This window comes from Bidens hawaiensis, unplaced genomic scaffold (genome assembly GCF_021521415.1).
Source record: "Bidens hawaiensis isolate Kalapana, Puna unplaced genomic scaffold, B.hawaiensis_p1.1 tig00033114_1, whole genome shotgun sequence".
Lineage (NCBI taxonomy): Eukaryota > Viridiplantae > Streptophyta > Magnoliopsida > Asterales > Asteraceae > Bidens > Bidens hawaiensis.
The window spans coordinates 134,942-207,030 of NW_027495654.1; the positions used below are offsets into that span (position 1 = coordinate 134,942).

At 37.1% G+C, this 72,089-nt stretch overlaps 2 protein-coding genes, 1 non-coding gene and 1 pseudogene across 5 annotated transcripts; 2 read left to right on the forward strand and 2 right to left on the reverse strand.

The window, feature by feature from the left end:
• Positions 1–7,492: 7,492 nt before the first annotated feature.
• Positions 7,493–9,429, reverse strand: LOC143584408 (large ribosomal subunit protein eL6 pseudogene; annotated as a pseudogene). The gene is made up of 4 exons (XR_013144354.1): positions 9,390–9,429; positions 8,566–8,827; positions 8,366–8,472; positions 7,493–7,743 (listed from the first exon to the last, which is right to left on the reverse strand). The product of XR_013144354.1 is annotated as a large ribosomal subunit protein eL6 pseudogene (transcript).
• Positions 9,430–12,514: 3,085 nt separating this feature from the next.
• LOC143584401 (calcium-dependent mitochondrial ATP-magnesium/phosphate carrier protein 2-like) lies at positions 12,515–16,753 on the forward strand. Its single transcript, XM_077066471.1, has 4 exons — positions 12,515–13,064; positions 15,026–15,802; positions 15,872–15,962; positions 16,258–16,753. The coding sequence occupies exons 1-4, from the start codon at positions 12,671–12,673 to the stop codon at positions 16,448–16,450; spliced, it is 1,455 nt and encodes a 484-aa protein (XP_076922586.1). The 5' UTR covers positions 12,515–12,670; the 3' UTR covers positions 16,451–16,753.
• A 1,570-nt stretch (positions 16,754–18,323) lies between these two features.
• TRNAS-AGA (transfer RNA serine (anticodon AGA)) lies at positions 18,324–18,405 on the forward strand. The gene has a single exon. It is a non-coding gene; the product is annotated as a tRNA-Ser (tRNA).
• A 683-nt stretch (positions 18,406–19,088) lies between these two features.
• On the reverse strand, positions 19,089–27,298 carry LOC143584406 (sucrose nonfermenting 4-like protein). 2 transcript variants are annotated; one of them, XM_077066476.1, is made up of 13 exons: positions 27,022–27,298; positions 26,837–26,924; positions 25,616–25,804; positions 25,415–25,546; positions 24,964–25,023; positions 24,682–24,771; positions 24,417–24,521; positions 23,642–23,783; positions 20,978–21,145; positions 20,368–20,431; positions 19,792–19,861; positions 19,500–19,596; positions 19,091–19,300 (listed from the first exon to the last, which is right to left on the reverse strand). In XM_077066476.1, exons 1-13 carry the CDS (start codon positions 27,087–27,089, stop codon positions 19,200–19,202), a joined length of 1,374 nt encoding a protein of 457 aa, XP_076922591.1. In that variant the 5' UTR covers positions 27,090–27,298; the 3' UTR covers positions 19,091–19,199. The 2 variants fall into 2 exon arrangements, with proteins under 2 accessions (XP_076922592.1, XP_076922591.1); XM_077066477.1 differs by lacking the exon at positions 20,978–21,145 and having other exon boundaries at positions 19,089–19,300.
• Between the last annotated feature and the right edge of the window lie 44,791 nt (positions 27,299–72,089).

Consider the following 72,089-nt stretch of genomic DNA (forward strand, 5'->3'; position numbering starts at 1 on the left):
ATAATCGCTCACTGGGAATCACCGATACCCAGTTAAAGAAACGAACAAGACTCCCCCGCCAAACACTCGATGAAGTTAAGGCATGGGCGGAGGCACGTCAAAAGAAATTCCAAGCTGAGTTGGACGAACGCTTGCGTTCCGTCCAACAGGCTGACGAATTCGAAGAATACTGGGACGATGACTCGGAGTCCGACTCCGACGCGAACCCTCGCCATAGGGCAAAAGGGAAGCGTAAGGAAACGGACTCCCAACCGAGAAGGCATTTTGGAGAAGCCTTCAAACCAAAAAACACATGTGGAAGTCCACGCGACTTCTCCAAAACATTCAGACCAAATGTTGCAAATGCAGGAACGTCCAAATTTGCAAGGGACATTGCAGAAGCAATTGCCCCAAAAAGTGCCAAACAAATGTCCAGCATAGGCACATATGATGGTATATCCGACCCAGATGATCATTTGAACAGATTCATAGCGGGGGCAACCGTCAGTAGTTGGACGGAACCCACGTGGTGTTACATGTTCCAAATGACGCTTGTCGGGGCTGCTAGAGCGTGGTTCGATCGTCTACCGGTCAACCACATCTACGACTGGGCTGACTTCCAACAGAATTTTAGCCAACACTTCAGCCAACAACGAAAGTATACCGAGGAGCAATGGACAATCCTCAAGTGCATTCGAGAAAAAGATGAATCTTTGCTAGACTTCATCACTCGCTTCAACTCGAAGAAGCTAAGTCTGGGTAACATTAGCGAAGATCTTGTTCGCGCTGCCTTTATTCAGGGCGCGAACGACCCAGAGCTCATCCGCACCTTAACGGGTAAAGATGGCATGCCATCCACATGGGATGCCATCATGACAGCAGCTAAACGCTTTGCGGAAACGGAGAAGCAACTGGGTAGAGATCTCCCACAGAGCACAAACCTCTACACCCAGAAAACAAGAGAAGACAACGTCCTTACCGCCCGATTAAACAAAAAGCGAAAGCTAGGCATTTGGCAGTCAAGGGTAAACTTTGACACCTCATCCGGCTTGCAGCATCGGGGTTAGGCGGAAGGGATAACGTACAGTCAAACAAGAACTCCAGATGGACGCCGCTCACCAAAAGCGTCACCGAGATATTCGCTACTGAGGAGCTCCCATGGCCAAAGCCTCAAATAATCCGACATCGTCACAATGCTGATCGAAGTAAATACTGTGACTTTCACAGGACAAAAGGCCACAACACCGAAGAATGCATAGACGTAAAGGACATGGTCGAAGCATTCGTCAGAGATGGGACGCTCGCGCACCTCGTGGCGCAATGAACGCTGAGCAGGCTGATGCGTGTAGAGCCCCAGCTGGGGAAAACACGAATAAAAATTCCAGCTTCAATGTGGAGACTACATGCTGCGTAAAGAACGAGATCCCGAACCAGGTGCGTATCGGCTCGATGGCACTCCCATCCCAACATGGAAGGGAGCTCAATTACACAGTTTGCATGTAAATCAATTCCAAATATGTAAAGAAAAGGCCAAGAGCCACTTCTAATGGAAATGATTCTCCTTAAAACATCGACGCTGATGATTTTACATTTATACTTTTATGAACTATCAACACTAATGCCGGTTTTCACCGCATACATAAGTGTGAAAGTCGTTGCGTGGGGAAGGCGGCAAAACCCGCATAAACCCAAAAAACGACAAACCTTCACGCAGGTCAGTTGAAGGGGAAAAGTTCAGTCCTCCCATTAAATGAAAGTGCCGGTCTATCCGCATGAATCATGAAAAAGGGAACTGAACACTAACCTATTGACAACCGCGCGTCGAACGGTTAATTTATTCAACACGGATATGCCGGTTTTCACCGCATAAATACGTGGAAAGTCGTTGCGTGGGGAAGGCGGCAAAACCCGCATAAACCCAAAAAACGACAAACCTTCACGCAGGTCAGTTGAAGGGGAAAAGTTCAGTCCCATTAAATGAAAGTGCCGGTCTATCCGCATGAATCATGAAAAAGGGAACTGAACACTAACCTATTGACAACCGCGCGTCGAACGGTTCAAAACAGAATTTCTAACAAAAGGATGAGGAAAACCTACACGCAGGTCAGATATGGGTAAAGTTTAGCCATCCTACTAAGTGCAAGTGACGGTCCTACCCGCACAATCACGACAGAGGAAACAAAACTTCACACCTATTATCTACCACGTTCAAAGGTTAACTTATCCTCAGAAAGGATGAGGAAAACCTACACGCAGGTCAGATATGGGTAAAGTTTAGCCATCCTACTAAGTGCAAGTGACGGTCCTACCCGCACAATCACGAAAGAGGAAGCAAAACTTCACACCTATTATCTACCACGTTCAAAGGTTAACTTATCCTCAGAAAAGATGAGGAAAACCTACACGCAGGTTAGACGCAGGCAAAGTTTAGCCATCCTACTAAGTGCAAGTGACGGTCCTACCCGCACAATCACGAAAGAGGAAGCAAAACTTCAACCTATTATCTACCACGTTCAAAGGTTAACTTATTCTACACTTGGAAAATTGCTAATTTAAACTAAAGTATGCAAGTCATATAACGTTTATAAAGCAATGAATCCAGAGAAAGTAGCGGTCTTACCCGCACAAAGATTTATATTTCACAATGATTCATTACAAGAATGGCCGGGTAACTACCCGCCTACAAGAAAATAAATATATACAAGCTAAATCTATCCTAGCAGTGGGAAGGGATCTTCAGGATCAGGCTTCAGGGCCACTTCCACTTGGACCAGCACCGTCAGTAGAGCGTGGCAGTTCAAGGAAAGCCTTAAGGATAGCTAGCCCATCATCAGCAGCAGCAACTTCATTCACCTTCTCCACCACCGGATGCGGGAAGGCGGCGTACTGATTCACTGCTTGGTCGTAAACAGCTTCAGTATCAACATTGTACAAAGGGAAGTTGGAAGGCGGGATGCCTTTCTCAACGAAAACTTGACCAAGCAGGAAGCCGACCTTTTCCCCATCCTCGTGAGAAGCGTTGAGGGCTGCGCTCATAGCATCGTCATACGACGTCTCAGCAAAGACTCGATGCACAACCTACAAAAGAAAATATACAAGTGTCAAAAACCTTTTCTATTTACAAAGAAAAGCGTAAAGACAAGAAAAGCTTACCTGAGACAACGCTTCTCGAAGAAGCCATTCCTTGGCAACCAGGGCTTCTTGGAGGGCAGCTTGAGCTTCGTTACGGGCGCGATCGGCTTCACTCTTGTTGAGGTTGGCAAGCAACACTTCTTTAGCCGCAGCCTCTTCGACGCCCTTTAGCTTACGCTCAGCATGGTCAAGCACCCCCCTCTGGTCCAGGATTTCTTGGAGCTTTTTGGCGTCTTCCATCGCCAAGGCATCATGAGCCTGCTGGAGAGCCTCTAATTTGGCTTTAAGCTCCTCATTCTCCACACGTAGAGGCATCCGGTTAGTGTTTCTTCATCTGGCCTTTTGATATCCTCCATTCTCCATAATACTAGATATTTTATTAACAAACTCAATAAACATTTACCAATTTTGTACGCAAAGATAAATGATACCCTTCAATAATTATGTTCAACTTGCAACTCCTGTTGAAGATATTTAACTCTTTTACTCCTTCAAGTCGGTTATAATTACCCATTTCAACTCTCAAGATAATCACTAAAACAAACAAGCATGGTAACACTTTCGTTTACAACATTCCTTTAACACCCTTTGTTATAATCATAAGAAGACTCATCAAAGCTTGATTTGAACTTATAATCATAAACTAAACCGTTGAGATTTGTGAACATTCATATTAATAGCTACAACTCTTGATAATTTAATATATTACAATAACTAATAACTTGTTCTAGTTAAATTATATGACAAAAAAATGAACAATATTTATGAACTTACAACACTTGAGTAATATATAAGTGGAAACAAAACGTCGAAATCTAGTAGTATAAATCTTATCGAATACTGATTACTTGTAGGTTATCACACCCCATTTAAAAGAACAGGTCTGACATCATTGTGAATCATCTATTAAGGTACGGATCATTACCCCCTCCTTTCTTATCTAGTTCGATTGTGATAAACCCAATGACTAACACCTGGAACTCTTAACGTCTTTGGCTTTCGGTTCGTCTCATGTTTCTTACGATTATTTTGTTTCATTGCAACAAGAAATTTGAAACTTGTATGTTCCAGGAAAGTCATGAATTTCGAACATCATGGGAAACAGAACTATGGTAACATATCTGGGTGTGGTGGATATGCTGCGGTACATCCTATACATAAAACACCCGGCTATGTTATCAAGGTACCGTTAACCAAAATGTGCGGGCTTCATGTTACGCTAAGTTTTCTGAAATGTTATACTTTGATCTATAATACGTTAATTGTCTGTTACGTTTTAACAAAAACAAGCATGCGGTATATTTAAATTTTTTTTGCTCATTACCGCATGTTCCGATACTGAATTTATAAATGCTTCAAAAATATATATTTTTATGCTCTGTTACCCTAAGTGTTACGCTTCTCGTGGAGTGTCCCACGAGCATGTTGTTGTGGCACCGACAACATGTGCTCCTTCCGTGACGGAGAAATTAGTTCACGGCGTCCCTAGGTACAGGTGTGGTACAAAGCTACTAGGAGGTGTATGGATCGATCCTAGCTCTGTTTCAGTTTCTGATATGTTTATGGGAATGGATGTAAGTGTGCCAACCTGCCCCATTCTATGTGATTGGTATACATGAATGCCCCCTGTATATCATCACCTCTGTTTTTGTTACTGTTTGGCTCATGGGTACATCCGTATGATATGAACTATCTATAAATATTTAAATTACATGTTATGGTTATGAATTATTTGTTAACATTATGAATCGTCTGTTACTGTTTTGAATTACATGTAACTTGTCTGACTCAGAAGCTATTGTGTTGACTTATTCGTAAGTGTTTCGGCTTACTGTTTATGCGAACTGTTTTAATAGTTGTGTACTATTTATCGAAACTATTTTATTGTTTCTGAAAACTGTTTTTTCTATCGTCATCGTAAACTATTTTTAAACTTCCTATTTTTAGTGAAAATGTTTTAATACTCGAGCCTATTATTCCGTACTGGGCATTCGGCTCATTCCGTAAATTTCTCCCTCACACAGGTTCACAGGTTACTTTGAGCGGGATGGAGAGAGTGAAATAAATGTAGGATGCTTATGAAGATTTCCAAGTAATAGAATTATGTTTTTTGTCTCTGCATACCTCCGTACAAAGTGACACGTCAGCCCTTTTCGGGTTGGGGTGTTACATGTAAAGTGCATGGCTTCATTCCATGACAAATATTTGCTACATAAAATTGATTCATTTTTTACGTTTATTGTATTTTGAGAACTAAAAAACAAACAAAAAGTTTCAATTGACTTGTGGGTAGGTGTTGCAAGTAATTTTATGATTTGTAAGTACTTGATGATAGAAATGAGGTGATAGTGAACTGTGCATAACCGGTTAGATTGGTTAATCGGGTAGGAAACTAGCCAGTTTTGAGACAAGAAACCCCTACCCGGTCTAACCAGTTTACCGATGAATAACTGAAAAAAACTTTTTTTAATAAAATTATAATAAAAAATCGGTTAACCGGTTTCTAACCAGCGGTTTTTTTTTTCCGATTAGAGACCGGTTAGACTGTGCACCTCTACTCACAACGTCTTGGACCGGAAGAATTTAATACATAACTAGGTGACAAAGCATGTCGTGTTGCAGGGGGCAACGATGCGACTTAGACTAGTATCAGTTAATTTTGCAACGATATAGAGAATAAACCCAAAGTTGTAAATGCCCATAAAAGTACTGACACTCGTACAATTTATGCTAGAAAACATGTATAAACGATCTATAGCCGGTTGGTAAACCCACGCGGTGCGGTTGTGATTTGACATGAATTCGGCTTGTATTAAGTTACGGTATGGGAACTAAACCAAAGGAAAAATTTGTCAATGGCGCATGTTGTAGCGGTATTTAAAACAAACCCGCTTATTGTGTCAGTAGAACAAATCGAATTCGGTCGGTCACGGTACATAATTGGAGTCAGGATGGGCCATGCCCCCCTACTTTGGGCTTAAAAGTTTTATGTTTCCTACCCAAGTCATGTTAGTGTAAGACCAAGTCATCTATCTTTTTTTGCTTTCTTTTTTTTTTCCCTTTGCTACTATCAATCAATCGATCCACATAATAAAGCTTATTAGTGATTTTTTTTTTTAAGATTTATTGTCTTTATTTGATGAAGAAATTCTGAGTGTTAACTTTGTAAAAACTTAACCTTTTTTTATGTTTTATAGATTTTCAACCACACCATCAGTCCATTATCACTACCACCAATGTAAGTAAATGTTCAAATTTCGTCACAACATGTTACAACACCGAGTTAAACCTAAAAAGAAATTCTTCAATGCCTATAGCAAGTTATCATATTAAAAAAATGTGTGTCACATGATAAACCGAAGCAAATTCGTTTAAAAAGTCATTCAACAACCATGGCAAGGCCCATGGGAAGGAGGTTGGCAGTCGGAAGAAGATTGATTTTTAGTGACGGCTCTTGGGTTGGGCAATCCCGGCGACCGGCTGGGGCACTTATTTTTTGGGGGCACAATTTTTTTTTAATATTTTTACTAGACGAGTGCTCGCGCGATGCGGCGATAAACAAAAATCCTAGTGATTATGTAACAACCACGAATGTTCAAAGTTTGTTTGAAACATTGAAAACGTTTAAACTAATCATTTGATTAGCTGGTTTCTGAATGTTCAAACCATAGCAAACAGTTCGGTTTACGGTTTATACCAAAAATAGACCACATAAAACCGGACCGGGCTGTAAACTTATTATTGAAACTCAATGCGTGAAACCAAACCATTAGCAACGATTCAGTTTAAATTTTCGACGGTTCAGTTTTGGTTTTTAATGACAAAAAATCAAACCAACGGTTTGGCTCACGTTTAACTTAGCAACCGTTAAAACCCAATTGTGAACGCCCAAACGTAACATGTTAATTTGTTTAATTGAAAAAAAACTATAGCAATACTATACTTAAATTTGTTAATTTGTTAATTTAAGTGAACTTTTTTTTAATCATTGTTGTTTATGAGACTTGAACCCAAGACCTCTCATTTTCAAACCTAGGGGGGTGTTTGGTACAGAGAATGGAATTGTAGAGAAATGGAATAGAGAAATGGAATTGCAGAGAAAGGGAATTGGTCTGGAGAATGAGAATTGACTGTTCTGTTTGGTAGTACAGAGATTTCAGTAGAGAAATATAGCTGAGAATCATTTCTCTTGTTTGGTACATAGAAAATAAACAGAGAATTATATCAACTTTATCATTAGCACAAGTATTTTTTTCATAACAAATATTTATTAAAAAATAAAAAACATATAAAAAGATGCATAAATTCCAACCAAAATATGCATTGATCAAACCAATTCACATACAAAACATAGTTTTTAAGCAAAAAACATCAACCATAGTTAAAACCAATTCACATCTTTTGTCAACATAATTTTCTCTTCTGTTGTCAACGCAAGAAAAGAACGTCCTAGATCCACATCTTTACCAAACTCACCCTCTCCTTTCTTCTTTTTCTTCTCGACCTTCTTTCCAAAGTACTTGTCATCAAACTTTTCCACATTTACCCCTGAAATATCAACCTTTGTTGATGTGGCGATAACGTATAATTGGTTCACTCGCCTCAAAGGAACACCATTGATCTTAAAAGGGCCTGAAATGAAGAATGTATATCAATGATTGCAAAATAATGAAGGAAAACAAATAAAAACAAACACATAGAAAATAAAGTGTCACAATTATTGAAATAATCAACAAAATGCAATGAAACTGTAAAAAGATACTAATTCTCATATTTGACATGTACTTTTGTTATAATGAATAAGCATTTGAGTGCATCTTGAAGCCTACTAACAATAAATAAACCCAAACAAGACTTGAACACTGTCCTTTAAAACCTTTAAACCACTTATCAAAACAAGCCAAACAGGTTGGTGAGCTGCAATCATGTAAAAAAATGGAATAGCAGGTCACAAAAAATGGGTTAAACATGTAAAAAAATTGGCAGATTAATCTTGTCAAGTATATATTTAATCCTACTTTAAAAATGTTAATCTAAACATACTTATTATCATGTTGTGCTTGTTTCATGTTTAGGGTGGTGTTAGATTTTGCTACCACTAATCAAAAAAGCATGAATCAGAATTGCAAACATTTAAACAAAACAAGTAAAAGCATTTGCAGACATCATAAAGAATAATAAAAGCATTCAAACATGCAAATACAGAAATGATAAGCAAATGTTTTTCATCAAAATACACAGAAAAACATATTACCTGTAACCAGCAACAATCTAGAAGTAAGCTGTTTCAAGAAAACAACCCTCTTTCCCTTGAATCTCCCAGCCAAAATAATCAAAACAGTTCCAGGAGTAATGCTAGCTCTAAAACCAACCAACAAAACAATCAAAAACTAAAATAATACGTGAATCAAATCATAATCATCATTAGCATATAAACAATAATAAACCATATACCTGAGCTTAGTTGGTCTGGCTTTGCGCTTGTTAACAAGCGGTTTCTTCACATCATCGGCTGGATAGAACTTTGGTGGCTTCTCAACCGGAGCAGCAGCAACAGCTTGCTTCTCGTGTTTAGGGAAAGCACCTCCGTTCTTCGCCTTAATAGCCCAAAGCCCCCTTTTGTGGTACATTTTGGACCGTGAGTATTTCCCCACACCTCTGATCAAATCAGGGTTCCTGCTCACATGTGGCTTCCTGCCCTTCGGTGCCATCGTTTCTACATTCAAAATGCATATAAATGGTGATTCAAAGTAGCGTTGAGATTTGTATCATACGAAAAATACCCATACCAAAAGTGAGTCTAACTGTGTAATCTAATACCAAATACCATATTAATTTTTTATTCGGTATCGATACCATAAAAAAATGGATACCGAAAACAAGTAAAACCTCATAACGAATACCATACGGATTATTTCAGTTCGGTACAAATCAATACCATAGAAAAGACCGAAACCAGAAACAAGTGAAACCTCATACCTAAAGCCATACAAATATTTTCATACCGGTACCGATTTAGTTCGGACTATACATACAAAAATGCTCTTCCCTAATTTAAAGTTTAAACCTAACGCTAGTGATTCTCAGCTCAAACTTCATCAAATCACAAATTCGTAACAAACGTATAAGGATTTGAACCACAACATCATATCGGCAAAATATTCACCTATTAAAAGTCAAAACCCTAGAAATCAAAATCAAATGGTTGCAAACTTGAATTGAAAATATATTACAGATTATGGATAGTTTGAATCCGTTGAAGATAAAGCAATCGTTACCAGTGGTTTTGTTGGTCCGGTGAAACGCGGCAAGCTCAGATGGCAGGGAGAGGCGTGAGGCTGAGAAATGAAACCTAGAAATCCAATTCTCCGCTTTTTTTAGAGAAACAAAATCAGAGAAATGGAAATGGTTTATTTCCATTTCTCACCTCTTTCTTTCATAAACAAACAAGAGAATTCTTTCCAATTCCATTTCTCACCCCTCAATTCCCTCTACCAAACACCCCCTAGGTGTTTAAAGGCTTTGTCTTTACCAATGAACCACCACTCCATTGGTATGTATCATGTATTATATATATTATAGATATATAATTTATTTTTTTTATATAAAACATGTACAAATCTTAATCATTTTATTAGATATTAGGCCAAATCTTTTTTTACCCACAAGGCCATAACCCATTTAAGATAATGGGTTTGCGGGTCATTTTATTTCGTTACTCATTAGAGTCTATGGGCTTTTTCATTTCAGCTCGACCGAAGCATTTAAATTCTCGGATACAGCCTTGTTGATTTTATATATATTTTTCCATATGCTTTAAAATATGTTACTTTTATATGACACAGGTAAAATACATTTATTTACATGATCATATTATAAATGTTTTATCTTTACCAATAAACTACCAACATATTTTAACCAGTATAATAAAGAACTTGATGAATCATGTTAATAGAAAAATCAATTATTTTATATATATTATAGAAATGTGTGAATAGCGAAGCTAATATGAGTACGAGAAGTAGTCAAGAGTCTCAACACCAAATGAATAATTTCTAAATTGAATAATTTCTAGAAGGTTAACACGAAAACACATTTTAGCTCTCATACCATCATTATTACTTATTAGTATAATTTACTTAAAAAACCCACAACCATCAAAATAAATAAATCCTAAAATTCCAGGTGTGAAAAACATGCATCACATATTTGGGTCAAAATCAATATTCTTAAAAAGTCGGTCGAGTTCAGTTGACAAATTTTAGTGCTTTAACCTTTTAAAACGTTCTAAAATATTAAAAAAAAACGCAACGTATTTTTAAACAAACAAATCGCAGTATCACAATTTGCTCAAACATATTATGTAATGATATGCACAAACCATTTGTCCCACTTCACTTCATTGTAACTAATATTTAAATTTTGTTTATATAGATCTAAATTATTTATTGAATTTGTGAAAGGAATTTAATAATTCACTTTAGTCCCGGTCCTTTGAGGGACGGGACGGGTGATTGAGGTCGATCTCTCACAAATCCCTATAACTGTTATTTTTTTTCTAGAATGATATGCTTTTAAAAAACAATTGTTTATTATAAAAAACACCCAACAATCACAACTTGGTTTTAAGCCCATTTTAGAAAATCAAAAAATTTATACGTATTTAAGTCTATGTTATAAGTCATTTACCCAATTTAAACCTATTTTAAAGTTAAAAAAACAAACAAACTTAGAGGTTCGTATTTTTACTCCTCTTGCCCATAAAATTTTTAACTTATTGGGGACGTTCCTGTACCTAAATTTAATTAATGTTTGTGAGAACATAATAAAATCAAAGCTTTTAACAATTTTTTAAAGTAACCATGATCTCTTTTGATTTTTGAATTCAGAATCTAGATTCAATCTATGTAAAGTATTCGAACAATGATCAATCTATGTAAAGTATTCGAACAATGAATAATCTATGTAAAGTATTCAAACAATGATCAACAATGTGACAGGCTTGATGACCTATCCCGTTTTCACAACATGCTTTTGATACATCAAAATATCAAAATCATCACGATATTGTGTGCATAATTAAAGCAGAACAAACAAACCTTTACAAATCTTTAAACAAATTTACAAATAATTACAAAACAACATTTAATGATTCAACTATTTTTTAAATGGCCAACATAATATTTTATAGATATAAAAAATCATGCTACAACAGGGTATATGTACTGATGCAGCAAGATGATATAGCACAACACATAGTGAAGTTTCACCAATAGCTATACAACCACAAGTCCACAACTCATTACATAATAAACCTAATCCAATCTGCTGACGAGGTCACCGCCCTATTTTAATCCAAAGAACGCTATGGGTTTTAACACCTTGGCAACGCTACCAGCCGACACCGTCGACCAGTTGAACACCATGTCCGTTTCTAGCCTTCCATAAACACCATAACATAATGAGGTAGACCACGTGAAAAGCTTTTGCCTTTCGCTTAGGAAACTTCGTATATTTGTGGAGCTCGATAATACCACCACTCAACACGAACAAATGGGAGACTCTACACCACATGGAAACAACTTGCTATACCGATTGAGCCAAACCACACGAAACAGAGATGTGCTTTGTTGTTTCCTCCAACACACACCAAAACAACATTTAATGATTTATCTCATCCTAAACGACGGGATAGTAAATGAAACCAACACGGACAAGAGCATGTTCGTGTTCGTTCGCTTAACTTACGCACACTAACACTTAATCGACCACATATTATGTGTTCGTGTTCGTTTAATTAAAAAATGAACTTGTTCGTGTTCGTTTGTTTAAATTGTAAGAATATAAACGAACAAAATGACATAACTAAACAAAATAAACAAACATAAACGAACACAAATAAGCATAAACGAACATAAATGAACACACTTAAATGACGCATAAATAAACAGTTATAAAACCATGAAGCAGATGACTCAGATAATATATAATAATTTTCTATTAATATGTAACAGACATAAGCGAACACATAGAATGATAGAAACGAACATAAATAAACAAACGAAACATGTGTTCATAATCATTCGTATATTAAATAAACAAATATAAACTAACTTTCAATCAAACAATTACAAACAATTCACCAAACATTCAATTCATTTACATACCTACTAAAAGCTACAAAAGAATACAACAAAAGGAACCTCTTTTCACATAAAGGTTACCACTTACCAAAAGCATATTATTAATTTAAGTTAATAATAATTTGACCATTTCTAAACATGGTCAAACACTCAAACAACCAATATCATCTGTTACAATAATAATAATAATAATAATAATAATAATAATAATAATAATAATCAACAAACCAACCTTCCTCCATTAAAACAACATAATAATATAAGCTCACCAAAACCCGATCCGAAACCCATTACTCACAAAATATCTTCCTTGAAACTAACCTAATCTCAATCAATCTCCATTCCAAACCCTAGATCCATTCACAATCCATTGTCAATCAATCCGTCATGTATTATTATTATTATTATTAACGACGATGCCGTCACCGGCGATCGATCACTCGCACAACCAGCCGGCCGGACCGGTGACAATGGAGCACGTGTTAGCGGCGTTAGGCGAGACTAAGGAGGAGCGAGAGACTCGTATCCGGAGCCTGTTCAGTTTCTTCGACACGGCGAATGCAGGATACCTGGAGTCCGTACAGATCGAGGTAGGGTTATCGGCTTTGCAGATACCGTCAGAGTATAAGTACGCCAAGGAGTTGCTTAGGGTTTGTGATAAGGATAAGGATGGGAGGGTGGATTATGAGGAGTTTAGGAGGTATATGGATGATAAGGAGCTCGAGCTGTATCGGATATTTCAGGCGATCGATGTCGAACATAACGGATGCATTTTGCCTGAGGAGCTTTATGATGCTCTTGTTAAGGCAGGTATTATTGTACTTATACTTTGATCATGCATAATGTTTATAGTTTGTTAAAATGTGTGAGTTAAAACAGTGGTGAATTGTTGATGAGATTTTGTGCTGAAGATTATGTGATTTGACTCGCATAGTTTTAGAGTATGTATGTATGTATGTATGTATTATCATTATACTTTGATGATGCAGTTTATTAAAATGTGCGAATTAGGGTTGTGAATTGGACCATGTGTTTTTTTTTAATATCGAATGTAATGAATGAATTAGCGGTTGAAAATTGGATACATATTTCAAAACAGTGTTGAATTGTTGACAAGATTTTATGCTCAACTTTGATGAAGATTATGTGATTTTGACAATGATAGTATTGTAGCCTTATACAGTGTTACAGTGACTAATAATTAAAGAATTTCTGCATTTAAGTTTGTTTTTGGACCATGTGTTTTGGTTATTAGATTTCTGGTGTGCTACATGAGTACATGATGTTGACAGGTTCATTAGCAGGATACGAGTATAGCATCTTTTATGAAAAGATGAATTTAGAACCTTTTGGTTAGATCACTAAAGTTTATGTGACTTGTCTGGCATATTGTATAGAATGATAGTATTGTAGCTTTACACAGTGTTAGCTTTACACAGTGTCACAGTGATTTATATACTAACGAATTTGTGCATGAAGGTTTGTTCGTGGACCATTTTTATAATTTGATACACACTTTCTTTTTGTATGACTATAGTTTGAGATATTTTTATTAAATGTGTAAATTGGTGGCTGGAAGTTGAATATGTAGTTCATAACAATGGTGAATAGTTGATGAGATTTTATGCTCACTCTGATTCATAAAGTGAAGATTTTGTGATTGAACTGGCATATTGTTTACAATGATTTTACACTGTGATTCATATAGATCTGTGCACTAAAGTTTCTTGTTGGACGGTTGGACCATTGGACCATAGCCTGTGTTTTGGTTATTAGATTTTTGGTGTGCAACATGATGTTGACAGGTTCATTATCAGGATTTGAGTATGGCATCTTTTATGAAAAGATGAATTCTAGAACCTTTTGGTTAGATAACTAAAGTTATGTTGCCTTTTGCAAGATTTAACACAGGGAAATACATAGTTTTTGTTATCGAGCACTGTGAGCTACAACTTATCGGCATAGCCTGTAGGCTGTAGCTTGCTTATCAGATTTATGGTGTGCTTCATGATGTTGACACTTATTGGTAATTGTCATATAGCTTTTCCACGTTCACTATCAGGATTTGAATATGGTATCTTATATGAAAAGTTGAATTCTAGAGCATTTTGGTTAGATAACTAAAGTTATGCTGCCTTTTGCAAGATATCACACCATGAGATACATCTGTTTTTGTTTTTTTTTGGTGAACATTCTGAGGTGCTACTAACATTACGGGCAGGATCAAATTAACGCGGGCTGATTTATAGAATCACACTTTAAACCTTGTAACCATGTACGCTGTTAGATCATATAGGTCTGCCCACATTCTTTTATTATTCAAGTAAAGTTTTTATGGATTTTGATGTGTTGACAGAAGCATATGATAACTTCTATTTATTTTGTTCTTTAGTTAAACAAAGATTATCAATAGGTTTGATTGTGCATTGCTTGACTGGCCTTGATTCTATAAAGCAACAGGATTTTGTGCATAGTTGATATATTAAACACAATTTACAGCTGTGATAGTCAATCAGCTTAATCAACTCAAGGAGCCAGGTTGTATTTTAGACACCCACTGTCATGTTTGTAGATTTTATTTTTGATGCAAGAATGTACATCATTCTATTCTATTCTTTTCCGTGATGGTAAACTTCTTTAAGAAATGATCATCATGAAAGAATTGGATAACTTGATTGTGGAAATACTATCACTGTCTTTTTTACTGTAACAGTGTTTTTTAACGTTGAATTGTCTACATCTTATTAGCTCTGGCAGCTTTTAATTTGCAGGGATAGAACTAGACGATGACGAACTAGCTAGTTTTGTTGAACGTGTTGATAAAGATAACAATGGAATAATAACATTTGAAGAATGGAGAGATTTTCTTTTACTTTATCCACATGAAGCAACAATTGAAAACATCTACCAATATTGGGAACGTGTATCACTAGTAGATATAGGAGAACAAGCCGTAATTCCAGCTGGAATCAGCAAGCATGTTCACGCCACCAAATATCTAATTGCTGGTGGGGTGGCTGGGGCCGCTTCCCGAACTGCCACCGCCCCTCTTGACCGCCTTAAAGTGGCCCTACAGGTTCAAACCACCCATGCTTCAATCGGTGCCGCGGTTAAGAACATATGGAAAGATGGCGGGATTTTATCATTTTTTAGAGGCAATGGATTAAATGTTATTAAGGTTGCCCCAGAGAGTGCTATAAAGTTTTACACTTATGAAATATTAAAGGACATTATTGGTGGTGGAGATAAGGACGATATTGGAACTTTAGGGCGGCTTCTAGCAGGTGGTATAGCGGGTGCGGTGGCACAAACGGCTATTTATCCGATGGATTTAGTGAAAACTCGGTTACAGACTTATGTTTGTGAAGGTGGTAAGGTTCCTAGTTTGGGGAAACTTTCAAAGGATATATGGGTTCATGAGGGCCCACGAGCTTTTTATAAGGGGATCGTTCCTTCCCTTCTTGGTATTATTCCATATGCGGGAATTGACTTGGCTGTTTACGAGACCTTGAAAGAGATGTCAAAAACCTATATTTTGATTGATAGTGGTATGAATCTCCTCCTGACTATGCACATTATTATGAATATTAAAATTGATGCTCGTTTTTGTCTTGCAGAACCTGGCCCGCTAGCTCAATTGGGGTGTGGGACCATTTCAGGGGCACTTGGTGCCACCTGTGTATATCCTTTGCAAGTTGTCAGAACAAGGTAAACTGGAATAAATGATCCGTAATTGAAAAACCCCAACTGAAATAACCATGGTTTTATGTTTTGTAAAACCGATTTTCAGTCAGTTCCGGTTTTGCATGTAATTAAAACCAAAATAAGCGAACTGAAATAACTGAATCCAAATGAAAACCATTGGTTTAGTTTTATGTTTTCATAAAAACCAAAAATTTTCGGTTATGCATGTAATTAAAACCGAAAAAACAAACCGACCCGAATTAAGGGCCTGGCCCGTTTTATCTTGTACTAAGAATGACCTGTTTGTTATGCATGTTAGGATGCAAGCACATCGACATGGTGGTGCTAACGCGTACAATGGGATGAGCGACGTTTTCATGAAAACTTATCAAAACGAAGGGGTACGTGGTTTCTACAAAGGACTTTTTCCAAATCTATTAAAAGTTATTCCAGCTGCCAGCATTACATATATGGCTTATGAAGCAATGAAACAGACATTAGATCTTGAATGATAATGATGGTTATGATGATGATGAAAGTAGGATAATAAAGTAGATAATATGCCCATTATTGGAGATGGGTGTTAACTTCCCACCCGGAAAGAAGGGTATTTTTGTAAAGTGAACAAGTATCTTCAGGGGTATCGTGGAATTTTCCATGTGTATGTTCTGGGGTACTAGAGTATGTCCAAATTGAATACATTTAGGCTATTTGCCAATTCTTTGTTACAACAGATACATGGATGCAAGTGGCAACGGGTTGTTGTTAATCTTGCTTCAGATAATGAGATTGATGTCGTTTATGTTGGTGATCAATCGTGTGTGCAAAGGAAACCATACAGTTTTGTTCTCATTTCACTTATCCGTTGACAATAGATGTATCGTTATTAATAAATGATGTAGCCGGAAAGGGTCAAATGAAACAATAGGAATATTAAGTGGTCTGAAGGTTATGTACACCACCGCCACTGAACCATGTCTCATACAACTAACGAAAGTAATGCTAACTAATTACATGTTTTATATCACAAACGGATCAAATAAACATCGAATGATGTAAAGTGAAGGGGTAATAAAACGAACAGCCTCGGTCAAGGAAGCATGCTAAGTTGCAGAATATATGAGTTAACCTTTAATACTCAATCACAGATATCTAAGATCCGAGTCAGAATGCAGATAGAGTCATCTGTTATGGTTCAAACTTCAAAGTATACGATGGATAAAGAGGTAGATTAAGAGTTAGAGGAAGCCTATTCAAATCATCGATCCCCATTACAATTAACAATTCGTCTATTCAAATGAATAGGGTTACAAGTTATACTTTCAAGTTTCAACCCTCTTGCTTAAATACAGTTAAAACTAACCGCCTTTTACCATTTATCACATAAAAAAACATCCAACTACATAACCTTTTCTTTTCTATTAAGTTCATTTAGTTATTCAAAACAATTTTCAAATGACATCAAAGCATAACAGTTCGTTTATACTTTATACAAAACTAGTTTTTATCCCCCCGTATTACGGGGTTGTTTAATATTGTTTTTTTATAATATTTTTAATTATTTTTTGAATTTATATTTTTTTATTATATAAAAGCTAATAATATACTTATGGTTTGATGATAAATTGTTTTACAAATAAATGAGATGTTATAACCCGGTTTAAAAACTATATGGTTTTGATGAGACCTAAGGATCCGTTTATTTTTTTTACTATAAAATTGGTTTTTTAATTATAAATAATATTTATGAAAGTTAATAATATACTTATGGTTTAATGAGACCCAAGACCCGTTTATTTTTTTTACTATCAAATTATTTTTTTAATTTAAATAATATATATATCTTTTTTAAAATAAATAAGATATTAATTTTTATTATAACCTATTTTATAGGATTTTTACATCAATAATTTGGTGAGAATACTTTTTAATTTAATGAGATGTTATAACCCGTTTAAGGAATGTCTGGGTTTGGTAAGACCCATACCCATGAATTCGGGTCAAATGCATGAGAAGCCTCAATTTAAAAATCAAACAAATCTGGTGACGTCAAAAAAATGGGGAGCAACCACATCGCGACACATAGGATTTTTATGTCTTCGTTTATATATATTATAGATATGAAAAAAATAGTGGAATATTTATTAAAAAAACAAAGTTGCTGGGAAATTTCTCAACTCAGTAAAGTAAAAAACTTATACCAAAACCATTGAAAGACATTATCACTCAATATTGCTGTTACTATATTATGTAAATAAAACTAAATAGTAGTGAAAAAGCAAATTGCTAAATGAGCAAAAACATTCTGAAAAATAAGGAACCTTAAAAAACAAATGTTTATAGAAAACATAATATAATCAAACATGGAGATTCTTAAAGCAAAAGGTGGACGTGCCGGAGTGGTTATCGGGCATGACTAGAAATCATGTGGGCTTTGCCCGCGCAGGTTCGAATCCTGCCGTCCACGTTAAAAATAATATTTTTTAATTGAAGTTACTTGAAGGAAGGCGTGTTTCATGTTATGTCCAGTTTTGGGTACTAGAGTTTAAGAAAACAGGGTGTCTAGCACCCGAACCTTGATCAATCTAGCTAGCTGTCATTATATAAGCTCCGGGCGTTCACACAATGACTAGTCTTCCAAGTGCCAACAAACAACGTAATGAAGTGAATAGCAGTTTCGACTCTTTCAATTACATTGTATCATAGATGTCACACCAAAGAATATACCAGCAAACAAAGGTTTAGTAAGACTAAAACGTTAGACCAACGGATAATACATCAACGGTAGACGGCTAACGTACAGAGCATAATGATATATGCCTCTTTCTCTCTAGGATATGGTATTTATTTCTTAACCATTATACAGCAAGCTTAAGCCGTGTTCGGTTCATGAATTTACCAAGGTAAGAACCAATCGCAACCATTCATTAAACCAAGCATAGTATACTAGACGTTTGCACGCGAGCGGCGAGCATATCTAGTATTTGTACATTGACTAGGGTTAACACGCATGTGTAAACATGTTAGAACCACCCAATTAACATCCTAAACTAACCATGTGCTGTTAGTGTAAAATCATTGCAAGTCTGCAACACACCAAAAGGTTAAGTTTGTAAATAATTATATTAATCAAAATAAAGCATTTTAAAGCATCATGGTGTGTTCATAATTACAAAAAAAAAAAAGTGTGTTCACACACCCCCTCTACATATATCCAATTGTTAAACCATCACCAACCCTATTTAAATGAGAACACAATTTTTAAGAAAAATCTCTAAAAATGAGACTACATACATCTCTCAATGTAATTAAACCTAACACATAACGAGTTCCTGCTTCAACAACCACAACACGTCGTATCCCTGTAACAAAAAAACAACACAAGTTTTAACACGCGTGTTTTGAAACTTATTAAGTGATATCAAATATACAATACTTTATTTTCATTTTTCAGTCAACTATATAATATATATCTTTAATAAATTATATATCAATTCTGTTAACTTTTTTTACTGTGAAAAATCTTGAATTTTGGATTTATAAAGGTAAAAATAACTGAACCTGGATCTGAAAGAAGACCAATGACTGTATACAAGGAATCCAAGCGCGTGCATATCCCATACCAACTGCGTGTATTTGTATCTACAAGCTGTAGTGCCTAAAGACACGAAAATCGTATAATTATCAAACTACCCTTACCCTAAGTAAGTCGCTATTCTATTAAATTAGCCAAATAATAAAATATAAAACATCGATTTTTTAGTAATAATTATTATTTTATAATACATCATTTCAGGATTATGCAAATTAATAAAAAAAAGGTAGAGAAAATATAATATAGGTCTAGACTTACTTGAGATATTGTGGTCTGATCAAGTTGAACATGAGCATATGCATTATTCTTTGCTAATGAAAGGACATCACTGAAATGAAACAAAGATGTGGCAAATTGGTAAGTTTTGTAATATTCGTTGAAAATGAACCGAGTCAAACAGATTGAACGGGTCAAACATGTCGAGGGTCGTCCAAAATGTATTTAAAAGCTTACAATCTCCTAAATTGTTTAATAAAGAAAATAAGATTATTATACTTATTATTATAAATTTTGTAATCAAATTTAGTACACTGCTTTTACAGTTGCCTAAACTGTCTAATAAAAAAAAGAGCATTAGTACATAATTTTTGAATAAAACGAATTAAGAAGTCGTATGCACTAAGAACAAACTTTGGGAAACTTTCAAGCCGTTTGGCCCGTTCCCCTTTTAGATAAATTGTAAAAGTGACCCATTTGACTAGTGTTGACTTGTATTAGAAAAAAAACATATGATTAACACAAGTACACAACCCCGTTATTCTACCCACCCATTTTTCCATTTCAAGGCAAAAACGGTAAAAGTAAGTTGAGGATAAAAAGGTAAAAAAACACAACCTCCTGCAGAAGACATTAATAAGGGTCCTGTTATCATCAACAATGGGCACCGAACTTATATGCTCTGTAAGAAATCAAGATCCAGATTATGAAACTTCATGGGCTGGTTTTGGGCTCAAACCCGTTCAGTTTTTTCGGTTTTCAATATTCGCAATGGGTTCGGTTTCCGATTTTACCAGTTGGACTTATAAATTTTTGGGCTACAACATTTATTCTTTTCTTATAAACTTAAAATCGTTTTTTTTTTCGGTTTTACCATTTGGGATTGAAATTTTGGACCGGAAAAGTCCCAAAATAATAAATTGGACCTAAATTTTTTCTTGATCAATGATTTACTTGATTATTACACATTTGGATCTAAATTTTTTGGGCTACACAATTTGTTAATTTCTTACAAATTGTTTAAAATCGGCTTTTCGATTCGGCTAGGATTGGTTTTTTCGGTTTCTAGTTGATAGCAAAACCGAAACCGAACCGCAAAATCAGTTTTAAATATACATAAAACCAAACCGTTGTATTTTTCTTGGGTTCGGTTATTTCAGTTTTGCGCACACCCCATGATTAAATAATGTAAATCAAGAAATGAAAGAGGTTGATACATGATACGCACCATCTATTAATAGTCTATAAGCATCGCTAAGAAGACAATTAGGAGAAATTGTTTTTAATTCCCTTGCACCTCCAATCTCTCTAATCCAAGCACCAATTGGAACAACACCAATTGAATGTTGTAAAAGTGGCAAATAAGCAATACGGTGCTCAAAATGCCTGTGTATATCTATTTTTTTAAAAATGTATATCGATTTAGAACATATGATAAACAAAATTTCTAGCTTTTATAAAGAAAAAGAAACATTGCATAAAAAGTAACAAATTTGGTACATTCTATTTTTGGAATCCATCTATGTTTGTCCTAGCAAAAACCTATGTCAAATATCAAAAAGATATTGTTGTTCAAAAATATTGTAAAGTAAATTACTCTTCTTTGTGTCTTTTAACTATAGGTCAACTTGCAAGTTGTTTCGTTGAACTTATTAAATGATTACAAAAAACATATGTTATTTGAAGACTTACACATTAGGTCCTTTCCACCAACACAAGTTAGATTAGAATTTATGTTAAACTTTTTTTAAAATGACAATTTTACCCAACCCCTACAACTAAATGACGACATTTTTAATTTTCAGCATTCTTTTCTTTATTTCACTCTCTTTTATTTCAAAAGTTTTCAGAACAAAAAATTAAAAGAATTCTGAAAATTACAAATTTTGCCCTTTAGTTGTACGGGTAAAATTGTAAATTAAAAAAATAATTTAACAGAAAATTTAACGTCACTTAGTGGAAAGGACCTAATGTGTTACAACTTTTCAAATATAGGATTTGTTTTTTGAAGTTAAAGGACGCAACTTACAAACTAACCTGTAGTTAAAGGGCACAAAGTGTAATTTACTCAAAACTCTATTAAAGCTAATCTTTTTTTTTAAATAAACTTTGAATCAAATATTTTAAAATTTAATGTATTAATGGGCGGAAAAAAAGATGGGTACCTGAAATAGAAATCGAACCAAAGCTGATTACTTTTTTATGCGGTTAGGTTTGTTATAAACAAAAGACAGAATTACAAATTTTGTCCTTTAAAAAAAGCCAAATTACGGTTCGTGTCCTTTTCTTAGTTTCTTTGCAGGCGGTATCCTTTAAATATTTTTTTCCTACACGTTATGTCCTTTACGCTAACTGGGTTAGAAAAACTCTGTTAAATCCCATCACGTGAGAAGCATGTGAGGGTAGTTTTGTCTTTTCGTCTGTACTTGCAAAATGATAACACCTTCTCCTCCTTTCTCTCTTCTTTCTCTCTCTAAGCCACCACCATTTTTGTCTCTCTTTCTCTCTTCATTAATATCCGCTTCAACAATAAACACCCCCTTAGATTCCTGCATATTCCGGCGAGACCATTTCAGATCTGGTCATAATAATCATTAAAGTGATCAATTCCGACAACACCGTCACCTCGTTTCTTCTACGCAAGCGCCATGTGTGACCCAACAAACCCGTCGGCGCCGGTGATTAAGTACTTGTTAAGGAAAGTACTTGTTACCGGAATATTCCGGCGAGACCTTCATAACTTATGCATATCATCAAACAAGAACCACATGAATATGAAATGACTATTTTGCCCTAAATTTAACAAAACCCCATAGCCAAGAAAACCAGAAATTGTGAAAAATGACAGTTATAACCTCCAATCTGAGATTGAATCTGATAAGCTTATGCACATATTCAATCACATCTTTCCTCTTCTCTTCGGAATCCAAAGTCAGGTATATACAATTCAACACCTCCCGGGCCAAGTCTTCCGCCAACCCCCACGTCTCCACCCGAATCGTATTCGGATCTGGGTTAGACAACGGCCCAGCAAACGACAGCATAAATTGACGGCAGCAACTGATCTTCCATTGTTGGTGAAATTGAGAAGTGGGTTTTGCAATTGAGGTGTTGAATTGAAGGAAAGTGGGTTCAATTTTGGGAATTGGTAAGATCGAAATTAGGGTTTTGGAGCGTACATGAGGGAAGAATAAGGTGGGGTTGAGATTATATAGGGAGAATATACGCGTGAACGGGTTTCCAGCTCGAAGACAGAGGGAATCGGAGATGGAGCGGTGGCTGGTGGCGGAGCTATGGTGGCGGTGGTGACGGTGTTTGAGGAGTGGTTATGGTGATGGTGTGGTAGAACATAGAGAGAGAAGTGAGATGAAGCAGCTGGCGGCGATTGGGCGGAGGGCGGTGGTCCAGTGGCGGAAGAGGAGGAAGTGGGCGGAGGAGTAGATGGTTAAGAAGATGGAGAAGAAGAGTGGGAGGTATGGTGATGAAATTGGGATGGTGGGATCCATTGGTGAAACCCTAGATTGTTAATTGATGAATCCAAAGTGTGTGTGTTAATAGATACAGAAACAGAAGCAGTGACGGAGATTTAACTGACTTTTTCTAATTAAGATCTGCAAAATGAAGAAGAAGAAGAAGAAGAAGAAGAAGAAGAAGAAGTTGCAGGGTAGGCAAAAAGACCAATATGCCCTCACATGCACCTCATGTGAGGGGATTTAACTGACTTTTTCTAACCCAGTTAGCGTAAAGGACAAAACTTGTAGAAAAAAAAAGTTTAAAGTACACCGCCTGCAAGGAAACTAAAAAAAGGACACGAACCGTAATTCGTCTTATTTTAAAGGACAAAATTTGTAATTCTGTCTAAACAAAAAGCTAAGTAAAGAAAGAAACATACGCTCTAAGAGTCCACTAAGGCATATAACATGAAGCAACATTGGACAAGTGGAACCTTCCGGGACATATAGAACAGGAATTGAAGATATGTGATTTTCCAAGATTCTAACCGCAACATTATTGAGGGAATCATCAGGATGAATCTGTGTTCAAGAAAACAAATGGAAGTTATAAGAAAAATCAATAGCATACGAAAATATTAATGGAAAAGTTGTAGAACTATAAGTTGGGTTAGGATGTTTAAGATGGGTTTGGCTCCTTTTTCTTAGCAAGCTGATATCTTGAGCTCAAGGTCAGCCATCAAAAGCTCTGAGCAAACTCGTTCTTTTTATTTTTTAATTTGCATTTCTTACACGTATTTGTATATACAAAAACAACAAATAAAACTATTATGTTTCAACATACACATTATGTCGAATTTATAACTAATATATATTAAATTTAGGTTATAATTTATATATTAAAATTTGGGCTTTTATTTAAACAAGCCAAACGAGCGAGCTTGGCTCTTTTACAAACCGAGCCATTGTTGAGTGAGATTTTAACAGCCTGAGGGGAGGGTTTGATCCAATACAAACCGAGCTCGGCTCTATTTGACATAACTCTTTTATAAATAGCTAGTGCGTTAATTATGATAGCAAAAACAATAACATCAAACATCCAAAAATTTGAATAAAAAAAGTTTAGCACGTTGCATGCACTAAAAATAAATTATTTGACCCGTTTGAGATAAAATACAACCCAATTTGACCCGTATTATGAAACATGTTGCTTACTTGGATCAAAGGTCTCCTTTGAAGTTGAAGCTTCCCTTCTTTCCATGCAGATATTGTAGCAAACAGGTTCACATTATTAGTTGCCATTGCACGGTTCCTATGCAACTGCAAGATTAATTATTTTCAGAGCATTTCATAAAAATCCTTCTGAAATTTCAATTTTTCATGATATCATATTTACACATTTCATAGCAATTATAATAATTGCAATCAAATAATAATATGGTAAAAAATCAAACTTTCTGCAAGATTAATTATATTATACCTCGATCAGAAACATAATGAAATCAGATGCAGTTAACATCCCTGAAATCTGTAAATTGGCTGCATTCCAAAGGGGGGTAACAGCAAGTCCCTAAAATAAGCAAATAATCAGAATTTTTGTTCAATTATATTCCAAGAAATAAGGCATATATACAACTTAGTAGAATAAGCAACCCCTCTGATTTTTTTTAATAATAGAAAGTGTTTAAAAACTATATTAAAAAACAATAATCTAAATAACACTCTCAAACAAAAAAAAATGTAATCAAGAGTCAAGACATACCTCTTCATGCATAACAAGAAACGCCTCTTCTACTGTCATACTGTCATCTAATGCAAACACCTAGTTTCCAAAGACAATTTTACAAATATTAATTTAATATATTACTTAAAAAGGCTTATAATGAAAACAAAAGAGGTGGCAAGAGGCTGAGATTTAAACGTTTTGTAGTTTTGGTCAAAACGGATCGGGTCGGATTGACCCGCTGACACCTTTTATCCATTTTGTAAATAATTAATGCTTTCAATATGATTGCAAAAAGGATATCATTAGAGTAATGATCTAAATCTTTGAATATAAATACTCTTTGACTTTCAGTTTGACCCATTCACCTTTTAATCAAAATTTTTATCTGACCCGTTTGAAATATACACAACTCAAATCAGCCCATCTATAACTAAACGGGTTGAGGCCACCATTAGCGGAAAAAAGTATTAAGAAAACGAATTCAAACCTTCCCTGATTCGGGAATCAAGTCATATGCTTTATAAGATAATAAATGCTTAAATAAACGACGTGTAGTAGTCCCTATGTCATCACCCGTTATTTCCACCTCTTCATTCGGATCACTGCCTGACGTTGAAGCCTAAAAACATAATATTCTTACATTATTATCATCGCAAATAATACAAGAAAATTATATGTGGATACTTACAACATTAGCATGATTTCTATGATTAAAGCCATCAATAGGCATGACCGATAGACCATCGTTTACAGGAGGAAACATTTGAGGTAAAAGCTCGGGTTGTTGCACAACAACGACATTATTAACACCATATTCATCTTCAACAACCGGTTGCATCTCGTCAATCCGCCACACACCATCAACCAAGAATTTGAACTTCATTCACCATTTGCAGCCCAAAAAAACCCAACAATAATTAGAATCTACCACTAAATAAAGTGAGTATTGTAACTCGCTAATAACCTCACTATACTTCACAATTTACAAACAATTCTTATTGTATAATAAACAAATGTATCCAGTAAAAACACATTCATAGCAAGCTACTGGTAGGGTTTAGGGAGGGTAATATTCGTATAATATAAAGTATGAACTGGTAATTAAAAACAACAAAACAAAAGGTACTAATAATACTAAAATAATAGCAGTAAACTACTAATAACACAAATTGGTGAGAAAATAATAACAGATTTTAATGAGCAACGAGGCATGAATAAGGTAGCGTAAATCCCCTTAAAAGTACGAATATGCTCGCTGAAAAATTCTATACACCAAGACCACGCTAATGCAAAACAGTCTATATTGAATATCATCACCAAAATAACAACAAAACAAAAGCCACAAAAAATAATAGCTGTAAACTGCTAACAACACAAAATAGTGAGAAAACTCTAGCAGTAAAAGATAAAATAATAGCAGACATACACAAATCCCCTTGAAAGTACCTATACGCTCCCCTAACAAATCATCTAAGGGGTCGTTTGGCAATCTTGCGTTGAATCAATAAGAGGTCTAATTGCTTAAGAAGTAGCCTCTGAATCATTCAACATGTCTCCAAAACTTAATCATTAAGAGGATCCGTGAGCCGCTAAGAGATGTAACTAAACACACTCTACCTCTGACTGATTCAGAGATAGCCACTTAATGGAATCGTTAAGAAGCTATCAAACAATCCCTAAACACCAAGACCGCTCTAACACAAAACAATCCATACGAAATATCATCATCAAAAATGCAACAAAACAAAACGCCCCACCGCATCGAAAACCGCAACAAAGCAAAAGTTACGAAAAAATTCAGCAAAAAATATCAGAGTGACATGAATAAAGCAGCACAAATCCCCTTAAATTAAAAGTACAATTCACAAAAAAAAAAAAAAAAAAAGACTTTTAGTTAAAATATAATTACCTTGTGCACACCAGGGGGTAGATCACAGATAGTCATAAAAGTAGTTGCAGAGCCCTCAACACAAACCATCTGATGATACTTGATCCACCTAAATAATTGCATTATATAAGTATAGTCAAAGTCAAAATCAAAAGGTCAAAATCAATTAATTGAACTCCAACAAGTGCAATTAAGAAACAACATACGCAGTAAAATCACCGCACAAGAAGACTTGATTGCCGCCATGAGACCAAACGAAGTGGGTATGAACCATAATTTTTTATTTGGGTTTTCGAAAGAAAGATTTGCAAAAACAAACAGAGATAAAAATCAAATCTTGCCGGCGATAATTATGCAGAAGCAGATATTAAATCGGAGCATAATATAATTAAATTAAATTAAGAAAGAAAGAAAAATATTTGGGGGAATTAGAATTAGCCAATTAGGAAACAGAATCTCGTCCTCGATTTCTCAGAGCTGTAAAACAGCCCAGGAGGAACAAACTTATTATATTTTTTTGGACAGAATTACAATCCTTTAAAAAAAGCCAATTTAAGGTTCGTGTCCTTTGTTAAGTTTCTTTGCAGGCGGTGTACTTTAAACATTTTTTTCCTACACGTTATGTCCTTTACGCTAACTGGGTTAGAAAAACTCAGTTAAATACCCTCACGTGAGGCGCATGTGAGGGCATATTGGTCTTTTCAAAACAAATTCATATAATCATATTAATAATAATAGCAATTAAACAAATTGCACAAATAACATAATTAATCTTAATCTTAGAACAAAAATCCAAAATCCCTTTGAATTAATCAACGCATACTTACAATAACCAGATTATTATCATTAATTCATTATCACCATCTCGGCATTCCACTCTGTTCTTCAAATATCAAATTCCGGCTTCTTCTCGATGCAATTCGACCGAAAATCAAACTCGATAAGCTCCGGCTGCTACAGTTCGCCAGATCTAATTGAAGACAACCATAGTCCGGCTGCCATTACCATCCACCGGAATACTGCTACTCCTCCACCACCGTCCAGCTGTCATCGGAAACCTTGCACGATGCTTTTCGCATATATGAAATTTATTGAGGTCAGAGTTTAACCGTCCGGTCCTCACCATCGACGTCACAATTGATTTTCCGGCCACCGTTACCATGGCGACCCACGCGCAGCCTCCACCACCACGTTGAGGTTAGAATTATGCCTAGGGTTCGATTTTTGGCTTCAATGGTTTTAATATCGATCGATCCATGAATCAAGCTTACCCCTAATTAGGGCTAATTTAGGAACTAGGGCGAGAGTTTGACGATTTGTGTTCGCTGTGGCCGTCGGTGGATGTCGTAGACGGTAGATGCAGTGGTTGTAAAGGGTTTTTTAGAAAGATATATAGAGTTTTAATGGGTTTTTAGCTGCAGTGGAGGTGAGATACGGTGGCGTCGTTGGAGCTGGGAGACGGTGGCGGCAGTTGAGTGGGGAAGACGGTGACGAAAGGTTGGAGACAGTGGGTTATATCTTGAAATATTTAAATTACATTTGATTTTGACATATTAAAGATGATTTTAGGGTTTTGATTGAGATATGCAAAATGAAGAAGAAGAAGAAGAAGAAGAAGTTGCAGGGTAGACGAAAAGACCAATATGCCCTCACATGCGTTTCACGTGAGGGTATTTAACTGAGTTTTTCTAACCCAGTTAGCGTAAAGGACATAACGTGTAGGAAAAAAATGTTTAAAGTACACCGCCTGCAAAGAAACTTAACAAAGGACACGAACCGTAAATTGACTTTTTTTAAAGGACAAAATTTGTAATTCTATATTTTAATGAGGGTATATTTTAAACGAACTATATATTTTATATTCATTTTTTTGTTATAATAATAATAATTTGGGTTACTATATTTTAATAATCTCGAGTAAAGTTATTGACATATAATAATTTTAATTGAGTTTATCGTCGGTTTTAAATTTAAGAAAACTAGTTGTCGGTGGCCTCCTGTTAAAAAAAAAAATTATCGGTATTAACCTTTTTTCATAATTCAAATTTATTTTTGTAGGGCTTTTGATTAGAAATGATGATACCACTTAAGCTTGAACAGTGCTACAAACGACCTAATTTTTGTTATTGGAAGTTCAAACACCTGATTTAAAGCACTAATCAAACCGTTTGGAGAATCGTTACGAGCTAAGTTTTAAATCTATCGATTCGTATCATCCTTCTGATTAAATGCCCTAAAAATCAATTTGAAATTCATAAAAAAGTTAACATCGTTAAGTTGTTTTTAGCGGGGGGCCATTGAGAGAAAATTTTTTAAAATTTGAAAACACCGATGGCGATAAACTCAGTTAAGATTATTTTCGGCCAGTGGCCTTTAGTTGGGATAATTAAAAACCAATAAGCATAACAACTTTGAGGTTTCTTTATTATTATTATTAAATTGTTTATAATGGTAATGAGTTTGTAAGAGTGTAAAGAAGATAGTTTACTAGATATGAGATTGGGTCGTGAAAAGTTTGAATTGAATTGAGTATGAATGAGCTCGTGTTGAAGCTTATTTAATAAATGGTTCCGGACTTAATTATAGTTCGTTTAATAGGTTTATATATCGGCTTTCGTTCACACAAAGTCTTCAACTATGATAATTGTACATTGTGTTATGTGATTACTAAATAACTCTTATTATATATCATAATAAATAAATGAGTGTATATTTTGTTATGAGAGCAGCTTGAGCTTATAAATTACTTGCAATTTGTGGGTGGGTTTTAGATATAAGACTTGAAAGAAGTTTAACTTAAACCTTGTTAATTTAAGCTACCCGAGCTTGAATATAATTGGGGTTTGGCTTGTTTATACGTCTACAATTATTTAAAGCTATTATATCAAACAAATTTAACTTCATAAAAACAAACTACTATTGTTTAAAGAAATAGTAATCATTTGAAGACAACAAAACCAAAATTAAACGAATAATACATGTACATGCCATGCCGTATGAGTATATATTTATTTTGATTTTTTTTCTTGAGAAATTGGGAATCTAACAAATTTGATCCCTTGTTAATGCATTTGGTCCGCATTAACCATGAGTTAATGTAAAAGAAGTATTTTATCATTATTAAAAAAAATTTAAATATTACATGATAAAAATTACCTTCACTTTCTCTTTTATGAACCTCAAATATTCAAATTACACTATAAAGCTGCTAAAACCGAGGAACTCTTTTTAACTAACTTTTGATATAGATATCTTGGATACGTAAGTTGAATAGAGGAGAAACATCGAGGGTCAAATCTAGATGCGGAGTGGCACAACGTATTCGGTGTTGAGACATGCCGGAGGATCATAACAAAAGTGAGCGGACGCTACTTGAGATTGACTGGTAAAAAACTCAATTTAAGTACAAACGAGATTAAGCCAAAGCTATAATTAGTGGCGGATCCAGAAGAGTCGGGGCACCCAAAACATTAATCGCAACCTAAAACAATAAAGCTAATGCACTAACTAAAACAAAGGAATGGAAAAAAAAGAACTCGATATGCTAACCACTTAGGCTCACATGACAACTAGAACACTCGGTGGGGAATTGGAGATCATTGATATGACAAAAATGTCTAACTCAGATCTATTGATGTTAACTTAGCATTACTAAACAACAACTCTTTTAGGGGGGTGTTTGGGTGAGCTTCTAAAACTTGCTTGTTTGTTTATATGTTTGTTGAAAAGCAAAAGGTGCCCCTCTAAAAGCTTTAAAATGGAGCTTTTCAAAAGTGACTTTTGTTTTTCGAAAAACAAATAAGCAAATAAACAAATCTAAAAGCCCACCTAAATACCCTCTTAGGCTGAGGGGTGTGGAGCGCGAGAAAGGGCGCGTGAGGCCAGCCGCTCGCGCCCCGGGGCGCGAGCACCACACCACCGAGGCGCGAGAGGGGCGCGAGCGCGGAAAAAGAGGCAGGCGCAAGAGGGGTAGCGCTCGTGAACGGCATGGGAATGCGTAAATAGAGTCGTTGGGCTCTTTGTTTATTAAAAAAAAAAAAATTTAAATAAAATAATAATAATAATAATAATAATAATGAAAACACTTACGAGATAGATAAAGGAAGGAAGAATTGAATAGTTATGTGATGTGGATCCTACACTTATTGTTGTTATTCTTCTTCTTCTCCACTGTGTGTTGTTTGTTCAGTTTTGTTCGTTATATGCAACAAACAGAGTAATAATAATAATATTGTGTAAGAATTAGGGTTTTGAGGTTAGAAATAGAAGTAGAAGATGACAGACAGACAAATTCCGAACTGTTTTTCGCTGTAACTTTAGAGAGAGAGAGAGAGTGTTGGCCTTGCGGACGTCAAAGTAGAATTGTATCCTGAAGAGGTATGTACCCGCCTCAACACCGAGCAAGGCGGGTCAACCCACAAGATAAAGACATTATGAAGACACAAAGCCAAAACCTATGCGCATGGCGCATACAAAACATCCTCAGGCATCATATGCCCAGGCACACATATGCTCGCGCATCACATATGCGCGCGGCGCATCAGCGCGCGGCGCATATCACATGCTCGTGCATATCACACCTGCCCAGACACACATGCTCGCGCATCACATATGCGCGCAGCGCATCAGCGCGCGGCGCATATCACGTGCTCGTGCATATCACATCTGCGCATGAAATATCTGCGCGTGAGAATAAAGAGAAGACCTCGCGCATCCTCAGGATGGGCGCATATCACACGTGCGCATAATCAACCTCGTCCTTATCCCAATCAGGATTAGGGCAACCTTGATTGTGCACGTCAGACAACCTTCCAGAAGGCATCTTTTTAAGGAGAAAGAATATGCTGATGTTGATAGCTGCCAAATGAAAGGTCGACAACTCAGCATGACCCATGTGTTACCACGTGATTACAACCAACGAGAAAGCGCCAGGTGTCCTAGAGGACACGTGGCGCAGTGCGATTGGAGGAAGCCAACGAGGTTGAGCCCAACCGGTGGTAACCCTAGCACTATAAATACAGCATCAACTCCACTTTGATGACACATTCATACTCAATCATTGACAGTTACAAGCAGTGATAACACATTCAATCATATTGAATCACATTCCCTCACAGTCAGTTACATACAATCACACAGTCTCACAACCAAAGAGTATTCAGCTATTCAGCAATACCCTGGAGATTCTCTTACACACACTATTATCTTCTCCACAAAGATACTGATTCTCACGCCGGAGGGTTACCCCAAAGAGGACCCCTCTGTCCCTTTCTGAGGGGTAAGTAACGGCGCTGTTCATTTTGTAGGTGGAAGAACACTGATCCAGAAGAACCATCGGTGAAATAGTATAATCACACCCGAGGAAAGTAGATCTGCTACCAGTGAGTAGATCCACGTTTCTTCATTGGCGCCATCCACTGTTACAAACGGCAATCAGATCTCATCAGATCTATAAAAAAAAAAAAGAATCAATCACCATGGTTTCTGGAGTTCGTAACGTTGATCAAGCTCTGGAGGATATTGAACGTGAGGGTGTTAACGACGGACAGCAGGTTCTGAGGGTTCCGCGTGATTCTACGCGTACCACCAGCAACCGTCCCTTCGTCACAACCCCTCACGGCCAGACTGAAACTCCTCCAGACGATCTCACGTTACAAAATATGGCCGGCGCGAAGCTGAAAGGACCAATGGGTCCAGAAGATGAAGCAAATGATCCGAATGAATGGCTCATAAACGAGCAGCGGCGTCTGATTGAAAAGTACAACGAAATGGTCAAGCAGAAGAAGCTAGCCGACCAAACACAAAGGCAAGCTTTTGATAAGCAGACTACAAAGAGGCCGCGCGCGCCGGAAGAAGGACATTCTGTTCACACTGCACACACTGAGTTCAGTGATGAAGAAGTGCATAGCATGAGGAAGACACGGGATACTCATGCAGGAGGCTCACAGCTCCGCGCGCCTGTGAACATGGCGCCTGGAGCCAGAGCAGATCTGGATCTGCACATGCCGTACAGCCCACCGATCAGAGGGCAAGTGGACGTAACCACGCCCTACAGACCAGCCATCCTGGTAAAACACTCAAAGTTTACTGCGCGCATCGCGCAGGCTCCCATCCAGCACAAGACAAAGATGCCAAGTGGTCTGGGCAAATATGATGGCACAACAGATCCAGATGACTTTTTGCAAGGTTTCTATAACACGGGAAACCTAGAGAGCTGGACGATGCCAACATGGTGTCATATGTTTGCTCGCTGCCTCACGGGCGCAGCGCGGGTATGGTTCGAGAGCTTGCCGACAGGGCAAATTGATGGGTTCGAGGAACTATTAGAAAAGTTCCAAGCCCACTTCGTACAGCAGCGCAGGCACACGCGCGATCCTGATGACATCATGCACTGCATACGCAGGAATGATGAAACGATTGAGGATTACATCACTCGGTTCAATCAGGAATCCCTGGCAATCGGGGGTATAACTGAGCAGCTCCTGCGCGTGGCCTTTATACAAGGCGCGCGCAGTGATCAACTCCGCCGGGCTCTCGTAAGCAAAGATGGTATGCCCACCACGTGGGCCAAGTTAATGGAGGCATCGCGAGTTTTCGCGAGAAATGAGAAACAGATTGCCCATGATAGGGCAAGAGAAAGAGCGCATCAGGCAGAATCACCGCGCAGCAAAGAGAAGAGGGCCAAACAGAACTCTGTATGGTCCAGGTTGCAGCCAACAAGTTTTTCTTCCGCGGAAAAACAAGCGCAACCAACCTCACCACAGCCCCAAAAAGAAGTTCGTAATCGCGGGGAGGGTGACAAGAGGGAGGGCGGCAGAGATCCTAGCAGACCTCTGCCAAGAATATGGACGCCCCTCACTAAAACACCTTCACAGGTGTTAAGTACTGAGAATGTCCAATTCAAGCCCCCCAAGCAACTACACTACAAGGGACCGCAAAACAGTGGCAAATATTGTGAATTTCACAGGTCCCCGGGCCACAACACCGACGCATGCCATCATTTAAAGGATGCGATCGAGAAGGATGTAAAGTCAGGCAGGCTGGCTCACTTGGTAAAAAACCAAAGAATAGAAGATGAGCAACCGGAAGGAGCCTCTGCCAGCAAGAAATACAAAAGAATCTGTGTGGCTGAGGGGGGACGACAAGGGCAGACGTCAAAAAAGAGAAGCGCGCAAATCCACGGAGATTGGCGCGAGCAGCAAGTCATCTTCCCAAGAATCAGGGGAGGCCCTTCAATAAACAGTCCTCTCGTCATCACCACACACATTGCTCATTACGAAGTGTCAAAGGTCCTGGTGGACACTGGAAGCGAATCTGACATTATGTATGAGCAGTGTTTCAGAAAGTTAGACCCGGCAGACCAAGCGCGGCTCGAAATTGTGAACGCACCAATCTGTGGTGTCTCAAATGAAATCATACATCCCCTAGGCCAGATTCAGTTTGAACTAACTATGGGGGATGATGAGCACAACCGAGCCGAAGTTGTCAACTTCTTGGTCTTGCCCACCACGTCATGCCACAATATGATCCTGGGTAGGGGAACGATTGCCCAATTTAATGCTGTACCGTCGCCAGCGCACGGCGCATTGGGGATCCCTACACCAACAGGCGTAACATTTGTTTACCGCGATCATTTGTGCGCAGTGACAAGCACGCCGCGGGAAGGGAGAATGAAACTTCCAATGGCTGACAATGCGCCAGAGAAGTGGATTTTAAACCCAAAATTCCCAGAGCAAACGGTCACAATTGGCGCTACCATTTCAGACGAAACGAGATTGAGAATGAAAAAGTTGCTCACAAAATACACGTCGGTTTTCGCGTGGCAACACTCCGATATGACGGGGGTCCCGCGAGACTTGGCGCAACATTCTCTTAACACGTTCAAGTCGGTGGAGCCAATTGCTCAGAAAAAGAGAATCATGGGGGATGAAAAGGCGAAGGCCATGAATGAGCAAGTGGAGGACCTGTTGCGCGCAAACATCATCCGCCCGATCCGATACCAGACATGGGTAGCCAATCCTGTGATGGTAAAGAAAAGCAACGGGTCATGGAGAATGTGTATTGACTTCAAGGACCTCAACAAAGCATGTCCGAAAGACTGTTACCCCCTCCCAAACATCGACGCAAAGGTGGACTCCGTGGCGCCATTCAAGCTCAAATGTTTCCTGGATGCCTACAAAGGCTATCACCAGATTCAAATGGCACCACAGGATGAAGACAAGACTGCCTTCAGAACCGACAAGGGTGTTTTTTGTTACACAAAAATGCCCTTTGGTTTAAAGAATGCGGGCGCAACCTATCAGAGACTTATGGATTCGGTTTTCAGTGAACAAATCGGAAGAAATCTAGAAGTCTACGTTGATGATTTGGTGATCAAGAGCAGGGAGGAGAGACAAATGCTCAATGACATCGAGGAAACTCTTCAGCGCCTAACGGAAGTTAACATGAAGCTCAACCCGAGCAAATGTACTTTCGGCGCAGAAGAGGGGAAATTTCTTGGTGTAATGGTCACTAAGGATGGTTTCAAGGTGAACCCAGAAAAGGTGGAAGCCATCCTTGACATGCCTTCACCATCCACCATGAAAGAGGTTCAGAAGCTGAATGGTAGATTGGTGTCAATCAACAGGTTCCTAGCGAACCACGCCAGCAAATCTACTCCATTCGTTAACACCTTGAGGAACTGTTTGAAGAAGAGCCAATTCAAGTGGACGCCTGAGGCTGAGCAAGCTTTCACTGAGATAAAAGAATGTCTCATAAAGTTGCCAGCGCTCACAGCTCCACTTCCTGGCGAAACCCTTACATTGTACCTGTCAGCTGGAGACCGCGCGATCGGCGCAGTATTATTGGTGGATCGCAAGGGGATCCAAACGCCAATATACTATGTGAGTCGGGTGCTCACAGACCCTGTGACGCGCTATTCCATCATGGAAAAGTTAGTTTTGTCACTAACACACGCGTCGCGCAAGCTCCATAGATACTTCAATGGTCATCCTATTGAAGTTCTGACTGGTTACAACATCCAGCAGGTCTTGCGACGCCCCGCGCTCTCCGGAAGGCTGACAAAGTGGGCGCTGGAATTAGGTGAACACACGATCACTTATAAGCCCCGTCCAGCGATAAAGGGTCAAGTTTTGGCGGATTTCATCACGGAAATCCCAGAGGGAAAGATTGAAGAAGCTCAGCGCGAGGTAGACCCTCCGCGAGCAAATGATGAAGAAGATGTTTGGAGGCTATTCACTGATGGAGCCTCCAACAGCGAAGGGTCCGGCGCAGGCCTCAAACTGGTGGACCCTGATAATCATGAATATACTTATGCTATTAGGTTGGACTTCAAGAGTACCAACAATGAGGCTGAGTATGAAGCCCTGCTGGCTGGTCTGCGCATCGCGCGCAAGTTTGGGGTTAAAAGACTAGAGGCGCATGTTGATTCTTACTTGGTAGCTGCTCAGGTCAACGGCCTATATGACGCCAAGGAGAACACAGTGCCTCTGTATCTAGAGCAGGCAAAAAAGCTCGTTGAGCAGTTTGACTTCTTCAGAATCATACACATCTCGCGCAGCGAAAACAAGTCCGCTGACGCGTTGAGTAAAATGGCATCAACTAATTTTGATCACTTTGGCAAAGATGTCAGGGTGGAAGTAATGAGCAGCCCGTCAGTGCAAACGCAATCGGTCCTTGTAATTCATACAACCCCTTCATCCTGGATAACTCCAATAATGGAATTCCTGAAGGAGGGGAAGTTACCGGACGATCGCGCACAGGCGAGAAAGATAAGACACAAGGCACAGAACTATGAATTACTTGATGGTACATTATATTGGCGCTCTTATCTTGGACCGCTCATGAAATGCCTGGATGCTGAAGAAGCAACCTATGTGATTAGGGAGATTCATGAAGGAATCTGTGGAATTCACGCTGGTCCGCGCATGGTGGTTGCCAAGGCGATGAGCTCAGGCTACTATTGGCCAGGCATGTACTTGGATGCGCTAAAAGAAATCCAAAAATGCAAGGCATGTCAGAGCTACGCGCCAAACACCATGCGTCCAAAGAACAACTTGATTCCAGTGACCTCCGCATGGCCTTTCCACAAATGGGCCATTGATATTGTGGGGCCCCTGCCGCAAGCGCAAGGGCGAGTGAAATTTTTGGTAGTGGCGATAGACTATTTCACAAAATGGGTTGAGGCCAAGCCACTAGCAAAAATCACAGCTGAGGCGATGAAGCAATTTATCTGGAGCCACATCATTTGCCGTTTTGGCCTTCCTATGGAAATTGTGAGCGACAATGGCAAACAATTCACTGACAGGAAGATATCAAGCTGGCTCAAAGAATTGCACATCAACCAAATCTTCACGTCCGTCTACCACCCTCAGGGGAATGGCCAAGTGGAGCGCGCGAATCAAAGTTTGCTAAATGGGCTGAAGAAAAGGTTGGAGGGAGAATCCCATTCTTGGGTCGAAGAGTTACCTAATGTCCTGTGGGCGCACAGGACATTAAGCAAAACTAGCAATGGCGAATCCCCGTTCAGCCTAACCTATGGGACAGAGGCTATGATCCCAGTAGAAATTGGATGCCCATCCCATAGGGTACTCATGATGAGCAAAACTGATAACGAGCGCGAAAGAAGATTGGACCTTAACTTGCTTGAAGGGCGCAGAGAAGCGGCTATCGTTAATGAAGCCAGATACAAGAAAAAGCTGGAAAAATATTATAATCAGCGCGTTAAAGAGTGCCACTTCAAGAAAAATGATTTTGTCCTTCGAAACAATGAAGCTAGTCGCGCAATACCCCCAGGAAAAATGTCCCCCAATTGGGAGGGACCTTATCAAATTTCAGAAGATTTGGGGAAAGGCGCGTACACTTTAAAAGATTTGAATGGAAAAAAGATACCGCGCGCGTGGAACGCGGCACAACTTAGAAAATGCTTCATGTAAAAAGTTCAAATATGTAATCAAGGCTTTTAAGCCATCATGAATGATGATTCGCGCTATCTTTCAATATTTGTCGCGCTATCTTTCAATATTTGTTCTATTACCTTTGCATACATGTTTCACACTTCCTTTATTAATTTGGAACAATATGACAACACTATATTGACTTCAAAGCAAAATAAAGCGAAGTAAAACATACATGCGCGAGCCTTAGCTCAAACGCGTTAACGAGTCTTAACTCTAAAACGCCAGGGCCTTAGCCCAAACCTACGAGCCTTAGCTCAAAAACGTTAATGAGTCTTAACTCTAAAAACGTCAGGGCCTTAGCCCAAAACAAAGAGCCTTAGCTCAAAACACTCACAAACAACCATCTTACATCCCGCGCGGCCTGATCATAAAAATCCTTAAACACAACTAAGGCAAAGTACATGCCATATCATGTTAAGGTCTCAGGTCGAGGTCGCGCGCGGAATCATAGTGGATATCTGAGTAACACACGCTGACATGTAATGGCTAAACTCATACTTCCATATAAATACCGCGCGACAACGACGCGCAAAAAAGAAATAATGAAAAGTTAGCGCGCATGTCAGCATGAGCAAGATACTGCGAAACCACAAACAAAATAGAACAGAGGTTAAGTGAATAATTTCCTTACAACCTTGTTCTTATTTTAACGTGCAAGCATATCTTATATCTACAAGCAAACATGAAGAGATGAATGGAAATGCGCAAGATGTGAAAAAGAGAAAACAAGTTTCATTCCATTGGATTGAAATTTACAAGTATGATGAGTTACAAATTACAAGTATAAAAAATTAAATATGTAAAATTTGATGAAGGGCTTCTCAAGTCTCCACGTCGACGTCAGCCACTTCATCACCTTCATCATCTCCCGCAGCATCTGACGCGGCCTGCTCCTCATCTCCGAACTGACCATAGTCAAGTTCTTCCTCCTCATTGGAGTCTTCTATCACGACGGTGGCAGGAGCAGATTTATTCACAGCGCCAGAGCCGCTGGCAGGGGCAACATCCCCCGCGCCACCATCATCGCCACCAGCCCTCTCGCATTCATCGAGCAACTTCTTTAGCGCGCCGAGGTCGGGCTGGTCAGCAAGCGCAGCTATCTGCAAAATCATTAGAAAAATATTGAGTACAAAACACTTGGAAAAATTAGTCAAGTAAAACTCATTAAGGTCAAGGTACCTGCATAAGGATGGGGATGGGAGTATTCATATACTTTTCCCCCACCGCGGCCATGTCCGCGCAGGCCGCGTCGCTCTTGTAAGGGTACTCGGATGGGTTCTTCTTCAACATGCCATAGTCATACCCATCCGTAAACCCTTCAGCTCGGCCCACCAAGCGCGCGGCGGCATTGCAGTCCATCACAAGGGCCTGAAACTCGGCGGAATATTTCATCGCCAAAGCGCAGCGAGTTATGCCCTGTGACACCAGCCATTGGCGATCCTGCGCTAGGCCAGCAACAGACGTCTCGAGGACAGGAACCTGGGAGTTTAATAACTCAACAGTTTCCTTAGTCTTTTGTAGCTCCTCCTTATAAGACGCTGCTGCCGCCAAGATTTTTTCTTTCTCCGCCTGCGCAGCACCAAGTGCTTCCTGGCTGGACGCCGCCGTCGCCAAGGCCTCATCTCTATCGGCCTGCGCGGCCCGCCAAGTCCCTCTTCAGGCGCGCAACCTCGCTCTCCAGTGATGATTTTTCAGTGATACTCTGGACGATAGCTTGGTCACGCGCCTCAGCCTGCTGTTCCAAGACACGCACTCTACGCGCGTACTTGGCAACTTCGGCCTCCGCCAACTGCTGCTTCTCCCGCGCAGCTTGGAGCTCATGCCCGCGCTTAATATAGGCGGTGTTGGCACTTGCTCTATTTTCGCTGAGCTCCGCCTGGAGTTTCTCAGCTCGTGCGCGAGCATCAGAAAGGTTCCAGGCAGCCACCTTAGCCTCTTGCTGGGCTGCCACAAGAGCATCGCGTACTTTAATATAATCGCGATGAAGCTCTTGGGAGGCAGCAAAGAAAGCTGACCCAGCGAAAATGTGATCGTTGAGCAAGTCAGCGCGAGTGCGCTCCTCCTGATACCTCCTTTCAGTAGGAGGCACGGCATGAGCCCAGAAGTCCTCGCATACGCCCATGGATTGGAAGGAACTTTCTTCATTAATATTCCATCTCGGGCGATAAACGTGGTCACCTTCCTACAAAACACAAGAAATGTTCTAAGTCATAAAACATACTTATATGGAGGAACGCGCAGCGGAGCAACAAATTAAAACATACCTGCGGGGATGAAGCAGAAAAGTCAGCGCCAGCCCCACCAGAAGTATGCGCTGCGAAGACTTGTGGCATCGCAGGGCTGGCGCGGTCTCCCAAGGAGCCCTCAGCTTGAGCCCCCTCATCCTCCTCATCTTCTTGAATAGGCCTCTTCTCCTGCGACCTGGGGGGCTCCAAACCAGCATCGCGGAGAGGGCTGCGCGTAGGAGGAGGCGAGGGAGGTCTCGACGCCGCCAGTTCGGCGCGCAATACGGCTTCCTGCTCTTTTGTAACCCCAATAAGGGGAGAATCAGCACTAGCAGGAGCAGGACCAGAACCAGCGCCGCCGCCAACGGCGCCAGGAGTGTCGCCAGCAACTTGTACGCCAGCTACAACTCCTATGAACAAATCAACAAGGAAAAATGGTTTATGACTGAATCCAAAAGAAAAATAAAGAAGACAAGTGTGCAAAACATACCTTGGCGCAATTCTGTTCGCGCGGCGAACATCGCCATAAAATTCATTCTACCCTTTTCAGAGGGTAGAACAGGGGACTCCGAAGCAGCCCCCGGCGCAGCCTCAGCACCTTGTGGCGCCTGTGGCTCATCTCCTACCGTCGCCGGTTCTGCAAACATTCAAAGGAGGAAAGGTTTAATAACAATTCAGCCAGATGAAGATAAATAAAGTATACCTGTTGCAGGCGCGGCACTGCTTCTCTCTTCAGCCGCGCGAAAGGAGGAGGCGACGCCACCATACCTCAAGTGGACAGGAGGTCTGCCCACTCTCACAGGCAGAGAAGCTAAAGAAACCTTTGTGGTAAACACCTGGGTTTCCTTAGGTCCCTTCGTTTGAGCATGGGGATGAGCGACAGGGGTGTCATCTTTCTTCTGTTTCTTACTGGCCCCTGCGCCAGATTTCCCCTTAGCTTTGCGCTTTAGTAGGGGCGCCTCCTCTTCCTCCTCCTCCTCTTCCGCGAGCTCTAGCTCGTAGTTTTCAAGCGCATCTACAAAAACAACCAACAGAACTGTTAATAAACTTGGATATTCTAAAGGAATGAGCATAAGTGCGAAGGCTTACCAGGCGCGTCACTGTCAAAGCCAAATTCCAGATCCACTGGGATGAACATGTCATCGAAGCGATCTGGGAAACCAACTTCCCCAGCGCCAAGCTCGACGGAGCCACCCTCCACTTGTTCATCATAAGCGGCAAGGACATAATCCTTGGTGACTGCGCAAAAACAAATCAAGTGATATCAGCAAAAGAATTATGTTCGCGCAGAAAAAAATAAATAAACCAATGAAATAAACTTACACAACCCGTCGACTTGGATAACGGGCTCAAGCGCGCTATCGGCCCAAAGCTTACTCATGCCGACCCCAACCAGCGCCTCCTCGCAAATTTTCTTCGCGGGGGATGGTTCGGCGGTCAGTTTCTTAACCCAGGCGCCAGTTGGGTTCTTGAGGACACCCTCATCCGCAGGCGCAGAAGAGATAGAGCGCATGGTCATACGGATGGGGATCACACCAGCCCTTATGTAAAAGAACCTCTCAGACCAGTCATGAAGGCTCTTGAATGAAACAGTGGAGCACTTCACCTTCTGACTGCGAGGAATGAAAGAGATCCAATTGTCCTGGATCTTGGGCTTGTAAAAATATTGAAAGCGCCGAGGAGTGGGTTCCTCGCGCTGGGATTTGCACATGAACTCAAAGTGAGTCACGCGCACGAGTCCAAACGGATGGACTTGGGATATATGAATCCCATAGAACTTCAGTAGTGCACCCACAAACCTTGTCATCGGGAGACGAAGGTTACAGTGGGTGAAAAAGTGGCTATATAGGGATATATAGCCGGCAGGCGGGTCCGCCGCCGTTTGCCCGGACCTAGGCAACATGCAGCCAAACAGGGTGGGAAAGCCCTGAGAGGCGATGAGGTTGTCGAGATCGGCCTGCTTCAATTTGCAGAGGATTTCATTCCACCTTTTGGTGGCCTTGGTCCTCCCTACTTCCTCCGATGTGGTCTCAACAACCCTCTTCCCTTTCCCCTTTTGCTTCAATGTCGACATCACCACAGATTTCACACGGCGTCTTCGAGAGGCAACAGAGGTGATTGAGGGGCTAGACGAGTCTGAACTATCAGACATACAACTGCAGCAGCAGATAATCGAGAAATCGAAAAGATGAAAACACTCAATTCAGAATATGAAAGGCAGAAACTCGAAAATTATCAACAATGAAGATGAAGATAAAAAAAATTTCCTAAGGGCCTCCTTTTATAGGCCCAGGAGAGAGAAATGTGGCAGCTGATCGGATTTCACGCGCCCCCACTCGCGGGTGCAAGCCAACGAGGGCGCGACACGTGTCCCTAACACTGTTGAGGGGACATAAAATTGTAACCGACCTGCCACGGAGCAGAGACGCGCCCCCACTCGCAGGTGCTAACCAATGCGAGCGCGACACGTGTTCAAGACAGCTGTGTGAGGGGACGTGAAAGGCAACTGTAGCACCTCGAGCACACGAAACGTCTGACATGTTTACGGCGCACGTCACCACCAACTAACCACGTGTTCGACCCGTCGTTTTCAACCCTTCGTTTTTAAACAAATGGATAGAACTTCGCGCAACGATGGAAGCAACCAGGAAAACGACAAAACCCCATTTAAAGACAAAAATCAGTAAGTCTAATATCCATCTTACCGCGCTCGCGCGAGATAAGACACACATTAGACTGGGGGGGCTTGAAGAGGTATGTACCCGCCTCAACACCGAGCAAGGCGGGTCAACCCACAAGATAAAGACATTATGAAGACACAAAGCCAAAACCTATGCGCATGGCGCATACAAAACATCCTCAGGCATCATATGCCCAGGCACACATATGCTCGCGCATCACATATGCGCGCGGCGCATATCACATGCTCGTGCATATCACACCTGCCCAGACACACATGCTCGCGCATCACATATGCGCGCAGCGCATCAGCGCGCGGCGCACATCACGTGCTCGTGCATATCACATCTGCGCATGAAATATCTACGCGTGAGAATAAAGAGAAGACCTCGCGCATCCTCAGGATGGGCGCATATCACACGTGCGCATAATCAACCTCGTCCTTATCCCAATCAGGATTAGGGCAACCTTGATTGTGCACGTCAGACAACCTTCCAGAAGGCATCTTTTTAAGGAGAAAGAATATGCTGATGTTGATAGCTGCCAAATGAAAGGTCGACAACTCAGCATGACCCATGTGTTACCACGTGATTACAACCAACGAGAAAGCGCCAGGTGTCCCAGAGGACACGTGGCGCAGTGCGATTGGAGGAAGCCAACGAGGTTGAGCCCAACCGGTGGTAACCCTAGCACTATAAATACAGCATCAACTCCACTTTGATGACACATTCATACTCAATCATTGACAGTTACAAGCAGTGATAACACATTCAATCATATTGAATCACATTCCCTCACAGTCAGTTACATACAATCACACAGTCTCACAACCAAAGAGTATTCAGCTATTCAGCAATACCCTGGAGATTCTCTTACACACACTATTATCTTCTCCACAAAGATACTGATTCTCACGCCGGAGGGTTACCCCAAAGAGGACCCCTCTGTCCCTTTCTGAGGGGTAAGTAACGGCGCTGTTCATTTTGTAGGTGGAAGAACACTGATCCAGAAGAACCATCGGTGAAATAGTATAATCACACCCGAGGAAAGTAGATCTGCTACCAGTGAGTAGATCCACGTTTCTTCATATCCGATTGAATAATTTCTTTCTTTCTTATTATTAAATAATTTTTGAGTTTTTTATGTGTGTTTTTTTAAATAATTTTTGAGTTTTTTTAATAATACGTTTTTTTAATACATTTACAAAAAAATAAAAAAAAAAAACCGCTCGCGCCCCCTCTCGCGCCCCTCCACACCATGTCCCGGGGCGCGAGCACCACTACCAACACCCATCTTATCAAGTTTCTCTCTCTGCCACACGTCACAATATTATTGGCTGGCGCCCCCACTCGCGCCCCCTCTCGCGCCCCCCACACCCCTCAGCCTTAGTATAAACCATGATATTACTATGTCTTTCTTTCTACTATTTCAATACACTAAAGCATAAAGATTCAGATTTTTCCCTCATAAATTCATACATTTAACCAATTTATTAAAGCGTAATTAAAGAAGTAAAATTCACTATCCATTCAAAAACAACCCAAATTTTAGTTTCACCCTTAGTTTTTACATTGTCATGTGTTCATTCAAGAGAGAATTTTGAAAATTTCAAATCATTTGGCAACATTTATAGTCTGATTTTTGAAATCTATCAACAATAATGTATTACTTTCACCTCTAGATAGATAAATAATAGTTCTCTTTTTAACATTTTTTGTTTTTTATAGTCAACAAAATCATCATCATCATCATCATCATCATCATCATCGTATTCAGTATATCCCACCAATAGCAATGCTATGGTAGGGTCTGAGGAGGGTAATAGGGATAGAGAGGCTGCTTCCGGTGAGACCCCCGGCTCGATAGTAGTTTTGCATCAAGCCTTGGACATAAGGCACATAGCACTCAATCATCGGGACACCGGCTGATCTGTGCATGTGCCCTTGTCTTTCGGCTATCAACGCCACCACATGATGCCTGATTAACCTTCCGCCACTTTTAACGTTATTTTCACGAGATTAGTAAAATAACGTCAAAATTAGTGCAATTTTACTTTTGCCCACCCGAGGGTTCACATATATATACATTATATGCGCGCACCGCAAGCAAGGCGATTATAGTCAACAAAATGTCAGATTAAAATCTGTTTAATTTTTTCTTCGAGAATGTTTCAACTTGGAACATAGGGGGTCTATAAAATATCCAATGGTTCATATTAGTTTTTGACTCACGTTTATAAAAAAATTAAAACCCATTTTAAAGGAAAATAAACCCACTAGAATGTTGAGAACCCCCCCCCCCCCCCCCCCTCCCCTTCCTTCCTCTGTTTACCGCTGGCTATAACATGCTTTGTGTTGTTTGGATGTGCGTGTTTTCCCAGCACATTTCGCCACACAAACCGAGTTGAGCTCAAGGTTTGTTAAACTAAACAAAATTAGCTCAGATTTGCTTGATTCTTTTACTTTAATAGTGAAGATGATCAGCGAAGTACTATATGCATCGATGGCACTTGAATCATACCCATAGTAGAAATTACTCAAGGGGAAGAACCAATGCTCGCCCCGGTTTTTGTTGTGCATTTGAAATTTGAACTAATATGAAATCAAAGATGGGAACATATGCCTTCATGTAATATTTATGAAGACGAAACTTGTGTGGAAATCATGTGCGAAACTGACGTGCTTAGAAGCTCCATAATATTAATGCAAAAAGATGAAGTCACTGGAAAAAAATCATCGATATATTTTAGTTTTAGCAAATTGAATTTTATTAATCTAAATTACGATCCATTGCCCAATACTAACAATTTAACCAATGACTCTTCTTGCTTTCATTTGCATTATAAGTGACAATTCTACTCGCATGGTCATCATGGTTTTACTATTTATTCTGACTTAATTTTTACTCGATGCACAAGGAAGGTATGCTGCCACATGTTGCTCATAATCATCCCTGTGAGCAAAACTAAGTGGAATCAAGTGCGATTTTTTTTATGATATGTGAGTGAGATTGTCATTGACAATGTAAGTACAAGTTCGAAAAGCCATTGGTTAAATGGTCGATATGTATTATTATCTATACTATATAGAAAGCATGAGTTATGCTCTTAAATTTTAAGAGATACACAAAACTATGCATAAGGTACAACACACAATGCATAAATTTATGACATTTTAATATAGTCTTTTAGTCACCTCTTCTACTCTTCTATGGTTAACAATATTTGATTCAAATATATTTACAAATATAGTCCTTTAACTTCAATCACATTTTGTCAATTTATATAATATTTACACGTTTACCCCTTATTCTAAATTAACTACCCTTATGACTTTTAAACGACCATAACTTTTTCGCATATTAATATTTTTTCAAAAACATTTACACCATAAAAAAGAGCATTTTATTCTCTTTAATTTGAGTATGGTATTGCTATATTCTTTTAAATTTAAAAAAACGTAACGTGTTACGTGATTACCAGTTAGGGCCGGCAAACGGGTCGGGTTGATTTGGGTCATGGATCATATATGGATTCTGTCAAAACACGATACAAAAAAGGTTAATTTCGTCCCGGTCTGGACAGACTGGTCACGCGTGTACCGACACTGGATTGCACACGTACAACCGTTGTGTGACGCGTTTACCGATACTGGTTACACGTCCGGTGTCGCGTTACGCGAACACTATTGTTGGGTTAAACGCATGTCGATGTGATACTAAGGGTGTTATTCGGGTTAGTTTTTCGGGTTTCGGGTTTTTTGGGTCGCATTCTTCGGGTTTCAAAGTTTTAAATATTGACCCGAAACCCAACCAAATCTCTCACGGGTTTTTCAGTTTCGGGTAATTCAGATTCGGGTTTTTTCGGGTTGGGTTAATCGGGTTTCGAGTATTCTAGAAAAAAAACACAAAATCAATTTTTTTAAAACTACAATGCTAAAATTTAAAAACATATTCTTCTTTGCTTATAACACAAATAATCAAATAATAAACTAACACAATTTGATAAAACAATTCAAAAGAAGATTAAAACTAACTCGAACCATAATTGTATTCAATCGGGCGTGATTTGATTGTTCGATTACGGTTGCTATTAGTAATAAACGGAAAACATAAATTAATAATAAGCAATCGATCCATAATTGTTAGAATGACAACAGTTGATTAGAGCCAGATTCTGCTAACTTTAGTGGCTAAGACTTAGCCTATTATACATAAAAATATATTAATTTCAAAACTAAAAGTTTATTCGGGTTTTTCTGGTTGACCCAAATCTTATAAATCAAACCCGAGAACCAACCCAAATTACTTCGGTTCGGGTTCGAGTTAGTCTTTTCTCGGGTTTGGGTTCTTCGAGTCGGGTTAGTTCGGGTTCAGGTACGAGTTTTTTCAGGTTGAGTTTCGGGTTTCGGGTAAAAGTGACAGCCCTATGTGATACCGGTCGCGTACTAACACCGGTTACGCGTTCAGTGTCGTGTTTGCATGCATACCCCGTGACTTCGCACGAGCATCTGGCTAGTCGGTCAATAAATTATAACTTGAGTTATTAAAATTCAATTTGTTTTAGAATTAATGACAAAATGTAAAATTAAGTATAACTTTTGTTTTTGAACATCGTTTGAAACTACCTCTAATAACCGAGTAAACCTTCTAAAGATGAGATGCCAACTTCTATATTTTTTTTAATATTTCATACCTAAGAACTTAATTAAAAAAAGAAACACACCATTGTGGATTTGTGGTCATGTTTTTCACCTTTACTCATTAAGCATGGTGGTCTATTGTTTGCCTCAATATTTTTTCTTGTCGTCTAGGGTGATGGGACGTGTGATTGGCTCTCACTTTTAATTAATCATCACCTTAAACCATTGCATTCATCACCCTAGTTACTCTTCGAGGTCACGACTACATTACAACTAAAGTGGGATTATATCCCTTAGCCTAAACTCATTGAATATAACCACTATTCGGTTAAAATGAAAGAGATTGGATATTGCGTTGAATAAGTATGTTATACATGCCACATTTTTCCTTAACGCTTAAGACCTTTTAAATTAAATACTTTTAAAAGGTTGTTATTTGTTAACATACAATGTTCTTTTACCCACTCTCTAAATCTTTATATCTATTTTTTTTTCACTCACTTCGTGTTATATGCAAAATTATTTAAAGAAGTTTGTTCTTGTAAGAAGCTCCTTTCCAATACGAAGTAAGGATATTTCAAGACTCACGCAACCTTATATATCATACAATTATACATATAATTACACAATCATATGCGTACAAATCAATTTTATTTTTAAAAAATGTGTCTTAATACACATGTAATACTAAATTAAAAACTATAAAAACTCTTGATTTCATGTATAACTTTATCTTAAAAGATAATGAAGCTAATAAAAGATATTTATGTTTTAAAAGAATGATAGAATTAAATACAAAACATAACAATGTGAGAGGATGGAAGAGGGAGGCTCGCCGGGGTTAGATGTGGAGATGAAAGCCCCACCTTGGACGGCGTCGGAGAAGGTCTAACTCAAATATCAACAATGAAATTCTGTCATCTAAGACTCTAAGTTATTACCTTGTTATAAACTAGTTGATGCATTGATGGTAATTAATGTCAAGAAAAATAGCTTTCTTTATCAGCCAAAAAACAAAAGGCAAAATTGTTTCTCTACGTACCTCAATTGTTAAAAGAATAGCTAACCTCACCTTTTCCATTTTCTAGAAAAGACCCATTCAATCATATTTTTAAATATTAGAGGTCTTTATATTTGTTAAAATTTACAAACAAAATTAATGAAACTAGAGTCGTGTTGGATTGCTTGCAAACGTGATATCATGGCTAAATTTAATAAACACCTAACACCTTTTCACTTGTTACACAAGTAAGTTATTCCGCGATCTTTCTAAAACTTTTTTGAACGGCCATTTAGAACATTGACGGGTCACTACTTACCCGATCATCTCCATTCCACCGTTAGGGAGAAACCCACGGTAGGTGAAAACCCCCCTGGCTCAACCTGGAAACCCCTATTTTTTTTGTCACAAGTTGGACTCGAACCCAAGACCTCTTCATTTTAAATTGAAGCATTTGAATATCTCACTTCTTGGACTTGGAATCATAGGCCCTAACTATCTTCTAAACGCTAAAATCTATTAACTTGTTAACAATAAATATAGAAACACATAAAATTTTAAAAATTCAACGATTAAAACATATAAACTACCTTGGAAATAGCTCTTAATGCATTCTTTGCGTATTAGTCTTGCCTTGGAGATGGCATGCCTTCACTAAGATGTTAACAATATGCAAATCCTTTATTTTTGATTTTTTTTAATATGGTCCCACAATTTTTAAAATAAATGGTTGTAAATGAGCCGAGCCCAAGCTCGACTAGGCTTGAGCTCAGCTTGTTTTGAGCTCTTTTTCTAAAGATCGAGCACGACTCGTGAGTTTTTTTAAGCTCGAGCTTAGCTCGTTTATTATTTTGTTAACTATTTTTTATATTTTTTTGATCTTATTTATATATTTTAATAAAAACTTAAGCGAGTCTAAGTTTGGCTTGAGCTCGTGTAGTACCTTAATAGCCAAAGCTCGGCTCAAGCTCGAATATGCTGTGTAAAATTAGTATATAAAAGTCCAAAAGAGGTAAAACTTATAAAAAACACATAAAGCTCATAAGGCTCAACAAGCCTAAATGAGACTTCCATACAAGATTCGAGCTTGGGCTCGATAACTAAGCGAACATGTTGAAAAGGCTCGTCCGTTTCGAGCTTTCCATCGATCCAAGCTTGAAGCTTGCGAGTAGTTCGGCTCATTTGCACCCCTATGCACTACCTGAAAGTATATGCTAGCTGATAAACAAATCTAAATAGATACATTGATAGCTTTTAAAAATCAGACCAAAATAACAAAACAAAAAGAAGAAAATTTGTTATGAAATTTAGGAAAGGCATAGCTATGTGAACTTTATCAACACAGATGTGTGACTTCATTTTATGATATCCATTTTACAATATTCAGGGGACAAGGTTATGCATTTTCATGTACATAGTTGTGCCATGTTTCTACTTTCTATAGTCCAACATTAGTTTAAAATGCTTCGAAACCTTGGAATTTATTGACTTGGAATTTATTTACGCAATAAATTCCAATACTTATAAAAAGTGAGGTTATACGGTTCCGTGTATACAAAAGTTTAAACCCGCTAACATATCGATATTGACTTGGAATTTATTTACGCAATGTGAAAATAGTAACTGATGTGCAAGTGTACCACTTTATGAGTGTGGAACATGTACAAGTACAACCGCTTATATGGCCCGATAAATTAATCTTGCATACCATCCTAGAGTGGATGATTAGTCCTATATTAACCTGGAAATCACACCACTATTATGGCTCGGGATACTTGTATTGTTTGGAACAAGTTCCAATAACGAATCACATTATCGAACTTCGTCTAAAATGACATTATAACCTTAAATCCTTAAATATAGTTGTGGTTTTACATAAGCTACAACTTTGCGAGTTATTTTAGAGCAAAATGACTAATCGGCAAACAATGCGACTTATTTGTCCCACTTGTAATAATAGATGGGTCATTTGTTGGTCTAATCAATAGTTATGCTAAGAATGCTCACATAACAACCTTATAACTAGATGCTCAATACTATTGGAATTCGAAGTTCAAATTCAAATTGTTTCATTTATCTCTTGTTGATCAGTTCTTCATGCACCTAAGGGGAAATCCTTTATTAGTTAATTATAGATAATATGGCCCATCAACAATTACCAAACTAATATATAATAAGGTATAGTTAATATTTTGATCCATTATAATATAAATGATTATAATGGCCATATATAAATATATATAATTATATATTCAATCTTACATCTCTTTTATTTATTTAGAGATAAGAATTGTTTTAGTTTCCTACTCTGCTTCTAATTGTGTCCTCTGTATTTAAACGATGCTTGCATAACATTCTGTGAATGAATTAAAAAAAAACAACCTTTATTTGATATTGTTTTTTACAAGACACAATCAGTAACTATCAAATTAGCGGATTTGACACAGCACACGTTAAGCAACTATAAAGGAGTTTCTGTATATGTGTATTAACTTTAGAAAACACTATATACTCATCTCACTTTATGCTTGAACACCTAAGGTTAATTCAAATGTCAATAGATTTGCCAAACTTGGCAATATTTTCTTGTTTACATTCTCATCCATCAAAGTTCCGCTTCAAGATTTAGCATTTTTTTTATCAAAAATTCAAAACCTGCAATTAGTTATTTATTGCATTATCATCCAAATAATTTTTAACAATGACTAATCAGTTTCCATCGGTAGCATAAACGACTAGTACTTTACCCATATGAGAATGTGATTACATTAATTCAGTAACATGAATGAGTAAAAGGCTGGTCTTATGGTACAATATAACGACATGTTAACTGGCATCTTTGGGTTTGTTTCTTGCTTCACTATTTAATATGGTTGACGGGTTGTTTAATGTCATAATAAAATAATTATCTTTGGATTTAAAAATAAAATAATATTTGTTTATCAACTTCAAAAATTTTATTTAGTTATCATATTTTACTTGATAATTGTTTAGTCTTCTTTTTTGTAATCAAATTGCCCAAAGTTTTCACTGCCCAGAATTTTCACTGTTTTATGTCATAGGTCAAAAGCATCAAGTGAAATATACTCAATTGCATTGTAGTGGTTATAGAGTGGTAAAAATATGATTCGTTCCGTTAACTCCCATAATAGCTAAGGGGTCTTTCGGTTTGATTCATATTCCGTTAAAGAAACTTTCTTTTAAGAGATTAAATCATTTACCTTTCATTGACACATCCAAGGAAAATAGAATTTTTCATAATTTTATCCAAGGTCAATTAAAAACTCAAAACCTGGATTATGAAATTGTGAAAAAATCTACAAAATTAGATTAATGTGTCCAATTAAATGAGTATGAATCAAGAATCTATGGATGAAGATAGACAAAATAGATATCTAATATCTAATTGTAACTATTGAATAGAATTGTAGATGTTATGACAGCCATACCCTTGTTCTTTAGCCTTGGAACCCATTTTGTATTTCTTCTCATTCTAAACGGAAACTATATTTTGTTTTTGATAAAAGCACAACCCATTTAGTATCAATGGTAGTAAGAGGAAACGTAATTAAAGTACAACTAACTAAAATTAACTAAATAACAAAAAATTAGGTAAACTGGTTATATCGTAAACTATAAAGTATAAACATATATGCAATAATGCAGACTTTAATACAAACTTGATCCTGCTTAGTGCCCGTAAGAAATAGTCTTATTGATGGTTCAAAGAACATCAAATGTTGCAAACCGCCGATCGTCTTTTCTTCTTCTTCTTTGCTCATAATATTCGTTTTCCATGCTAACAATTTCGTATGAATGAACTGGAATTGCTCAATTAGTCAAATTACCAACATTAACAACTACATTTTACATCCTAACAATTAACGAAACCAAAAAAAACATCAATGTACATGTGGGTACTGTTTGGGAGCTTCGACAGAAATTTCCTATATTCAAACACATTGCTAGGTTAGCAAACTTCATATGTCACAAATTTATAATATTGTAATAGCAAAATAACAAAAACAAACCGAAATAAGTTAAACATGCCTACCTTCATGGGAATGTCATCAACAATATTATCGGTTTCAAGAATAGACGAAAACTACAAGTAGAAAGAGATAAATGGTTAGACGATTAGATCCTACAAACTTAGAAAAAAAGAAATTAATTGGCGTACCTCCTCGTCATAGAGAGTTGTGTGATGATTATATTCTTTATCCATGATAAGAGTCACTTAACAACACAATAAGCAATGCATTGGTATCTAGAATTCAATATATAGAGTCATAGCCACTACCATAGTAGTTAAAACTCCACTTCCCAATTTTGTAGGAGATAGTGGACAATGGGTTAGTGGGGTAGTTACATGTGATGAAAGATAACCGTTTTTAATTCATCCTTATCGAATGGCCTATATTCAATCTTGGATCTTATCGGACGGCTAGCATTAGTTTCCACTCTTCAGTAACCTATTATTATAATTTATTAAACTTAAACCCATATAAAAGTATAAAACTTATCACCCACCATCCACTTAATACACCCATCCATGACCCACCTAAATTAGCCCACACAACTTAAAGCCCATTACCCAGTACCCTAACTCAAGCAATCAAGCCCGGTTATAACATTTTCAATTAGTTTGTTTAAAAATGAATTTAAGAGGAATTTTCATGCGCAAGTTCGAAGTATAATGGCTTAATTTTATATTTTTGTGACTTTGTCCATTCTGTAATTACAAAAGACTTAAAGTTTTGGACAGTGTGGTGAGACCCAAAACATAGGATGCAACACATTGATGAATTTTTGGCAGTTATAGTCCCTCAGATGGTCCTTTTTTTTGCAATTGGGTCCATCAACAAGTCAATCATTTGGTTAACGCTAAAACGAAGGGCGAAGTCGTCTTTTCACGCATAACCTAATATAATAATAACAATAATAATATTATCATTGTAGAAGCAACTCTAATTCTTATATTCTTATTCTTCTACCGTGATACTGCAAACCCTCATCAATCATCATGTTCCTTTGATTCATAGTGTGTCCGTTAATCTGCACCTCCACGCTCCAAGGTATTCACATAACCAACTAATAGTGTAGTTTTACCTAAAAAACCAGAAATGTCCAAACTACCCAATTAATAATTAACTAAGTACCTACTTACTAATTAACTAATATTTTATTGTCACCTCAAAACAACCAAATCATCCCAACTACTAGCCATCGAGTTCCTATACGCGTTCCCCTATTCACTAAAAGAGGGATGATGTACATGACGTCCTCGAACTATGTACTCAGTGGACTACCCGTATGGCCCAAGTAAACCACCCCCTCTCATTAAGTAGTAGCAAGTGTTGAAAGACAAGATTTAGGTTTCTTATTTGGGTTATTTCTTAATATTTGGGCTTCTTAATGACATAAAAAATATTATTATTTACGTCACAAACTAAGTATTAAAAGGCATAACCTAAATATCCCAAATTTCTTAACCACTCAATGTTATTAAGAAGCCCCCCAAAAAGGAAAAAAAAAACAAAGGAGTCAGCATAAATTTCCTTCCCACGCATCTTCATACTTTATACTTTAGCAACTTATTAGAGGTGATAAAAGCATGTGTGTTGATTACAAGTTAAATTGGTTAGGTTAATCCATTAACACGTAGTTGAATTTTGTAAATATACATATTGTATTCTGACTTATTAATTATGATTTTTTACTTAAAAAATATTGTAAGATACAACTAACTATGGTTTGGAATTGCTAAACGTACCCCCCTGTACACCATTTTTACTAAACATACACCATCTTGAACTTAATAAACCAATTAGTATTAGCTCTTAACATTTTTTATCTATAATTAATACCTACAATATTTTTCTATAACATTTTTTTTACTTACTAGTCTACACTACATGTATCAACTTAAAAACAATTACACTATTATTATTAATTTATTTTTATTAGTTTTAAAATTGTAAATATTTATAAGATCACTTTCTTTTAATTTTAGTAGTATCAATATATATATATATATATATATATATATATATATATATATATATATATATATATATATGTTTAAGTTCAAGAAAGAAATCAAATTATTGCAAGAAATGAGAGAAATGAATATGAACCACTAGTTTTATTATAGGTTTTAAATATTTAAAAATAAATAAAAAGATCTAAATGCAACAATAAATGCACTCTCTCTCCAATTAACACAATTAATATAACCATAATAAATATCTCTAATTTATATATCTAACTAATTTAACTATAATAATTAAAAAGATAAAAACACTACTTTAGTTTTATTTTTTATTTACGCATTCTTCCTTTTATTCAACATAAATACTATTTATTCATATAATACTATTTCTTTATATTAAAAAAATAATTTCCACTCAATATATTAGCATATATCAACGTATTTAAGTTCAATAAATATACAACCTACACTTGTTTTGAGCAATAAAAACGTACAACATACAAAAAGCATATAACTTACATATGTAATTCGACATCAACAATTATATAAACTACACAAAAATACACATACCCTACACATGCGTAAGTCGTATGTTTTTCTTATGTAAGCTATATGTTTTATTATTCTTAGAACAAGTGTAGGTTATATGTTTTTGTATAGGTGGTATATTTTTTATTGACATTTAATGCAACCATGTGTGAAATAGTTTTTTGTATTATTCATCACAATGTAACTACGTGTTGATGGATATTGATATGTTGAGTTTGAAGAAATTGGTTTTGAAAAGAAATTAATGTATGAATAAATTGTATTTGTGTAAGATAAAATTTTCGTGTATAGGTTAAATGTTTTTTGTGTGTAGGTTATATGTTTTCGTGTGCGTGTGTATTTTATTGATGATGAATTTTGTGTGTAGGTTAAATGTTTTTCGTGTGTAGGTTATATGCTGTCTTATTCTTAGAACAAGTGTAGATTATACGTTTTTGTGTAGGTTGTATGTTTTTAGTTGATATTTAATGCAAACACATGTAAAATTGTTTTTTGGTATTATTCATCATAATGTAAGTATGTGTTGATGGATATTAATATATTGAGTTGAAAGAAATTTTAATGTATGAATAAATTATACTTGTGTAGGATAAAAATTCAAGAAACAAAAAGTAAGTTATAAAAATAAATGAGTTCTTAATATTTTCTTAATTATAATAATTTAATTAGTTATATTAATTAAGTAAATAAGTATTATGGTTTATTAGTTATATTAATTGAAGAAAGAGAATAATTAATAGTTTTTTATTTAGCTTTAAGTATTTAATACTAAAACAAAACTAGTGGTTCATATTCATTTCTTACATTAATATCATTTCTCTCTTGAACCATCTCATATATATATATATATATATATATATATATTGTTTTATAAATATAATAATGCATCCACATTGATAATAATACTAAATATTATTATTATGATCAAAGACAATAAGAACAAAAATAGAAAAAAAACATTATAGCTTTTAATTTAATATTTTAAAATGAGACCATAAAACGCAACAACAAAAAAGTGTTACAGGGAAGTAATATGTCAAAACTTAAAGGAAATAAAAGTTCATGAAAAATAAAATATATGGTTTTTTAATTTAATATTTAAAAAAATGACCATAAAATGCAATAAAATGTTACAGGGGAGTAATATATCAAATAAATTCTTTAAAGGAAACGAAAGTTCAGAGCAGGGGATATGACAAGTAGAGAAGCGGGGTACGTTTAGCCTATCCCTTGTTGAAAACATTGATGTAGTATCATTAGGAGTTATTTAGATTTTCATTAAAAGAAACTGCTAAAAGCGAAATTAAAATCAACATAAGATTTTAGACTGATCGACAAGTTCATTACATGTAATTAACACAGTCATAAGCCAGGATCACAAGTGTACAAATATGATCATAAAAGTGTAACACACTAACAATAATCCCATTTGCATAAATTTATACAATTTCATCCAGCTTTTTGTATATTCTTCTAAAATGATTGTTTTATTTATATATTTGGTTTAAGGGTTATTACTAAATTTTCTTCCTTTCTATTAGACACCAAACTCAATTATATATGTGACACTTTAGAAACTTAGGTAATAAGGTTAAAATTGCTTTTCTTATGAAAGAGTAGTTTTTATGTTTTGAGTTAAAACCAACCACGTTGAATTGTGTGCATAAACACCTTTTTAATTGGTTTTCTCTTTTGTTAAAAAAATGAATTAAATAGTTTTGAAAATGTATATTATTAAACAATAAGCATATTTCCACTTAATATATAATACAAACTAATGTCTAAAGCTACCATAAATGATTTTAAGATGCTACCTCTAGGCCACATGTTTATTTTACTTCATAATTAATCTTTGAAAAACATTTGATACCTCATGTCCATAATGGCCAACTTAAAGGCCTTATTCTCTTGTTGTTTCTTCCTATTCAACTTTATTTGGTTCCCATTTTGAAGGGAATCAATCCTTATCTGCTCACAAGCTACAACTACACATTCATATAAACTCCTATATATATATATATATGTATATATATATATATATCAATAATACCACTAGCTAGTAACCCCATTAGCCACATTTGAGAAATGAAGTCGAAAATGCTTGGATTCATCTTCCTTATATTATGTGCACAACTCATATCTGCCTTGGCTTTTGATCCCCAAGGCAAGTTTTTCTTCAAAATAGTTATTGTTATTTGACATCGTCTAGTTTGTTCAAGTTTTCAATATTTGATTCATTTAGTATTGTGTACTTGTGTATATATCATGCAGACGAGAAACTTCCAGTTTATACGAATGGAAATAGTTATGTCGGAAGAGATGGGGTGAAACACGATGATTTAGTTTGGACGAAGGCAAGTAATGGGAAGGGTGCCTACGGTGGACAGAATAATCGGCCTCCAAATACTAATAAGAAAAGCAAAGCAGTCTCTGTGTTCTTAAATGAACACGGATTCATGTCGAATGTTATCACTGGCGTTATCATTACCAATATAATCCTTGTTTTTCACTTCTAGATTATGTGTGCTTGCAAGATAAAAGATCTACTTGAGTTTACCATTAGACTTGTTTGATTTAGTAGAACATGGTATTCCTGGTATGTTGTGATTGTTGCTTGTATTTATATATGGTAATGACTGATTGATTTCAATATTTGTATTTTATAGCTATGATTTCCGAAATTAGATTTTAAGTTGTAATAACGATTAAAATATAAATGATCAAATGTCTTATTCTTTTAGAAAATGAAAACTGAAACTTATATAAGAACCAAAATAAATAATAAACCCCATGAACATAATAAATAATAAAGTCTAGCTACTATATTAAATTTAACAATTTTAATAGCACCACTGACAAAAGGCACGATGACAGGAGATATGACCGTGGCATCACTACAACAACATGAGAGACATTAGAAAAAAAAACATATCCACACACATGTGTGCGTGTGTGGTGTGGTGTGGTGTGTACAAGCAGTGACGGATCTAGAAATTTTTTTTATAGGGGGCAGAAATTTTTAAAGGTCGTTTGTCTATTTACATTCTCCATATAATAAATTTTTGCGCTCCAGTTTGAGTCAGGTCGGGTCGGGGCGGGGAGGTCATATAAAAAATAATAAGCAAATAAAGTTATATATAATCATTTGATAAATATGGTAAATACACGGGTTCAAAAACTAGTAAAGTTATATATAATCAACATAACTATATTAAATGTCAATACAAATGCATAACTAATATATATCATATTTATAGAATTGTTCTTTGCGTGCTTTCATTTTTATATATGTTGATATATAATAAAGTTAGCGAAAATTGAAAATGATGTAATCAAACTACACATCAAAATGTACAATAATAAAGGTAAAAACGTCACAACCGTATAGTTAGAATTTTGTAAACTAAGAAAATGTATATTGAAAGTCATTTATACTAATAGAGTTTTTAACCAAAATGGTGTACTTAGAAAAAGTATTTACTAATTAGATGTAGTTTAAAAACTATTTATCAAATTAGGTACTTTCTTAAAACTTGTTTTTTTCTTTCGTATTTCAATTGGATAAATCAAATTCTTAAATTAATATCTCTTTAAACAAATAATTTTAGCCACTTAAATATTATTTTAACACCGATTCCTCCTTTTGTAGTTCACAATCTTTTTTTTGATATTGAATAATTCTATTAGCAGTTTTTTATTTAAAGTTACAGTTTAAGTACGTAAAATAAATAAATAAATAAAAATTCTTTCAAAACAAAAATTTCTTTCACACAACCGTTGTAATAAAATTAATAATAGTAAATTAATTACTATTTATTTTACTACACAGCCATAGCTTTTCAACAGTATTGAATTTAGAAAAAAAATATATTTTAAAGTAAGTTATAACTTGCATCATTTATATTAATAAAAAAATCGAAATATATAGCTGTGTGTATTTTTCTTGATGTTCCAATATTGATTGTCATTGAAAATATTATATTTTTTGTATCACAAGTTATAATGAATGTCGCACTTGTACCAGCACTGTGATGAATCAAAGCGATACCATCCGAACAACATATAAACCCCAAGAAACTTATATTGTGAGTACTGGCATTTAGCTTATACGTACCAAAAAACTTATATTATGAGTAGAACTTCATTTTCAATGAAATTTATAAAGCAACATCAATAATTTTTTTAAACACTTACGTCGTATTTAGTTTTTTAATGGTTAGAAAACTTATTTTAAGTTTAGAACCAATACTATTGAATGTTGTGACAGTGTGTTTGAAATAAATTAATAGATAATTTAATATTATTTTATTACAATACTATGTGTATGGCAAATATTACAGTAAACAATAAAAAGAAAACTATTAATTGTTTTGAAACAAGCCTAATAGTTAAACATGTGAAGAAGAGATGTAGGAAGAAAGATGGAGATTTCAATAATTATGTGTGTAATATAAGGAGGTACAATGAGATGTATATATAGGATAGGAAAACTTGGAGAAAAAGCTAATCTATGATAACCATAAAAATTAATATATTCATAACATTAATAGAATAATAGAATTATTCTTAATTATGGAAGAGGAAATTGGTGTTAAAATAATATTTTAATGGATAAAATTATATGTTTAAAAAGATGTTAATTTAAGAATTTGGTTTATCCAATTAAAATATGAGAGAGAAAAACAAGTTTCAAGAAAATACCCGATTTGGTAAATAGTTTTAAAACTACACTAAATTGGTAAATATTTTTTCTAAGTACACTATTCTGGTAGAAAACTCTATACTAATAAGTGTTAAATAAAAGCTAAATGATTATTTTTAATTTTAGAACTCTTATATATTAATTGTAATTAATAACCTGCACAAAAATAAAGAATAAATTTCCGTATTTTATAAAATACCGGATACACACCAAATACTTTTGAACCTAAAAATGATATTTTTCTATAAAATACTATTATTATAGTGTAGCAATATATGGACTTTATATGAATAGTTAAAAAATTGGATAAATTACACACTTTTCTAAATGCTTCATTTCCCAAGAACCCTTCTCTTTCACTTTCATCTTCCTCAACAAACAAACCTGCAAACTCCACCATTTTACTATCACAAACATCATCACTCTCCATCTCCAATTAACAATATTCATTAACATAGATCCACTGAATTAAGGGGCACTTGCCAAATTTTATGGGGGGCAATCAAAATCTTCACGTAAATATAACACACCGCCGCCCCCCTTCCATATCATGTAAGTCCGCCTCTGTGTACAAGCGTTCGGGGGAAAGACGAGAGGAACACAGACCAGAAGAAAGCCGTCATGCAAGGGGACGATGGAAAAAGAAGGCCGACAACCAACCTAGATTTGGTGGTGTGGAGAGAAATAAACAAGGGAGAAAAGAATACAATAACTATTGCTACAAGTTTTTTATACGTACTTTATAATACCATAATTCGTCGACTGTGAGTTTCTCAAACGATGACCTCTATAGTACCAAAAGCTGACTGTAACGAACATAAATTAAAAAAAAAGTAAAATTATTATTGTCTCATATATGGAGAGGGGATGACAAAACCCATTTTAAAACTGAGATTACTACCATAAGTTAAAAATATGTTTTTTATTATGAAGACAAACATAAATTAAACCTTTGATTCATCCCAAGTTCACGTATGAAGCAAAGATATGAGTAAACCCTTTATAAAGCTTAGACCACGTGTACTGCAAACGTTATGTTTGCGTTATGGGTTGAAAACGCGGGGGTACACCGCCCCCCTGCGTTATGTGATGTTGTTTTTTTGGTGCGTTGTATACAAAACGCGTAAATTGCACACAAATCAAAAAAATATTACTGTTACATATATAACCGTTGAGAATAAAAAAACAATTTATTTCTTTACATATTAAACCAACTAATTCCCAATCAAAACTCATCAAATTTATAAAACTTCTCTTTTAACTCTACAACTCTATAATTCCTTTACACAAAATTCACTATATATGGATCCTCCATCTATATATAAACAGTTTTTCGGGCCCGACCAACAAGCCGAGGACGTGGAGGAGGAACAGGCGGTTACGAGTGTGATTATGCTCGCGACACAGTATATGAGTTCCGTTACGGGTGCGATTAGCTCTCCACCCCCCGTTTCAACAAGAGCATATATCGAACGAGATCGTGCCGAAGCCAACAACCGGTTGATGGCAGATTACTTCTGCGACACGCCGAGATACAAGAACCCGAAGACCTTTAGGCGTCGTTTTCGGATGTCTAAAAATTTTTTTATGCGCATCACCAATGATTTGGAGCGTGAGTTTGATTACTTTTAAGCAAAAGCCTGACGCTCGAGGGACGCTAGGATTCACGGCTATTCAGAAGGTTACGTTAGCCGTGCGCGTGCTCGCCTACGGAAACACAACCGACATCAACGACGATTATTTAAAGATGGCCGAAAAAACAACCCGAGACACCTTGGAGTATTTTTGTTACAGTACGTTTTGTTTTTTTAAATAGTTTATCACTTGTTTACTGTGATCATTTATTTTATAAAATTTTTGTAAAATATAGGAATATTTAAATTATATGGACCACATTATCAGGCATCATGTAGTGGCGTTGATAGCTGAAAGATAAGGGTACATGCACCGATCAGCCGGTGTCCCGATGATTGAGTGCTATGTGCCTTATGTCCAAGGCTTGATGCAAAACTACTATCGAGCCAGGGGTCTCACCGGAAGCAGCCTCTCTATCCCTATGGGGTAGAGGTAAGGCTGCCTACATCTTACCCTCATCAGACCCTACCATAGCTTTGCTATTGGTGGGATATACTGAGTACGATGATGATGATGATGATGATTATCTGAGAGAGCCCAACGTTAACGATCTACAACGTCTTTACGAGGCACATACAAGGGTGCATGGTTTCCCCGGCATGATAAGAAGTGTAGATTGCATGCATTGGGAATGGGCTAATTGTCCAACTGCATGGCGAGGTCAATTCACACGAGGTGACCAAAAGGGACCAACGGTCAGCCTTCAAGCGATCGCTTCATACGACCTTTGGATTTGGTCGGCATTCTTTGGTGTTCCCGGTTCCAACAATGACATAACCGTCTTAAAGCAGTCTCCTGTGATGGAGAGTTACATATCTGGGACCGTTCTCGTCTCTTCGTTTTGGGCTAACGATAACTTCTACGATCATGGGTACTATCTGGGTGATGGAATATATCCAGAGTTCGCGATAATTGTTAAAACATTCAGAGACTCGATGGATGAAAAAAGACAGTATTTTAAGAAAGTGCAAGAGTCTGCGAGAAAGGATATCGAGAGGTGTTTTGGTGTTCTTCAACAACGATGACATTATGTTAAAAATCCTTGTCGTCTGTGGTCTTTAGAAAGAATGAGACGTGTTATGTATGCGTGTATCATAATGCATAACATGATCATCGAGGACGAGGGAAGAGCAATATGTCCAACTTTCATACCGGACCCGGATCCACCACGGACTCCGGCAAGTATGGAGCAATGACTCGAAAACTCGGATTCCTTGCGGTCAAAAGAGATACATAACGCACTAAAGAAGGATTTGGTCCAACATCTTTGGATGTATCGGCCTCTGCCTGGTGAAAACGATGATCAAAACGAGGGCAACAATGAAGACGATGATGAAGACAACGACGACGATGGCAAAGACGATGAAAACGACGATGAGGACGACGACGAAGAGGGCGAAGACGACGACGACAACAACGACGAATAGTTTTTTTTTTATTTTCTTGTAATATTTATTTAATAAAATATTATTGTTATTTGATTATTCTTATTAAAAATTAAAAAAAAACAAAAACTGTAAAAGTGACTGAGCGCCACATGGCGCATAATCCCTGGATGTGAAACTTTATGACTACACATGGTCTTACTATATGATTTTAAGAAGCAAACTTCACTTGTTGCAGTGAAAAGAAAAGGTTAAAACTAATTTTTTTTTATATATTTTATGTTTTATTTTTTTTAAACAACAAAGATGCATTATAATCACGATGTTGATGCTGGCTAGAAAAAGCTAACCAAGAAACCAACAAAGAGATTTATCCTATGTTGGTTCATATATGAAACAATAGATGAGTAAGCTCTTATAAAACCTGCTACACTTTTTTAAGAAAAGAGTTTCACTTTCTTCCGAAGAAAAACTAAAACTAAGGGTTTTGTTTCATATATCCAAGTATCCTACATTTGTTTATATAAAGGTAGGATGAAGCCTTTAATTTGAAAATGTATTTGATAATTCTAATCTTGGTTAAATTTGTTTACTCAACCCAAATCGGCAATAAAAGATATCAGTAAGCATCCTAATAAACTATATGTAAATGCAAACTTACGAAACTACTACAAGATTAGGTAATAGTAGAGCTTACCTTTACATCATAATGCTTTACAACATTGTTTGAAGCGGTTCCATCATTAGTCAAATTAAAAGTCCAACGTTATCTGCCCTCCCTCACCCCTAAGGCAATTATCCCTCTAGCCAAAAGTTCTACGTAACTAGAAGTCATATTTTGCCTTACGAGGGAGAGAGTTCAGAAAATGTTGAAGATCAATTATACACATTGTGTGGTAAAGAGCTTGAATGAAGAAAAGGGAGGGAAATGGGTAAAGAATGAACGCAACTATATATAATACACTTGTATATGTATCATCTGCTTAGTATTTGATAATTTCAAGAAACATGTATTCTAAAATCTAAATTTGCATATATATTTTTTTAAAAACATTGTTGATAAAAGATATGACAAGATCTCCGAGAAATACAACATGTTGGTTGTTATGAAAGTAACATCTATTTTCAACACGTGTAAGACGACGCTAAATCCTATAGGTCGATTAATGAGTATCTTCGCTTTCTTGGGATTCTAGCCCGAGCAATCATAGGCAAGCTACTCCTTTCTTGCTCGAAACAATGATTAATGGGACCACATGAAAATTTGGTTAAACCAAACAACGATGATTTTGAATTGATTTTTTGTCATATAATACCTAAGAGACAAAGTGATACTTTAGGACGATCATATACGGACGCTATGGCTTTTGTAAATATTGTTTTATGTTCATTTGTCAAACAAAGCTTTTGTCCGTACTAGATTTGGAAGGCTATCCGTACTAGATTTGGAAGGCTAGCCGAATTTTTAAGATCCGCTAAGTTTGTAAAAGAATTTAAGTTAGGTATATTCTCAAACTAGCAACACTTTTTGATATGAATATTTTATAATAATTAACGTGCCAAATTAAATAAAAAAAAGATGTAAATGAAACGACTCAACCTTGTTGAATGAGCCTAAAGCGTTGCTAGAATATTTTCAACTTGTTAAATCAAATTATCAAAACTACTATTAAAATCTATCTAATGTATTAACCGTTATTTTATTTAAAATTCAAAAAAATTAGAGCCATATTTGTTAAATATATTTTACTAGTTTTTATTCTCCGTATTACGATGTTTTTACATTATTCGTTTATAATATTTATATATTTTTTTGGATTTTAAATTTATTTATTGTAAGGACGTTAATAATATACTTAAGATTTAATGATGAAAATGTTTTACAAATAAATGAGATGTTATAACTCGGTTTAAATGCTATTTGGGTTTGGTGAGATCCATAACCAATTAGTTTTTTAGACAAAATGGCAAAACAGGTCCTTTATGTTTTCATGGTTTTTCAATAGTCGTCCTTTAGAAAACTTAATGGCGGAAATCATATTCTTTGTTTCCAAAATGTTGCACGTGTAACATCCCGAAATTTCCAAAATGATATTAATTATATTACTTAATAATAGAGGGAAAGTTGACTCGGGTTCGGGAAATAAATAATAGAGTATGAGTTGGTATGAGTCGGGCTAGTGTTAGATTAATTGAGATGGGTTAAATGAGAATGGGCCTTAGGTCCATGGCTTTAAGGGATATAAATATCCCCTAAACCACCATAAAACCCTAAACCTCATCTCTTTCCATTCTAATCTCTACACATTGAAAAACACACACCATAAACGAGCAGGATCCGAGAGAGAGTAAACGTTAGTTGGTGCTAGATCGTCGTGACGAACCAAAGCAACAAGACCAGCTCGTGTTCGTAAGTTCGACTCGTTCAAGGTACGTTTATGGTTAGAAATCGTTCGTATAGGTTCGGTTTGATTTGAGAAATGGTAGATCTGAGTTTGTATGGTAAAAACGAATCCAACAAAGCTAAACTTACTGAAAATGGTTATGATTTGATGGGTTAATCGATTGATAAAAAGGACCCGTAACCTATATGCCTAAATCGCACCCTCTAAACATCGATGCTAGGTCGATTTGATAGTTGGGGTTTGTAGGCGCTGGTCAGACGATTCCATGGGTACCTAAATCGAGTTATTTGGTTAAGGAACGAAGGATTTAAGAGCGAACAGAACCTGCAGACGACAACTTCGCCTGCAAGCTAAGTTCGCCTGATGAACTTCGCCTGCAAGCTAAGTTCGCCTGATGAACTTCGCCTAAAGCTAAGTTCGCCTAAGGTTTAACTTCGCCTAGAGCTAAGTTCGCCTAAGGTTTAACTTCGCCTAAAGCTAAGTTCGCTTAAGGTTTAACTTCGCCTAAAGTTAAGTTCGCTTAGAAAATAAATTAAAAACCTAATGGAAAATGTGTTAAGACAGTTAATGTAAATAAAATTTTTCCAAGCTGACCTGGCAGCTCGACCCCAGCCAGGGGCTCTGCCCCTTGGACCCTGCTAGGGGCTGCCGCCCCTATACCCCGCTGCCAGGGGCGCTGCCCCCAGACTCCCGTTCGTTGTGGGTAGTAGTTAAGACTGGAAAGATGATATGAGTAGTGATAGTTGTTTGATACGTGTACTTGTTATACAGTCAGCCGTGCACAGCTGAAGAAAGGGATTACGATTAACGGTGAACGTAACCGTGTTCAGGTGAGTTTCTAGACCCATTCCTTGTTATGTTTTCGGGGCTGTGTGCATACTCGATGTGTTGTTAATACATTTATCCTAAGTGATAAGTGTATGTCATATGTGATATGTGTGATAGATATGAATGATTGTTTGTCGGTACGCGAACGATCTTCGGATATTGCGCGTACTGTCAGGTTAAAAATAAAGGTACGAATATTATATATCGAAGATGTATGAATATTTCAAATGAATACTTGTCGGGGCGTGAACGATCTTCGGATATTGCACGTAACGACAAGGGGTATGGTTGTTAAATGAATGAGGTAAAGAATGCCTAGAGTGTTCTTATGTTATAATGTAAGTATGTGTATATAGGTACACGAATGGCATGTGAGTTCTACGTTCGACATAGTAAGTTAGGATGGCAAATCCCTCTAGCTTCTGTCGGACATAGACTCGGCTGGTAATGGCGTAGTTAAGGACTGCGAGCCTTATACGTGAAGTAGATGATATATGTAAACGTAGATAAGGACTGCGAACCTTATACGTAATGTAGATAGGCGTCAGCATAGGAAAGGACTGTGAACCTTATAAGTGCTGTATTTGTAGCATAGGGGAGGACTGCGAACCTCGTACGTGCTATGAATTAGGTTGCAACATAGGGAAGGACTGCGAACCTTGTACGTGTTGTGGATGTATTTCAGCATAGGAAAGGACTGTGAACCTTATACGTGCTGATTTTGTAGCATAGGGGAGGACTGCGAACCTCGTACGTGCTATGAATTAGGTTGCAACATAGGGAAGGACTGCGAACCTTGTACGTGTTGTGGATGTACTATGGTATAGGGAAGGACCGCGATCCTTGTACGTACCATAAATGGTGAACATAGGTAAGGACTGCGAACCTTGTACGTGTTCACGACCTTGAGTACAGGTATAGACGGTGAACTATGAACGTACTCTCGGTAGACTGAGGTTAGTGATTGTAGATATGTATGTATGTATGGTAGCAAGTATGTATGTAGAACAGAAGGGTAACTAGTGAAGTATGGATATGTATCTACGGATATATGTGTATGTGTATGTATTGTATGGCGTTCGATTAACTAGAACTCACTCAGCGTAGCTGACTTTTAGTATGCACGCAGGTGAGCTGATTATAGAGTTAGCATGAGGATGACACACGGCATGGATTGAACGGCTGGCATCTGAAGAAAGAAGTAAAGATGTTTTAAATATAAAGTTTTGTGTTATGGTATCAAAGAAAAGATTTAATGTTTTGTAACAAATGATTGATGTTTTAAATTCCGCGAAAAGTTTTAATAAACTCTGATTTGAAGAACTGTGTTTATGAGTAAATCCGACGCTAAAGTAGGGTCACCGGGTTCGGGGCCTTACAGCACGTTACGTCCTTTTCCACTAACCCAGTTAGATTTTTTCGTTAAGTCTCATCACATGAGATGCACGTGAGGGTAAAAACGTAATTTCATCTCCCAGATCATTTCCCCCCTTTTATAACACTCCCCCGTCTTTTCATTTTCATTTATAATCCTTCATCTTCTTCACCTGCTTGTCTTCTCCGACGTTCATCTTCCACGATCATCATCATCATCGATCATCTATTCCATGTAAAAATGACCTGGGAAATACGTGAAACTCGGGAAGATTATGATGTTGACCTATTTTACGGTAATGACTTACTGAAATTACGTTTTTTTTCTTTGATAATTAGGTTTTTTTTGGGGCATTTTACTTACAAAGTTATGGTATTTTACAGCTGGTTATCCAAATATTTTTAGCTTAAAGATCCATCACGGTGGTCGATTGACTAGTCCTCCAAATCGCACATATGTAGGAGGTACTTTTAATTTCGTGGACCTGACTGACATTGACAGGTTCTCCATTCACGAAGTTAGTGACATGATGAATGTGTTAGGGTATTTCACTGTTGATATTATCTTATATCAATTTTTACATCCTGAGAAAGGATTAGATGATGGTCTTGAAGACCTGTGTAGCGACCAAGATGTGCTGAGGTTAGCTACACATGTGGAACATCATAAGCTCATTGATGTCTATACTCAACATGGGGTTAAAGATATTAAAGAGTTTTGGTTTTCACCTAAGCCAAAAAAAGGCATATCATTGTCTATTGAAGAAATTGATGAGCCTGGACCTTATGCTATTATCCCTGTTATGCAGTCAAGTGGTGTTGGGAAGTCAATTGATTTTGGGCAGTCAAGTGGTGTTGGGAAGTCAATTGATTTTGGGCAGTCAAGTGGTGTTGTGAGGTCAATTGATTTTGCGCAGTCAAGTGGTGTTGGGAGTTCAATTGATTTTGGGCAGTCAAGTGGTGTTGGATTAGAGGTGGATGTTGGGTTAAAGGGTGATGAGGTGGATGTTGGGTTAAAGGGTGATGATGTAGATGTTGGGCAACAGATTGATAGTGGACTAGATGTTGATAGGCTAGATGTTGATTGTAGGGTAGAAGGTGATAGTGGACTAGATGTTGATGTAGATGTTGGGCAACAAGTTATTGGGCCAGAGGGTGATTGTGGGCTAGATGTTGATATTGGGCCAGAGGTTGAAGGTGGGCTAGATGGTGATATTGGGCCAGGTGGTCAGGATGAGGATGTTGTGCTACAGAGTGAGGTTGATAGTGATATTGAGGGTGGGGTTGAGACTGATAGTGAGGGTGAAGATGATAGTGATGATAGTGACTTTAAAGGTAATTTATGTGAGGATGATAGTGATAGTGATAGTGATAGTGACTTTGACTTCAATGTGAAAACAAATGTTGTGCATAAGGGTGAGAATGATAGTGATAGTGATTTTAGAGGCGATGAGTGCAAAATTACTGATGATCCTGAAGTTGATATGAGGGAGTACACTTTTAGTGTTGACTTAGAAGTGAAAGATAAGAACCCTGACCCTAAAGATATAGATATACAAGATGAAAGTATAGACAATGACAAAATACCTAGTGGGTCAGAATTTGATGAGAATGAGACTGGTATTAGAAAACACCACTTGCATACTGTTAGAAGGGCAAATGTAAATAAGGATAAGGAATCTAGAGTCAACTTTCTCCTAGGGCAAGAGTTTGGGACCAAGCAAGAAGTGAAGTTGTTGGTTAAAAGACATTCAGTTGAAAGTGGGAGGAAGCTGTTTTTTGCAAAGGATGATAAAGTCAGATTAAGGGTACAATGTGGTGGTAATTTACCAGATTTTAATATTGATGATCATGGAGTGCATATTGACAGTCAACCAAAAGCCAAAGGATATGCTGGTAAAACAAAGAGAAGTGAAGGGGGTTCTTTAGAAAAAGGGAAACAAAAGGTTGTGGTAGGTAAGACTAAGGGCCCTATTAATGTTGGTGGTAGGGGGGGAAAAGACAGTCACAGACAAATTTCAATGTTCCTGGTCAATGTTAGTTTCGAAACCAAAAGGTGTTGAATCTTGGGTGTTGAGAAGATTAAATAATGAGCATAAATGCCTTAAAACAAGGAAAGTTAGTGCTTGCACATCCACCTTTTTATCTTATCAACTGCTAGATCAAGTTCAATCCAACCCTGAAATACCTGTCAAGTCTGTGCAAGAGCAATTTCAAAGACAATATGAACTAGGAATTTCCAGATTAAAAGCATACAGGGTTAGGGATAAAGCCAAGAAAATGGTGCAAGGGGATTACACAACACAGTATGGTATGCTTAGGGATTATGTGCTTGAATTGAAAAAAACAAAATCCAGGTACCACTGTAAAAATTCAGGTTGAGGAGGGCACAGACACAAATCTACCAACTAGAAGGTTCAAAAGGATCTATGTTTGTTTTGGTGCTTTAAAGCAAGGGTTTAAGGCAATATGGAGGGATCTACTGGGTCTAGATGGTGCATTCATGAAAGGACCATTCCCAGGTCAAACTTTATCTGCACTTGGAGTTGACCCAAATAATGGAATCTACCCAATTTCTTTTGCAGTTGTAGAGACAGAAAATCTCAGCTCTTGGACTTGGTTCCTAGAAAACTTAGGAGATGATCTGGATTTGGGTCCAAACTCATGTTTCACTTTCATGAGTGATAGACAAAAGGTATGTTATTAATTTTGTGTTTTTTTTAAGTTATAACTTTCTTGTACACTGCACTATATCTGGATTTAAGTTGTAACTTTCTTGAACAGGGCCTTCTTCCTGCTATTGAAAATTTGTTTCCATGTGCTGAGCACAGATTTTGTGTTAGGCATATTCATGAGAACTTTAAAGCAACTTATAGAGGGAAGTTGTACAAAGATCTGTTATATAAGTGTGCTCATGCAACAACAATTCTTGAATTTGAGACAACAATGGATGAGTTGAAAGCATTCAACCCGGATGCCCACTTGTGGTTGTCCAACATTCATCCTAAACACTGGTCTAAGTCACACTTCTCAAGTATGCACTTTATCTCTTTAATGTGTCAACTGTCATCTTTAGCTTTGTGTCATGTGTCAACTGTCATCTTTAATGTGTCAACTACTTTGATTTGTTCATAGGGAGGGCAGTGTCTGATATGTTGATTAACAACATGTGTGAAGTTTTTAATGGTAAGATTGTGGAAGGCAGAGACATGCCTATCATATCAGCACTTGAATACATAAGGGAATACTTAATGAGAAGGATAGTGAATTTTTTGGAGGTTATAGACAAGAGTGAAGGGTTGCTTACACCCACTGCCACCACTGAGTTGCAAAACATCAGGACAAATGCAGCACATTATACTGTTCAGTGGAATGGGGGAGATCTATATCAGGTTAGTGGCAGACCAGGTAAGCAAAGAGTTGTTGACTTGGTTAAGAGGACATGTACATGCAGAAGGTGGGAGTTGACAGGTACACAATTGTCTATTGTATTTCATTATGTAGTTAGTTGGGTAGTTGGGTAGTGTTTGAACTATGTTATATATGCAACCCAGGTATTCCTTGTGAACATGTGGTGGCAACAATTTGGAACAAGGCTCTTAATGGTGGAGGGTTGGTGCAGTGGAAAGCTGGGTTAATCCAGTGCATAGAATGGACACATGGAGACAAGTTTATTCTTTCAAGATCAATCCAATCAATGGCAGGCCCTTATGGCCAAGGTCTCAAGTTCCTACAGCTCTTACTCCTCCCAAACATAACAAACAAGTTGGTAGACCAAAGAAGGCTAGGACGAGATCAGCATTTGAGTTAGAGGACTTGACTCAAGGTGGTAAGTTTTCAAAGAAAGAAACCAAAGGAGCTTGTTCAAAGTGTGGCAATACAGGACACAACATAAGGACATGTAAGCAGGCAAGGTGATTGGTCTTCTGGAAGATTGGGCAGGATGTAAGGATGATTTTTCTTTTGGAATATGTTTTAGTTTATGTATGTGTTAATGTATGTTTGGATGTTGGTAATTTGGTGTTTTGAACTTGGATTAATGACTTTAGGATGATAATTTGGTGTTTTGAATTTGGATATGTAATGACTAATTGAATGGTAGATGTAATGACTTTATTTGAATGGTTTATGTAATGACTTTGGTAGTCTCTTTATTTTACTTTTTGTAATCCCTTTTTAGTGAATGTCTTTGACTAATTGAGGTAATGACTTTGGTTGATTTTTTTTACTTTATATTGCATTCACATTGTGGTTATTGCATTCATCATGTCTAGTGCAGTCAAAGTTGGTTATTTAATGTCAACATATGTCTAGTGCAGTGAGAATGTGTCTAGTGCAGTCAAAGTTGGTTATTTGCAGTCAAAATGTGTCTAGTGCAGTGCAAATGTGTAGTCAAAATTAACAATTGGAACCTGAAAAACAACCAATACAACCTTGAAAGGGCAATAAACCTTAAAAAACTTACATTAGGATGGTGTCATAAGTTAACAACAACAACAGTCAACAATAAAAGACAACACAAACACCTTATTAACCTAAACAAAAGCTACATTCATCTAGAACAAAAGTACATAGATTATGAAACATTTCCAACTAGCAATCAACATCCTTTTCATTTTGCTTGCTTTGTATCCCAGATTCTTGTTTGCTTCCTCAAGCTTGTTCTTAGCTTCTTCAAGACTATTATTAGCTTCCTCAAGACTGTTCTTAGCTCTGAGAAGACCAGGTATGATGTCCATGCACCTTTGACACTTTTATGGTCAAACCATCCAATAAATTTGCAATTTGAACCCTAATTTCAAGCAAAAACATATAATTACTCTTGTTAAGCACATTCACAGAACCCTAATTCAAGAAGAGAAATAGAAAATTGTACCTGGACAGGGCATGAGCAGAACCGAC

What these genes read in the sequence shown, in the direction of transcription:
- LOC143584406 (XM_077066476.1), bottom strand. Translation starts at nt 27,089, where the DNA reads ATGGTTCATACCCACTTCGTTTGGTCTCATGGCGGCAATCAAGTCTTC. An exon ending in TTCTTGTTATGCATGAAGAG is followed by an intron (nt 24,772 to 24,963) that starts GTATGTCTTGAC and finishes TGCTTATTTTAG; the next exon opens with GGACTTGCTGTTACCCCCCT. An exon ending in AAAGGAGACCTTTGATCCAA is followed by an intron (nt 23,784 to 24,416) that starts GTAAGCAACATG and finishes TCTTGAACACAG; the next exon opens with ATTCATCCTGATGATTCCCT.
- LOC143584401 (XM_077066471.1), top strand. Translation starts at nt 12,671, where the DNA reads ATGCCGTCACCGGCGATCGATCACTCGCACAACCAGCCGGCCGGACCG. An exon ending in TGATGCTCTTGTTAAGGCAG is followed by an intron (nt 13,065 to 15,025) that starts GTATTATTGTAC and finishes TTTAATTTGCAG; the next exon opens with GGATAGAACTAGACGATGAC. An exon ending in TTGCAAGTTGTCAGAACAAG is followed by an intron (nt 15,963 to 16,257) that starts GTAAACTGGAAT and finishes TATGCATGTTAG; the next exon opens with GATGCAAGCACATCGACATG.